The following is a 66,998-nucleotide window of genomic DNA, read 5'->3' on the forward strand; positions in this document are numbered from 1 at the left end:
ACATACAAAGAATTAGTTGCTTCAAGTTGGAAAAATAGGGTTTAGGTTTCATCTCTCTCACTTTCATATATTTTGATTAGCATGTCAATATTAAGTTCTTTGATTGAAATTGATGCCCGTGAATTTTTTTTTATATCGATCTCTCGCATATAAAATCCTTAAGAATGTTTCTGAAATATCGGTCTCTCGCATACTTATAAAAACAACTTAGAATCATATTCAGACGTTAATGACAATTAACATTAATTCAAGTCTATCTCTAGCACTCAAATATGTTATATGTTAAGTATTGTTGTTTAGGTCCGAACCCTAAAAATACCTCTCGGTCAGATTTAAGATTCTCAATTTGTCATGGAAATTTAGAAGTAAAACAACAATACCAATAATCAATCAAGAACTGAATATTTTAATATAAGATATCACCTTAATACATAAGAGTTCGAGCAGGTTACTCACAATCCTAAAGGTAGAATTAGTCACGCATACTTCTAGCACCTTCCATCCTTTCAATTGGGTTACAATTCACTCAATGGTGTTTTTCTCTCAATCTGGCACACTAGGGTTGAGTCTCTAGCCCACTATTTAATCTAATTTTCTAGAGTTAGGTCGCTTCATGTGTCGTGTTGATGGGCTAAGTGATAAAACATAAAAAAGTTCAATCTGTCTGACGCATTATCGCTCAAACGAGGAATTCTTGCTTGAGCGAGATAGGCGTCGATTTCCGAAAACTGTCCTGTAGCATTGTCGCTTGAGTGAGAATCTCTTGTTGCAAAATTGACTTTTTCGACACTTTTCTCCATTTTGGGACCTTCCAGCTTTCTCTTTTTTAGCTTAAATCATTCTTCTTTACTCCAAATCTTCAATCCTCCATATAAACATGCAATTAACACAAAATTTGGAATAAAATGCTCTTATTCAAATAAAGATCATAAAAAATGTAAAAAAGTATAAATTCATAAATTAGAGATTATTTTTATATGTAAATTAGTAATAAATCCTCATAAGTGTTTATATTTTAATATGAAATATTACTAAAATTAGACACTTATCACATGGCCAATTCAATATATTTTTGGTCAGTGCCATAATTACTATATACGCACAAAAAAGGTCACCATCAGAGCCCACATTTCCAGCTGCAACTAATTACAACAATGAACAACATGATCCTTATCGACATTCATTTGTAGCTGCAACAAATTATTATCAGTAACAACAAGAACCTTACCGACATTTGTTATTAATAAGCAACTTCAATTTCTCATTTCAATATTATCTGTGTGTCCATTACTAATTAATATTAATTGACTTTGTTTTTTTTTTATAATTATGTATTGTATTTTTACTTGAAATTAACATGATTACATCATCAATAATAATAATAATAAATAATAATTTATGTTTATAGATTCAACTTTTATGTTGTTGTAGGGTTTAATATTTTATTTTTCTCCATTCACAAATTTTTTTTTTAAACTAAACATTTTTAATTTATTACTTTTTATGTTTATTTTATAAAAACTCATTTCTTTTTTAATAATTATATTTCTAACTATTTTAAACATTAAAAATATTTATTTTTTACAATCAAATACATTTATTTTTTTATGCATCCAAAATTAAAATTATCAATTCTTTTTAATTTATTAATTCCTTTTTAAAAATTATTTTATTTTATTAGTTCTTAAATTTATTTTTATTCTATTTTAGATTTTTTTTCCATTTACTCTAGACAAAGAAATAAAAAATTATAAAAATATCATCCTCAAAAACCAAATTCTAAGAGGTTTTTTTTTTTCGAAAATACAATATGAAACCATGGGAAAAAATGGTGCTAGATGGAAAAATAAAAGTTAAAATAGTGCTATATGAGGTATGAGATATGAGATGTGATATGAGAAATAAGATATGAGATGAGATGTGATGTGAGAAATGAGATATGAGATGAAATGAGAGATGAGATGAGATGAGATATGAAATTTACTTTTATAAATGAATAATTAGAATATAAATATTCAAAGTTAATGAAATAAAATAAAATAAACATAATTTTTTGTTTATATATGTTTTATATTCAAATAATAATTAATTAAAATAAAATATCAAAATAATAAATAAAAGAAACATGATTTGTTTATATTTTTATATTTTATTTTAGTATATTTTTATGGTAAACTATATTTTTTTTATTTATTAAAATTTTGCAATTTTTTTTATTTTAATTTAAATTTGATTTTAAATTTTAAAATATATTTTCTAGATATATTAATATATAAATTTTTGTAATATTTTTTCTTTAATAAAAATAATTTAACTTTTCATTTTTTTCCCTTTTCTTTCCTTTACTTCCTTTCTTGTTTGATTAGAAGAAGAATGAAAAAGAAAAAAAAAGTAAGTGAGATTGTTTAACTTAAGGATAAAAGAGTCTAGAGTGAATAAAAAATTAGTAGTAAATATGATTAATGTAATAAAATAGTTTGTTGGTGTATATAGTAAAAAAAATTAAATTCAAGTAAAAAATTACTATCTAATCTTAGTAACTAAAAAATGTATATATACTAAAATAATAATATGTGAAAATAATTACTTTATAAAATATTAAAAATTTAGATTAATTAATTAAATTTTAATTATTACTTAGATGATTTATTTTATTATAATATAAAAGCATATATATTAATAAAATATTAAATTTATTTATTTTATTTTATTTATTTTTAACTATTTATTTTTTCCTAAAAAACATATATTAATAAATAAGTTAATATATTAAATTATTTTGCTTTATTTATAACTAATTATTTATTTGATCATAATATAAAAATATATATTAATAAAATAATAATAGTATAATTATTAAAAAAACTATCAATTATATTTATAATTTAATTTAACGTTCATGTAGTAAAATATTTAAAAGTATAATGAATCATATATATTTTTAATATGAAAGAAAACAATTACTATTCACTTTCTTCGTAAATACTTTCTAAATAGTGCAAAAAGTTGTCATCGTTTTCCCGTAATTTATGTTTCGTTTTTCTAACTTTCACTCCTCCTTCTATCTGAATAAAGAGTGTATCTATATACACAAAAACAGGCTTAATCCAAACCGTAACAATCATCAGGCATGGCAGAGGTCACACGTACTTTGTAGGGTTGGCATATTTATAGTGTTTACAATGCATGTTTCTAAAATATTAGCGTGGGTGATATAATGTGAAGTATAAACCTAATTATTTGTGCAGTAATACTAGTTAAGTAGACGGTAATGTTGAGAGTTTGATGATGGTGATTGCAGAATGATTGTGCTGGTACTAGAGTTGTACTAGGAGTCCACTATTTGATGAGATAGTAACAGGGGGTAGTGGAGCACGAGGTAGTGTCATGGTATGGGACCAAATGTACCGCAAAACCCACATGCAGAACAAACCCACCACAACCCTTGCATTGGCATGAAACACAAATCAATTAACTCACGATGTGAGAGTTAGCTTCAGTCATCCCCACTTGCATTCTCTTTTCCAAAATGGATTCAGGTACCTTTCTCCTCTCAAAACAGATGTGACATAACAGCTAACAGCTAACACAATAATACATTATCCCATTTTCTTCATGACCACCATCTTGGTCTCTTCTCTTCACTTTAAGTTATGTTATTACATATCTATGATTGTGTGATAGAGTTATACAAGAACACTTATGAATGCTTATGGATGTGAGTCTCATTTAAGAAAAATATTATTTCAAGTCTCTTTTTATTCATTCTGCTCTCCTTCTGTGGCTACAACCCCTTTATTTGCAATAATTTACCCTATAGGTTAAGATATAAGCAAGTACAGTTACGTCTCTCCCCAGTTTTTTGATGTTGTAATCCAATCCAGTCAAGCGTTAATGGGTTCCAAGCTAATTGGGAGCTTCCTCTTCATCTTGACAGTTGGAAAGTAGATGATTTCATCCCTCTCAGCCACCCACCTGCATGGTAATTAAAACCAATTACTCACTAAAATAATCGATCATGAATAAAGCAATTATACACATGTAATATTTGTCTGACCTGTAAGTAGTGACAAGATGGTGAAGGAAAATAGAGAGCTCTAGCCTGGAGAGTTCTAATCCAGGACATAATCTATGTCCACCGCCAAATGGGGTGAAGCTGTTGTTACCAGTCACAGCTCCAATTTTCTGCAACCAAATTGAGTGTTAGAATAGCTGCAGTAATTATGAACTAGTTAGTATTCCTTAATAAACATGATGAGATATGGCATTGGAAGTTCACCTCCCATCTCCATGGATCAAATTTAAAAGGGTTTTCATAGTTCTTCTCATCCATGTGAACCGAGGTAAGAGATGCCATGACACACCAGTGCTTCGGAATTAGGTACCCTGGATATGCAGAATGGCGAAACTGCATGCATCAGAATTTTTTTTTCTCTATATGCATTATAGGAGGCCAACAATACCATTACCTCTTGTAAAGAACTCACCTTTAATTTCTATGTCATTGACCGATTTCCTCCAAATGCCATTGACAATATTGGCCATTCTGAGAGTTTCGCTGATAACCTTTTAGAAAGGAAATAAAAGAAAAACAATGAACAAAAATGTCATACGAAAAATCGTTATGCATTATTATCAGCTGATTTTGCATGTGGTAGCTAAACATTAGAGGCTCACATTTTGAGTAAATGGCAGTGACATGTATTCAGTCCATGAATAATCTTCTGAGCAATTAGTCTTCAGCCTCTTCAGTTCCATGTTCTCCTCCTGATAAGAAAATGGAATAAAATTAGCTTAACCAAATATAAAACTTCCTTCCAAACATTAGCAAAATACTTTAGCCAATTTACTAACTTCAGGGTTCGCTGGTGAATGTTGTCAGAATAGACTTGTTTGAGTTACCTCATGTGAAATATGGAAATACTATTTAATAATTAATTCTGTGAAAATACCATAAATGAAAAATACCAGCTTTCAATTTTTGAAACGTCGGTTCGTTCTCAGTACCCTCCCAAAAGTGAAGGGTACGTGCAGGGAATTCATAAACAGAAAAAAAAAAAAATTATTCATGGGCACTCATACGCTAGTATAGACCCAGAGAGAAAGGTACAAAAAGCCGTAGGGAAATGATAAGTAAGTTGACAAAAAGAAGGATAAAAAAATGTGAATGAAGTACTATAGTACTACAATTTATATGTGGCAATTGGCAACGCTGGGGATGGAGTACTCAACAAGGGTTCACATGTCGGCATCGAAGAAAAGGAGAGAATAAGTATTCATGAATTTAATTAAAATGGATTAACAGTGTAAATTTGTACAGTGTCATTCAATACCTGATATGATTCTCAACTTTAGAATAATTGTTTTAGAAACTATATTTCATATTTCATTTTAGAAACTAAGTACAATATGTCAATCACTTTTAAGTTTTTTCGTTGAAACTGTGTTAATGTGACATGCAGTAGATGGGTCCTTTGCGGCAGAAATTCAATTAATGGAGCTATTTTTCAGCCGTTGATGCACTCTCACACTATGTGAGGCCCACACTCCCTCGTGTGCGTTTTATAGGGCTGATTTGGAAAGCGACTTCTTAGTCAAGTTAAAAACCATTCTAGGGCATAGCTCTCACAAAACCAAAAAACTTCCCAATGTAACATCCTATGTCAATTATTTAAGAGAGAAGATAATATAGCTTACTATAGCAGATCACACCCAAAACTTTTATTTGTCGTTCACCATAAAACTGGCTGGAATTTTGTTTCAGAAATCGATGTTTTAATCGTGATGGGATCAAACAGATACTAATATAGGATGAAACATATAAAAAAAGGTAGAATCTGAATCTGGTTGAAATTTAACAAATTTTTTACCTACAGAAACCTTGCTAGCTTCCTAAATAATTGTCATGGTATGTTAAATGGGAATTTGGTTTTTGGTTTAACCAGAAAATCCGGGTCCACACCAAAGTGGACCACCCTTGGTAGGGACTCAAACCAATCTTCAGTCGCAACTACCAACTGTTTCCGTTCCGTTCGACAAGTAAAATAAAATGTTTCATTTTATCATAGTATCATAGCTTTCCCTTGCTATAGCATCATAGTAAAATTTTATTTACGTATATATTATTGATTTTGAAGGAACCTGAAGTTTAGATAGAGCGAGAGGGGAGTCAGTGAGGAACTTGATGGCCATGGTCATAGCTGTAGGAAGTGTTTCCTCCCCTGGTATCATCATCTCTATGATGTTTTGGCTAATCATTTCAGGACTCAAGCCTGCGCTTGAGCTGGAGTCACCCTTATCCCGTAATAGTGCGTCCAATACATCATTCACTGCATTACCTTCCTCATCTCCATTGTTATCTCTCATCAGCTTCTTCCTCTCCTCTACTATCTTCCTCACCATCTTCACCATCCTATCTTTCGACTGCACAATTCACACACATAAGTACATAACAAAAGTAAAACTTTATTATAAATTTTTTCTTATATAGATTACAGATAAGACGTATTCCCTTTATAACTTAATGACATACTAGGTTAATAATATAAAAAATGAGTTTTTTAGACGTATGCTGTCAAGATAAAAGTCTTACACAATTAGCCAATCAAAAACAACTTTTTTATGACTTTTGAGATAAATATTACAACATTCTGATAGGTTAAAAACATAGTATAAAAAGCTTTTGAGCCGTCATGTATATATGTATTAATTTATTCTATAAACATAGAACAATAACAGAAGTAATATAGTTAGGTATAGTTTATGGGACCTGCAAGGATTTATATAGTCTTGTTCCCGGAAATTTGAGGGGTAAACAAATCAACCCTTTAATGAATTCTGCAAATTCTCTATACAGGAAGTCCAATTCTTCACCGGGACCAACGCTCATCAGAACTTTGACCAAAACAGGAAATGTAATCTGATATACACGCACAAAGGAAAAGGTTGAAGCGAGAGAAAAGTAAGGGATAAGGAAAGAAGGGCTAGAGAAAATAATGAAAAAGAAAAAAAACCCTTTTGAGTTGATCTTGAACGTATATTGGTTGGTGGGGCGTCCAAGAAGCGAAGCACTGTTTGACAGTGTGTTCAATGTCTCTGGTGATTCGAGCTTTGAATTGTGGGGATCGGAGAAACCCTGCGATGAGTGTGTGCACTTTCTTATGCATGGTCCCGTTCATTTTGAGTATGGATTGTTCTCCCATCAATTCTCTAATCGATTTTGGATAAGCAGGGACGAAGTTGGCCTGGTGGTTCTGCAGAACCACCTTGTTCACGTCCTGGTCAGTCGATATTATGACATTGCTTCCCAAAATGCATGTCTTGAACACATTCCCGTACCTATACACACAAAAGAAAATGATTATATAATATAAACACCTTGTTACTTTTTCTGAGTTTTGTTGCAGTATTTATTAAGGGAAGGCTAAGAATGTATATGTATAGTTGCTGCTCATAGATACAGTGGCAGGGAGGGATCAAAATATATCACATTCCCTTCCACACAGTTCAAGAGGCAATCTACTCTAGCTAGTTGTAGTTACTGCAGAAGCAGGCTTTTTCTGCTCTTTCTTCTTCCAAAATGTGTGCCCTTATCTCTTAAGAATGAGGCTATGTGAGCGCAAGCAGGACCACAAGGGGGTAGACATTTATTATTAGATCACGGGGGTGCATTGATAACGCTAATTCAATTGATTTTTAGAAGTTAGCATAAACAAGGAGCACTATTTTCAATCTCGTTCTTCTTTAAAACTCACCTTTCTCCAGTCACTTATAGCAGTTAAATTTACATAAAAATATGAGTGTGTTTCCTCTCCATCGTTCAAAAATTCTAGTACGAGAAAGACAAGCAAAATGATTGATAAATGTGTCAAAATTTTGAACTCAATGTGCTTTTTTTTTTCCTGAAAACTTGTAATACTAGAGAAGGTATACAAACACAACAACGATACTGTGGAGTATTATTTTTTACTAACTCATTTTCCAAATTTAAAGGAAACCAAATCCTGTTTCGTTCCTTCGTTTCATGATCCATTCCAAACTAAGTAATGGACCCAATACACTCTTTTCCGTCCCCTCTTGTTCTTTCTTCTCTCACCCGTAACGAACAAAGCTAAATATAGATACATTTCTCAGTAAAAACACAAAGCTTAGTCCAAGTGAGCCCGTATTCCCAAGTATCACTCATTTGTTGAATTTAATACAAGAGGGTGCCAATAAAAAACATAAAACATAAGAACTTAACTTTTAAAAACTAAAAACTGCAAAGTAAATCAATTAGATACAAGTTGCTTAAATTTTTCACTAAATGGATGTTTGAAAACCAAATTTTCTAAAAAGTTTACTTATTTTCTTCAAAAAAAAGTTTCTGTCAAAGCCTCAAACAATAATTTTTTATTTATGTAATTTTATGAATATTTTTATAGTATTTTAAAATTTTAAATTTAACCCTTAACATTTATCTATATTATTATTATTTTAAGATAAAAGTATTTACTTTTCTGTTAAAAAAAAGGTTGTTCAATTAAAAAAAACTAAAACCAGGAAAAAAAATTGAAATAGAGAAAGATCATTTGCCCTCCTAAAAAATGCTAAAGTTAGGGAGAATTTTATTTTTTTTTAAATGAGAAAAAACATCTATCCAATCTCTCACCTATTTCTATCTTTTGTAAAGCACATATTATGAAAACATTCTGAAAATCTAATATTTTTGAATAAGAAATTGACAGAAAATAGTACGAAATCATTTTATATCTTTTAAAAAAATGGAACAGATTAGGGGAGAAAATTGTGTAAAGCAACTGAAATCGAAAATGTTAATTAAGGGAAACAATAGTCCATCACCATCACTTGAACTAATAGTCCTTAACTAACATGTGGGCCAGGAGGACAAAATTGTGAGCAACACATGCGAACATCGTAAAGGAGCTTAGACATCTTAAAAAATTGGGCCTTCACAAGGAATAGACAACTAGAGAGGAACATCATATGGTTCCGGTGGACAAAAAAAACTTGTGCGGCTTCGATTCATTTTTTTCGTTATTTCATATGTGTGTGTGTACGCAATAACATTCCAAAGAACATTCACTTTGGAAAATTGACAAATGGATGAGGATGCATGCTAGATAGGCATGCACAGAAGAAGAAAAAAGCATTGGAATTTTGAAAGCATATTAGATAGACATGCATGTCACTGGTGTCGTGGAAAATGAAAGGATGAAAATGGAAAAAGCAAAAGAAAGTTAGCAGAAATAAAATTGATCCACATATATGTATATAGCCATGTGTGGTGGGGATAGAAGCTTACAAAGACTTGCGTTTTTCCAAGAAGGTGACAGGGTTTGAGGTGTAGCCAGAAGCAATGAAATCAAGGGTCTCTCCGAGTAAAGGCCAACCTGAGTTCCCTTTTGGGATTTTCCCTTTTCCCACCGTCTTCTCATCATTCTTCTTCCCATATAGTAGAATCCACCAACTCATCACCAACATCCCCATCACAACACACACCCCTATCATCCATTCCATACTCTCTTTAACTTCTCCTCACAACTCTTAACCAGATACACTTCTCTGATGCAGCTAGATGCTTTGTTGCACTTGCTCAAAAAGAGAGGGAGAAAGAAAGGTTAAATGGTTGGGTGAAGGAGAAACTTGTTTTTGTCCTTCCCTTGGGAGAGAGAGAGAAGAGAGAAGAGAAGAGAAGAGAAGAGAAGAAAAGAGAAGAAAAGGGAAATGGATAGTGAAAAGTGAAAATTTAGGGCTGAAAAACAATCATTTATTGAGATGGCCATATTGGGTTCACCTAATGCACCACGCTAGTGTATTCTGTCTTCACTCAATTGAGACGGATATTACCCTCATGTTCCACCCACCCATGCCATTACTACCTTACTCTCTCACTCCCTAATTATTTCTTTTAAGGAAACATTAATTATTCTTCAAAACTTAAACCCAATTATCTATTTTTTAACTAATTTATTAAATAATAAAAGGACTGAGACTATGCACATCTGGCAAACTTAGAACTTTCGATATCATGTATTTAATGTTTGACGTAAAATGAGGAAAACGGAATAAATATGGTATTATTAAGTTTTTACAGGATTTAACGTTCTTGTTAATTTTTTAATTAGTAATGTTTTTTAATCATTCTTCATCATTATCTTTTTGTTCTGCTTCATCGAGTAATATCGTGTCAGAGACGGACGTAGGCTAGTAGGAGTTGGGGCCAAGGTCCACCTCAACCTTTAATTAACTTTTTAATACAAAATTATTTGTATTTAATGAATTATAATTCTGTAGTAATAATATTTAAATTAATATATTTTCTGATTTTAAAAAGTATTATTTTTCATTATTAAATAAAAATTAATTTTAAACATATAAAAATTAGTTAATATATTAACTAATAATTTGATATTAAAAAATTAAAAAAATATTAATATCTAAAATATTTTTTATTAATAAAAATTTATAAATTAATATTTAATTAACTAGATCTAATTATTAATTAATTTAAATTTAAATTTTTAAACTTAATAATTAAAACGTTGGTATTGGTAGTTAATTAATATTAATTTATATTTTTTTATTAATAACGGATCTACTTTAAATATTATATTATTTTTTTTATTTTTTAAATAATATTTAATTTAATTAATATAATAATTAATTATATTTTTAAAAAAATTAATTTTCATTTAATAATATTTTTGAACTATTTATTTTATATTTCTCTTTATTTATTTGAGCAAATCCATGACATTGACATTATTATCTTACTTCTCTCTTTAAGACTTTTTATTCTGTGTAATGTGTAATAATGATCAATTAATGTATCTATCATGCATATTTAAACAAGTTTAGCAAAGTAATTAAAATATTTAATGCTTTATTTGAAATAAGGAAATTGATAGTTAATATCAAATTAAAGATAAAATTAAAATTATATATATTTTACAAACATTACAATAAAATCATGAAATAGAAATCGATTTTAGAGACCAAAAATAATTAGTTATCATAGTGATTAAATTAAATATCATTTTAGTGATTATATAAATTTTTAATTTTTAAATTAGTTTTTATTATTATTAAATGGTTTCTAAATTGATATCTAATTAGCAACTAAGGTTTTTTCTACCAAATTTAGAATCTAAATAATTGTTAGTTAAAACCTTGGTAGCTAATTAGATACTAATTTAAAAACTATTTAACAATAAAAGAAATTAATTTAAATTTTTTTTTAATTTTTAAAATTGTCTCTAATTTAATTACTATTACAATTTATTATTTTTTATAATTTGATAATTTTTTTTCGAGAAAAGTTATTGAAATACTAAAACGGCTTATATATCTTTCTCAATCAGTTTTAAACTATAAAATGATTTTTAATTTATTTTACTCTCTCAAGTGTTCTGTAATTAAAATCTGGATAAACTATATTTTCATTTATTTGTTAAAAAACTTTAAAAACCACTTTTAAATTTTAAATAATTTTTTAATTAATTTTACTAATTTACTATTTGTAATTATTGTTTTTATACGATAGACGTTACTTTGAAAACTTCAAATTAACCCTATGCAGTTTGTAATCAAATTGGTCACTCAACTATTGTTCACCATTGTTTTTGTTACTCGCATATATATTATTAGAATGTTTGCTCAACCCTCTCAACCTTTTTTAACCCAACAACTTCACTCAATGTTAGTATTTTTTAAACAATATTTTATTTTTAATAGAATGCAAATATTAATACTTACACAAAAACTAATTTTTGGAAGGAGCTAGAAAATAACTTTAGAATACAAGTGATATATTTTAAATAACACCTGAATATTTTATTATTAAATAAAAAGATCATATAATAGAAAATTTAGTTATTTAGGTTTCATTTTAAAATAATCACCATCTTTCTATAAGTTTTTTTTTTTCTTCTCCATTCTCTCTAAGATTATAATCTTCTCTAATAAGTTTGACGATCGGAGTTCACCATTAGACTTGTGACAATGAGGTCTAAAAGACTATTTGATCAGAATCTCTGATAGAGTAAGTTCATTTTTGTTCTTCTCTTTAAGTCAAATTTTGAACTTTTTAGGTTGTATCTGTCTATACTTTGCATGTGACTCTTTTAGCTTCAGGGTGAATCTCTGTTAGCTTAGGGTCCTAGTGATATAATTATATTTTTTATCAGGACTCTGTGGTGCAGGTTAATTACCTTTAATCTTTTAGTAGATTTGGAGCTCTTAGTGACACTACTACAAAAAAGTTCTTTAACAACGATTAAAAAGACATATAAAAATGGTTGTGGAAGCGTCGTTATTGCGGGTGTCATTATAAATCAGTTGTTTATAACGATAGTTCTAGAATAGTCGTTACAAAACTACATTAACGACACATGTAAAAATTGTCATTCTATCAAATAAATGAAAAAAAAAAACACTTATAATGACGGTTCTAGTATGGAACTGTTGTTGTAAGTGCTTTTGGCTGGCTTTTAAAGACAGTTCCAATGGGAACTGTCGTTATAAGTGTATTTTTTAAAAAAATGTTTTATTATTATATACTCACTCTAATCCTACATAAAATATCAAATTTCCATAACAATTGTAAGGATCGAGAAAAATAGTCTTAGAGTAGAAGTGGTAAAATTAAAATGACACCTGAATATTTTATTATTAAATTTAAAAGAGCATATAAATAGAAATTATGTTATTCAAGTCTCATTTTAAAAAGAACTACCATCTCTCTAGAAATTTCTTTTCCTTTCCTCTCTCTTCTCTCTAAGATTCTGACTTCCTCGTTTATCAGTTCGACGATCAGAGTCCACCATCAGACTCCTGGCAGTGAGTACTACAAGACTGCCCGATCAGAATCTCTGATAGAGTAAGTTCATTTTTGCTTTTCTCTTTGAGTCAAATTTTGAATTTGTTAGGTTGTTTTTGTCTTTGCTTTGCATGTGACCTTTTTAACTTCAGGGTGGTTAATCTCTGTTAGCTCAGGGGCCTAATGATATAATTAGATTTTTTATTAGGACTTTGTGGTGCAGATTATGTTACCTTTAAGTTCCTGGTGGATTTGGAGCTCTTAGCGAGTATATGCTAAATTTCAGGTAAGGGAAGCTAACCTTAACTTCTAATAGAACACTAGTCTAGAAGATCTAGATGTGGGGGGTGACGTGGTCACCAGTCTCAAACTTTCTTCCAGGATTGTTTGTTTTAAATATATTAGAAATTGACTGAGATTTAAATGTGAAATTTGATATATGGTTGTTGTTATACAATTTTAATGTTGTTGAGTATTGGATTGTTTGATGTGGATTGAGAGAAATTTTCAGCTATAGCATGGACTTTGTTATTTCTGGGTGCTCTCTGGTGTTATTTAGATCAAATTAAACTCTTTTCGATCAATCCAAATTTCTTGGATGCTCTCTGGTGTGATTTAGATCAAACAAAACTCTTTTCAATCAATCCAAATTTCCTGGGTGCTCTCTAGTGTGATTTAGATCAAACTAAACTCTTTTCGATCAATCCAAATTTCCTAGGTGCTCTCTGGTGTGATTTAGATCAAACTAAACTCTTTTCGATCAATCCAAATTTCTTGGGTGCTCTTTGGTGTGATTTAGATCAAACTAAACTCTTTTCGATCAATCCAAATTTCCTGGGTGCTCTCTGGTGTGATTTAGATCAAACTAAACTGTTTTTGATCAATCCAAATTTACTGGGTACTCTCTGGTGTCATTTAGATCAAACTAAACTATTTTCGTTCAATCCAAATTTCCTGGGTGCTCTCTGGTGTAATTTAGATCAAACTAAAATATTTTCGATCAATCCAAAAGTACTAGATGCACTTTGGTGTCATTTAGCTCACACTAAAATATTTTCAATCAATCCAATTATGTATACACATATAGATATTACTATTATTATTATTTTAGCATAGTTTATTTTGGATTATTATTGTTAAATAACTTTTTGGATATATTTGGATTGTTAGAAAGTTTAAATTATATGTTATGATTGAATGGTGTATTGATGTGTTAAATGAAGTGTACAATGATGTGAAAGTAAGATCAAGACATAGTATTTTCAGAAAAGGAAATACCATGGTGAGATTGTTGTTAGGGTGTATTGATCTGTCAAGCCCGTAATGAGACATCCTGACTCTACTGATATAATGGAATCACATAGATGAAGTTATTCAGTTGTGAGAGTTGATGTAGGTTCATTTGACTTTGTTTGGGGTTTGAAATATAATCTAGTCTTTCAGGTCATATGAATTTACCCTGTCATATGAGTGAATGAGATGATGAGATACTAAGATAATTATGCGCATGGCTGTGTGGATTTCACAGCAGTAGTATGACAGGTGCAGGTCTCAGGATTCTAAATTCAATACATGAGTCTTCCGGAAGTAGAGTCAAGTGTCTATGTGAGATGAGTCAGTGGAAGTCTGACATGTGAAAGATGAATATTGAATTTTAATAGACACTTGATGATTTGAGAATTTGTATGAGACTTGAGGATTTGAGAATTTATATGAGACTTGATGATTTATGTTTTAAAAATTTCAAATTGAAATTTTATAGAATTTTGTTTTATATAGCTAGCTTACCCTGTTATTTGTTTGTGTTGTTTCTTTATCTGTGATGATCGTGTATTTACACGGGAGCAGATGATGTTACAGGTGATAGAGCTCCTTAGTGAGAAGCTGGATGATGAAATTAGTTTATTTGAAATTTGACTATTTGTTTTAGATTTATGTAGATATTTAAAAGTCTTATGAAGAGAAATATGTCTTGAAATATTTTAAGAAAGGGTTGTGGACATATTTGTATTATGTTTATATATTCATTTTAATATTTTATATAGATTATAGTTTTTTTTAGATGTGGAAAAATATAGGGATGTTACAACAATAATGCATGTAATATCATAATTTAAATATGAAAGTCTACAAAAAGTTTTATAAATATATGAAAAAGTTTTATGTCATTTTAAAGTGTTATACATGATTACCTTAAGGTGCATCCAAGTGAGTTTCTTTGCATTTGCACTTGCACTTCTCCCACTCGACATGTTATATCCAGAATAAGCACTGAAATAATAAGATTTCATGTTATAACACACACATAACTTTATGTAATGTAATGTATGAGTAATAAATTTGTGAATGTAATGTAATCATAATAGTTTGATAAATCTCTAATTTATATTAGGAAACATCATGCAAAATTTCAAAATTTTCTTGAAGTGTAAGTATGAGAACTAAAACCTCAAAATACTTGAAAAATACTTAAATAATACTAAAAAATAAAAAATAATAGTAAACGAGAGATTTTTGGAATTTTGGTGGACCTTTTGGTTATTGGCCACGTGATTCGTTACCTCGTTTCGAGCATCTTTTATTTTTTACGCGTCTCCATTCGAGTTCTCTATCAAAAGTTATGGCCGTTTGAAGTTTCTTCATGCTAATTTTTGTCAACTCCAAATCTATCACTCTTCTTTTCAATGTCAGGACTGCATCAAATATCCACTAAATGAACTTCCAACAAACCCTAAACTATTAACTAATCAACACATACATTCAAATATTTATTAAAAAATTTAAAACCCTAAACCTTAAAAATACTAACCTTCTAGACCCAAGTCCGTGGTGGCAGCGTGTGGTAGAGGTGCTAGCGGTGTGCAGAAGGAAGGTGTTGTCGACGTGCGAAAGGTGTTGCCGACATGCATAGGTGAAGGGTTGGCATAAGGAATCGAAGGTAGTTGTTTGCTTGTGCACACAGAGAAGAGAAGACATTTGGCGACGACGCGAGGGTGTGTGGTGAACCGGAGGCTTTGCGTGGATAGAGGAGAGCTTGAGGAACGGTGTTGGCGGCAATGGAGAGCTTAGTGGCGGCGGCTATGGAGTCGCAAGCAACGCTCAATGGAGAAGAAGAAAGTGAGTGCAAGCGCGGGCTGGGAGGGTTTTCAATTATATTAAGTTTTATAACGACGATTCAATAGAATAATTGTCGTTATTTGTTCCCAAATTCTATTATTAACGACAGTTCAGTGTATCAACTGTCGTTAATTATGCTCAGCTTCATTTTTAACAACGGTTGTAGTGATAACTGTCGTTATTTTTCACCGAAAATTTAAAATAGTTATAGAAATGCCATCACGCTTTTTCTTGAAACTAGTTTTAAATTTCCAATAGAACCTTATGCTTGAAGATCTGGATGTGGTGGTGACGTGGTCATCAGTCTCAAATTTTCTTGCAGGATTGTCTCTTTTAAGAGTAAAGTATTATATTAACTGAAATGGTTGATTTTGAATATTGTATATTGATTTAAAGGTGAATAAGTTATTGAAAGTGTTGTAATTGAGAATTGAAAGTGTTTGAATGGTAATATAAATGAGTTTAATTGTATTTGAATAGTTTTTTGAATTACTTGAAATGTGATATTTGATTAGAATTGGTTGTTTGATTTTAGATGATGTTTGATTTAGAAAGTATATATAAGTAAGGACTGTCATTTTCAGTGTGTAGCCACTACTTAAATACTCGGTCAACCAGATTAAGATATAGGAGCAAATCAAGATTAACAAACAAGTTAGATACTGTCTTGACTGATCGACTAGTAAGAGCATATATTCAAATACGTAATTACAAAATATTGAATCAATCATTAAATAAGTTTAAACATTGTTTCAAGCCCACAACCCGGGTCCAGGATAAAATCATTTAAAGAGGTTCTATAATATCCTCAAATGATGGTTCTAGCTCGATATGATTGTTGATAGGGTTCTCCCTCTCCTTAGTTTCCTCCATGGTGAAATCGACATCCCCACCAATATACACTATACGCCATTATGCCACTTGCAGCAGGGGATTCAACATGGAGGGCTGTCGAGAGGAAAATGACCTTGCCTCTCCACCCACTTGAGTTGTCTTGGTCAGTCGACCCCTCTTTTGGCTGACTGAGGGGGCAACAGGAGCACTGGCGGGAATCACATCAATAGGAACAATTGGGTTGCCCTTTCCAATCACCTCAAAGCTTCTTATCTTCCTGTTGACCGCCTAACGCCTCAGATTATTCATAAAGCTTCCCAAAGAGGATTCATCTGAGTAATGATAGTTGCAAAACACAAACGAAATTAAACAACATCAACATAACGAATACAAACTCAAACATAAGAAATCTGCATACCATTAAAATCCACCCATTTCTTGGACGACCCGTATAATGCTATCAGCTCTCGAGTAGGTAACTTATACGGAAGTTGATCAAATACAACCAGGATCGATTGGTCTAGCGGTGACATGGATGACCTCGACTAGGTACCAAGCTGGGTCAGATTTTGGGTCTAATGAAAAGGGAATTTTGTTTGCCTTTCTGTATTATAAAAGTAATCTTGGTCATCTGACTCTACGAAGATTTTGAAGTATTTTCTTTAACGTTTTTGTATGAAGTAGTGAAAGCTACAAAACGAACATTCCTCGGTCGGCTCGATAAAGATAGCCAACTCACAGGATTGCTCGAATGAGTACTATAATAAAACAAGAATGAATGTGGTGTGGGAATAAGAATGAAAATGTCACAAAGAACTCGGAACACCTGAAAGGCCGCTTAAGAGTTGGGGTGTAGTTGGGTATGAGCAACATTGAGGATCCGAAGAACCCTCATGGTAAAATCATCAAAAGGTAGGGTCATATGCAGGTCTGAAAAGAAGGTATTATAAACAAAAAAAAAAGTATTGGGGTGCGTTTTCTGGACCGTGACAAACCCGGTCGGTGTGACCACAAATATCAGCCATCACCACATCCGAAGAACAATCGAGTTTTATGAAGGAATTCTTGGATAAATATTTATCTAAACTATTGGAATCCCTTAAGTTAGTAGGGATTTTTAAAACAAAAGAGTCGACTCACTTATAACTCGGACCCTCGAACGATCAATCGACTGAGTGGTATGAACCACTCACTTTCCTTGCACTGCCAGATGCAGCACGAGTGACAGAAGACTTGACATTAACAACACTATCAGAGGAATAGGAAGAAGAAGAAGAAGACATTACTAACCTGAGTAAAGTACAAAGAGTGAAAGAAAGATTGAAAGGGTCGGCACTTGGAGCATTCAATAAATCCTTTGAAAGCAAAGCGTAAACCCTACTCTATTCAAATGCACAAATATTTATAGGAAACTATGGAGGAGAGAAGTAAGTGTGTCCTCCATTCGAAACCGTTAGATTCATATCCATCCAATGGTTAACATTACTCGACATATGAAACAACACTGCATCTCAACCGTCCAAGATATTTAATTGTACAGTACCCATTCAAGCGGCGGCTCTTTCTTAAAAAACAAACGCCACATCCCTGCCAAACATTTAATGCACCTGATCATCACATTCCACCTCGAGAAGTGTAATGATCATATTTGGCTCTTCAGAAATTAATTTCTTCGAGCCTAGAGGGCAAGTGTACCGGTCAATATCGGACGGACCAGTCTCGGTCCCTATGACTTACCGCCCGAGTTAAAGGATATAAACATGGTAAGTAACAACGGTTACGATGGTGTTGAATGAGTAAACCCACACTCCGAAATATACAAAAAAATATCTCTAACATAACAAATAAAACCGATTAAACTAAAAGATACACCTCGTATATTATTAAGGAACCGCTATACACATCAGTTAACAACCGATATTCGGTCGATAAGGGTCAAGGTCCATAAACCAAGTACTATAAATAGAGCATTCTGAGAAGAAGCAAGGTACATTTTTGACATTCTATAATAATACATCTAAATCAAAGCACTGACTTGAGCATTGGAGTGCAATCATAGGTACCGCCGACCGAGCGAACATCAACATGGAAGGAAGGAGACTTGAAGGAATTTGTAGATCACCGACACGTCAGCAATTGTGCAACCAGTTCAAGTACTATTTGGGCCCCTCTTTGTCCATACTGTACATACTCTGTGATTTGTTTTGTGTTTGTTTTCTGTAATTTGTGGTGATCATGTTATTTTACACGGGAGCAGATAAAATTGCACGTGATAAAGCTCCTCAGTGAGCAGTCAGATGATGAAATATTTTTATTTTAAATGTTTTACTTCTAATATTTTGTATATATATTAAAATTCCTACTAAAAAATATATATTTTAAGAAAAAATATAAAATATTTATATAAATTTATATGTTAATTAGATATTATATACATAATATATTATTAAATATAGATAAAATTAAGGATGTTACTATTTTAATTAATTATTGACTTGAAATAGAAAGGATTATTAAGATGAAATAATAAAAGTACAATTAGGATAAAATTAAAAATAAAGTGAAAATTGGATGTATTTTTAAAATATCAGGGTTGAAGTTTATGAAAGGATTCAACATAGTGCTCGGATTTTATTTTTTTTCTGCAATTCACTTTTTTTAAACTTTAAATTTGAATCATTCATATAAAGTATTATTAAAATAATCATTATTATTTCAATATTTTTGTATATATAATATTATCGTTAAATAATTACGTGATCTATATTTTCTATGTAAACTATTAATTTAACATGACAAGTACATATAATAATTTTAGTTAAATTATATTTTTAATTCATGTCTTCAGAAAAAAATTATAGTCCCTTAACAAATTTTTAGTATTTAATTATTGTTCATAATTACATATAATCAGTCGTAAATACATTAATTTATATATACTCCTCTTTCTCGTCCTTATAATTTTCGATCATAGAACATTACTTGATGTAGATTTATTTGAAAACATTATTTTTTTAATCATTTATTACTTTTGTACGATGAAAATATATACATTTTAAAAAAAAATATTCAATTTAAATAAAAATTGCTGCTTAAAGTGTAAATTTTTGTAATTTATTCTTACAAGAAATTTTCAATCAGATTCCATTAGTCATTCAACTACTCTGTGATTTATGTTGGGTCATTTCCGTTAATTGTATCTTTATTTCAATGTTTGAGTTTATTTTTCTCATCTACTCACGGAAATGCAGAAAAAAGAAAAGGGGGAATTGTTTGTACCGAGGCCTGAAAATGGCACGAGAGAAACATGACAATGAAAGTTGAAAAAATGTTTGGAAAACGAAAAGTAAAATATTAAAAAGTAAAAAAATAATATTTTTTTCATGAGTTTAAACTTTTTTTTTAGGTTTGCAAAGAAATTTAATTATATATATATTAATATATATATATAAATTATCATTTCAATTTTTTTATTAAGTATTAATATTTTTTTTATATTATAATAAAATAAATAATGAAAATAAAAAATAAATTTTAATTTTAATTATTAATATGAATTTTATTAATATTAATATTCATTTTTAAAAATTTATTTTAGTTATAATTTATATTTCTTACTTTTTTATATTAAATTATTTAATAATTTTTCTAAAATTTATCACATCTATTAAATCATTCATCAAGTTGTTTCTACACTTTCTACTTTCCTTTCAAATTCACTTTTCAAATCCAAATAATAAAAAGAGGAAAAAGCAATAAATTTTAGTTCCTTATTTTTTTATTTGGTTTGGTTTGTAACCTACAATGTGGTACCATTTCATGTTCTTAAAAAGTAAATGTTTAAGTATAAAGAAAATCTATTCTACCAATTTTTAGTATATTATTTTAATTTTATAAATTAAATACTTCATAATTAATTATCTTTTAATGCTAATGTATATTTATTTTATTAAAATTAAATCAAGACTTTTATTTACTTGATTATACTATTTAATTAATTTAGTTTTTAAATTTTTATAAATTTTGTATTTTTATATAAAAAAATTATCCCATCCTAATTCAAACAAATAATCAATAATGAGTGTGATAGTCACTTTGATAAGGTAGAAATTATAATTATACTTTAAAAAAGTAGAAGTGAAACATTAAGGTCAAGACCTAGCATGCACACATAACTAGTTTGTAATGGTTTGGAATGGAGGGAGTAACAGGAGTTGAAAGAATGTAAAAAGGAGTGGAACTGAAACGTCTTATCGTATATCAGTTGGTGCTGGCATATGCACATTATGACACCGCCAGAAAAGAATAATGCACCATGCATTTCATTGCAGTGTTCCATTTCTTCTTTTTATCTGTTAAAGCATCACAATGTATGCACACAAAAATAATCGCCATGAACTTACAAAATTGTTAGTGTGTTGTGTACACAAAATAACACTGTTTGTGAAGGTGTAAAAGCAGCAGTGAAAGAAAACAGTAAAAAAATGAAGTGTTGTAATGATGAGTTAAATTTAGATTCATGTTATGTGGAGAAATATCTTAATGAGGATTAAAAATTGAAAATGAGGGAGTGAATTTAAGATGACTTGAAGATAAAGTGAAGAAAGTTAGGATGTTTGGATTAAGATAAATAGAGTGGAAAGTGTGAGAAAAGTTTATGAAAGTTTGTGAGTGATGCGATTGAAATTGTATTTTTTTAAATTAATAAAAATGTAACTTTATATATTTGCCTGTTTTTAAATTATTAAAAATTAATTTTATTTATTTATTTATAAATTATAATTATTTTTTATTTAAAATCGTATTATAAATATTTGATAAAAACTTATTTTTATTATAAATAACATTATTATTTTTAATTTTAATTTTTTAAATTAATATAATTATTATATAAATTTATTTTTTTATTATTAAAAATTATATTTTATTATTATTATTATTTATGTTTATAATTTATTATATATATAATATGATTAATTATGTTATTTTATTTTATAATTTTAATTATATTTTTTATATTTAAATTATAATTCTGTTTTAAATAAAAATAAAAATAATTTTAATTTAAAATATATGGATAAAACAGTAAATTAATATTAATTAATTAAATATATATATACATACAACTTTCTTCACACATTTGCGAAAAAAGTTTTGAGGGAGAAAACATTTTCAATTTCCGTACACTGAATAAGCGTTTTTCTCCTTCCAGAAACAAACGGAGCCTAAGAGTTGGCCTCTGCACAAGAGACACATTTGACCCTGCAAATGTGACAATGACGTAACAGAGTGAGATTGCGGTCGAATGAGCAACGCGAGCTTCAAAATAGGATAAAAAAGAATATATTACATCGGTTCTTAGAAACAACCGATGTAATATATATTTTTACTTAGAATGATCCATATTACATCGGTTAAGTCATCTAACCGATGTAATATATGACCCATATTAAAAAAATTGATTTTTTTTCATAAAGAGTGAGTGGGTCATAAACGTCACATAAGTAACCACTTATATACACACGGGGTAACCATTTTTGTGTGTGACACTATATGTGGAGAAACCTACATCGGTAAAGTCATTTAACTGATGTAATATATGATTTTTACATTGGTAACCGATATAATATATGGTTTTTATTATAAAAAAAATGATTTTTTTTCATGAAGAGTGGGTGACCATAAACATCACATAGTTAACCACTTACAGACACACGGGTTATCAGTTTTGTGTGTGTTAGTATATGTGGAGAAACCTATATCGGTTAAGTCATCTAACCGATGTAATATATGATTTTTATTAAAAAATGATTTTTTTTCATGAAGAATGGATAACCATAAACGTCACATAAGTAACCACTTATATACACACAGATAACCAGTTTTACGTGTATTACGAATCATATATTATAATATAGAGTCACTGTCACATCCTCACCAAATATCACGTCTGCAGCATCAATTAATACCACTCAAGTGATCTCAAATCTTAAAGGGTGTTAATAAAATATTTTTGATATCAGTCTGATATATTAACTAGGATAAAACTAATCTTAAACTGTTTTAATGAAAAGCTGTGCTGGTTACTATAGCAGAAGACTGCATTTGAAAGAAAGAAAAAAGGGTGGCGAAGTCGTTAACGTCTTTTCGTTCTTCCACTGTTTTCCATTATGGAGTAAAAGTGCAGGTGCTTTCGTCTAGTCTGCATCATCCTGAGTGCTACACAGTCTTCAGCAGCACCACTCTCCCATCTTCTGATGCACAATTATTAAACAAAACTATACTATCTTTCCACTCTCTTCCTCCAAACACTTTTGACCAAACAACATGAATTTTCAAAACATCCTCTCAGAACTCAACACCCTCTCTGTTGGTTTCCACATAAACAAGATAAAAAACTAAAAACATAAACAAAACCAAGACAAAATCTACATTTAACCACAAAAATTTAAAATAATTCAAAAGATAACATTAAAAAACACATTCGATTATATTATAAATACTAATAAATATTTATAACATAAATTATTTAAATACATCTATATTATATTTAGATAAGCATACTTATTATCTTTTAAAGATAATAAATTATGATTAGTAAATATAATTAGATATTTATCCTTTTTATTATAATACAATAAATAATTAAAATAAATAATATTATGATAATGAATAAAATATTTTAAATTTTATTCTTTTGTAAATTAAATTATCTTAATATTTTGTAACTAATTTTATAAGAAAACTTAAATTCAATTAATTAAATTAGAAATGAACTTTATTATATTTTAACTTTTAAATTGATAGGTAGAAAACAAATAGTATATAATTTATAATTAATAATTTGAATAAATTTAAATATAGTTTTTAAATAGTTTTTTATAACTTTTTCAACTTAATTAAATAATACTTCATAATTAATTATCTTTTAGTTTTAATTTCTAAATTATTTTTATTAAACTTTAACTAAAAATATTTTTGATATTTATTATATTTATCAATTAATTTAATTTTTTTTATTTTATCACATCACCCAATTCAATAAATTTTCTACTCATCTTTCTTCACTTTCTCTTAATTAAAACAATATTATTTTTTTTTTTCTTTTCTCATCTTTCCCCAATCCAAAGAAAGTAATGTTTATAAGTGGTTCCTTTATTGCATGTGAATGGAGGGGGGAAGTTAGGTTTTTCTACCAATTAGTTTGCTGTAATTGACTTTGTTGTTATTATTGGACTCAATTTCAATGCTTCTGCTATTCCAATCACTACACTGTGTTTAATACAGTGACTACATGTTGTAATGTGTATCACTTCTACCAATATTTATAGAGTTATTGCTTTGCTGACAAAAATAAATAAATAATAATAAATGATGAAGGTGGGGCGAATGCCATCCTATAAAAGAAAGGATGAACTTGGGTTAGATTAATTTTTAAATTTGGATTAGAAATTATAAACCAACTCCATTTGTAAGTCAGATTAAGTTAACCAACAAAAAATTTAAAAGATAAAAAAAACATAAATATAAAGCATTCATAAATTGACCGACTTAAGTAATAAATAAAAAACAATCTGAACATGACTTCACAATCATAAAATGTTATCTTGAATTATTCTAGCACTAATTCTTTTTAAATGCTTTCATCATGAGCTGAAGAAAAAAATATAAAATAAAACAAAAATAACATAAATTTCATATTACATTTGGTCCATGTTCATCCAACAATGATTAACTAAAAAATTTATTAAAAAAAATGAAGGAGATACAATGTAAAATTCACTTAAATCACTTTCCCAATGCCGCTCCAAAACATTACACAAAAGCCAGGTAGCTAGAGAGCAATAAACAAAACCGCCATGCTAAATAGGATAATTGGGCCATTATGATGTTCTATTTAACTATATAAATGTATTGGACAAAAAGTCATTCTTCTGCGTGACTCATTAAAGTAGATGGTGCGTTGCAGGTTGTGAATGCCATAGATTTCTCAGTAATCCATAGTGTATATTTTAATGCAGACTCCAACCTTTTTAATGTGAAGAGAGGATGAACAAAGAATACAGAATCGTGATCCAGCTGATATGTCGCTAGTGAATGTAAAACCTCACTCCCTTGTAGTGTCTTCTCCCATAAAATGTGTTGCCATGTTGTGCAGTGAGTGAAACAAGGTTCTACATGCTGCATGCAACAGCTTCTTTATTCAGATTATAGTAAAATGAGGTTAGTTTAGTTATAGCAAGTGCTTCACCAAAGAGTGATGCCCTGGTAGATCTTGTTATGTGAACTTCAACATAATCACCAACCACAGGATTTCGCTTTGTACCAACATCTTCCCTATCTACGATTGGCATATTGACGAACAACACCCGATGACCCTTGTCACTCTTGCCCATAAGCTCAGTATCTGGAGCTCTTCTATTGGGTCCTTCCACTAATACAAGCTGTGTGGTTCCAATCTGAGAGTCAAAACACTTCCCCGTACTCTCGCGGAAAGTCTCAATAAGTTCAGCCAGCCTCCTCTGTTTAATTTCCTCAGGAACATCGTCAACATAATTTCTGTGGGCATGAGTTTTCTCCCTCATGCTATAAGCAAACATGAATGCCATATCATAACTAACAGCATTTACCAGAGTCAACGTCTCAGAATGGTCCTCCTCTGTTTCTCCACAAAATCCTGTTTAAATTGCAAAAGTATCACAATCAGAGGCTAGTTTCTTATGCGGTAAAATATAAGTGGTAAAGAAAAAAGTACAGGATAATAACTAGGTTTTGAGAACTACAACTACATAGTTAAACAATCTATGAGTACATCGTTCGTATACCACGAGTATTACAACGCAACATCAGTCGTATTTTATAGAGTAATGTCGGCTATATGGATCACACAACACCATAGGCACAATTATAAACCCATAAATTCCTTTCAATAATTTCCTGCAGTATCCTTTTAACAATTTCATAGGCCAAACAACCATGCGATACACCATCAACAATTCCAAAAAGAAATATATACCATATACTGGTGGTATGATATTCCTAAATAACACAAACAAAGAATTTGGTCGTGATGTTTGAAAATATTGATTTTACCTGTCCCATTTATTTTGTTGAGAAAAATTATTTAATAAGTGTTCAATAATTAGTTAGACCTACTTGAATAAATAAGATGGAGGAAAAACAGTATATTCAACCTACACTGTTGTGCTTTTTATAGATGTATATATATAGGAGTTACAAAATAAGGCAACGAACCTACCTTAAAACCTAACTCTAAAGCTGGGTAAATACAAAAAAAATAATAATAAATTAACATTTCATTTCAACACTTTCCCTAAAGCTGGATCATACAGGTCATATGCACCATGATTGGAACATATAAATGGAATCCTAGGTCCTCTTAGATATTTAGTTACAATGTATGCAAGTTGTTCATTCAAACTAACAAACTCGGTAACAAGATCCTTGACAACAACTTCTCTCTAACAAAATGACAATCAATTTCTATATGTTTAGTTCTCTCACAAAACACTTGATTGGATCGGGCAACAACACTTTGTTTCTTATTTTTCCAAGATAGAAGATTCTCTCTAACGAATACACAATATACTATGGTAGATCTCCTGTCAATGGGAGACACCCAGACCAATCTGCATCACAATACCTAAGATTTGAGTATTTCTCTTGTTCTCATACAACAATCCTTGTCCTAGGGTTCCTTTTACATATATGAGAATGTGAATCACAACATTCTAGTGATTACTGTGAAGATTCTGCATAAATTGACTCACAACTCCTGCTGAACAAAAAATATTAGGTCTTGTTATAGTGAGATAAATGAGTTTTCCCACCAACCTCCTATATCTCTCTAGGTTTGAGAAAATTTCACCTTGGTTTCTCATTAGCTTCTCATTTGAGTCCATAGAACTATAAATGGGCTTGCAACTTGTGAGGCCTGTCTCTTCCAAAATATCAAGAGCATATATTCTTTGTGAAATGATAACACCTCTTGATTGTGCCACTTCAATACCAAGAAAATATTTTAGACAACCCAGGTCTTTGGTTGAAAAGTGGTTGAATAAATGCTTTTTTAATTGACCAATTCTAATGATATCATTTCCTGTAATAACAATATTACTAACATAGACCATAAGATAAACACACTTTAGAGGAGAAGTATTACAATAAAACATTGAATGATTTTCTCTCACTCCGTTTCAATCCAAAAATCTACGCAATATGACTAAATTTACCAAACCAAGCTCGGGGGTGATTACTCTAAGCCATAGAAAGACCAATTTAATTTACAAAACTAAACCAAACTTTCACCAAGCAACAAATCTAGGAGGTTGTTCCATGTAAATCTCCTCCTTCAGCTCACTATGAAGAATGGCATTTTAGGCTAGTGAAGAGGTTAGTGGCGAATGGCACCCATGGCCAAGGAAAGATTACTTTTAGCCACAGGAGAAAAGGTATCACAATAGTCAAGACAATAAATCCGAGTGTATCCCTTGACTATTAATCAAGCTTTGAGATGATCTACTTCACATGTAGAACCAACCTTAACAAGAGGAAGGGGGACAAGCTCCCAAGTACTAGTTGTGTTCAAATACAGGCATTTCATCAATCATGGTTTGTCACCCTCCAAGGTGACCAAGATCCTTATGAACATTTTAGAAAAAGTATTGGTGGACAAGGAGAAAACAAAAGGGGGATATATAGAAGACAAACGATGATAACTTAAAAAAATATAAATAGGGTATGGATTGCAAGTAGATTGAATGTTTCTTCTAAGAGCAATAGGCCAAGCATGATCAAAGTTAATAAAAGTGAGGAGGATGAAGGATCCATGGTATGGGAACAGTGGTGGAGGATTTGAATGACAAGGATCTTCAAGCAAGGATGAAGGAGTTATTTGTACCCAACACTAGTACGTGAGAAGAGGTGGTGGAAGAATGTCATTTCTAAGTTTGAGTTTGAGAGGAAGCAGGAATAATCAATGGATAACAAAAATGGTACAGGAAAGACTTGTTGAATAGATGAAGAATGTTCCATGGAAGACAGGACAAAATGTGTATCCTCTAAGAAAGTAACATTAGCATAGATATAATACCTTTTAGTTGGGGGAGAATAACATTTATACCTTTTCCAAAGGCGAGAATATCCTAAAGAGACACACTTAACTAATATAGCCTTTGCAGAAAGTTTGTCAATACTTGGAGAGATGTTATGAACAAAACAAGTACACCCAAACACACATGGAGAGACATGATATAAAGGGTCATTTGGAAAAATTATAGAGAGACGAACTTTATTTCCAAGAGAGGAGGAAGACATCTTATTGACTAGGAAAGAGGTAGTGAGCACTGCATTCCCCAGTGATGAATAAAACATTAGTATTCAACATTAGAGAATATGCAATTTCAATAAGACATCTATTCCTCCTCTTTGCTATACCATTTTGTAGTGGATTGTCGTAAAATTCTTTGGGAAGATAAGAATGAAGAAAGCATGGTAGAAAAATATTTGTTAACATTATCACTTCTAAGAATTTTAATTATTATCCCAAATCGGTTCTTAATTTCATTGAAGAAAGACAAATATGTATAAAAATTCAGATTCGTCTTTCATTAAATAAACCTAAGTACATTGAGAGAATTCATCAATGAAGATTACAAAATAATTAAAACCAAAAGAAGTGACATGACTTAGTCACCAAATATCCAAATGAATGTTGGAAAAAAAAAAACAGAATTACACTGTGTTTTAGACTTTTTAGGAAAGGAAGATCTAAAATGATTTCCTAACTGATAAAACTCACAATCTAAAGCTTGAATTTGTTTGAGACTAGGAACCATCATCTTCAATTTGATAAACTTGGGTGGCCCAATCAATAATGCAAATGTTTTGGGTCCGGAGTTGTAAAATAGGATATAAAGCAACTCAGTTTCAGATGATAAAGACCTCATGACTCACATCCTTCGCCAATTAGACAACCTTATACCATGTTCCAAATTACCAGTGAAGGCCACAATTTAAAGAACGAGTCAATTGATTCAGATAGATTAAATTGAAAGGACAATGAGGAATTAACAAGACAAAATGTATACCATCCATATAAAGTATTTGATAACGATGAGGAATGACCCATTCTCTAGCAATATGAACATTGAGGACATCCACTTCTACCATCACGTCCTTCTCGTATGTTCTGACCTTCTTTCAATAACTTGAATTTGATTGCCATCTCTCATCAAGTTTGGCACATGGACGTGTCTAGTAACTAAATTATCCATAAAAGGGATTTGATCACCAAACTAAAATATGATGATGAACATGATCAAAATCTAAATGTAGGCTTCTCAAAATCAAGACCATATAATATCTATCAATATTCATGTTAAGTTCCTCTAATGAGTCCACCACTAGAAATCTCTTAACTTCTTCTGTTGTAGCCCTAGCCTTTACCATATGTGAGACCATATCAAGATTCATCACGCGATCATCGGGGTTGAGTGGGATTCCAAAAGGCGCACCTAACCTTGGCTTTGTCCAACGAAATGACAAAGGTGGTGACAACGGAGAGCAGTGGCGATGTCAATGGTGATGCCTGTGACAACGACAGACATTGCCAGAGACAATGAAGGAGAAGATACAGTGGGACCCACTCTAACACCAATTTGAATAAATAAGATGGAGGAAGAGCAGTGTATTCAACCTACACTATTTGCTTTTTATTGATGTATATATAGTTGTTAGAAATAAGGCAAGGCAATTACCTCAAACCCTAACCCTAAAGTTGGGTACATACAAAAGAAATAATAATAAAATAAAATTACACTTTAACACACCACTAGGACATGTACATCAAATGGGTATTCTAACACAAGCAAAGCTACTTCCCAGTTTAACAAAATATTGTGGCAAATAGAGCAAGTTCTCAATCAATACACAATTGGAAAAAAGTTTAAAATAAATAAATTTAACAAAAATGCTACTCCTCTCAATAACAAACAAAAAAATTGGCAATGAGTATGTAAAAAAAGATTTTATTCGCTCCTTTCATTTTGTTGAGAACAAACTATTGAAGGAATGCTCAATTATTTCAGAAATGCAAATTTTACAGCTCCCGAAGATGTACACCAGATGGGTTTATAAAATATGAGTAAATTGTGTATTGTGAATCTGAATTGCTAGAGAAAATAAACCAGGTTCCCTAAGAATAAAATATCATCAGATACCACATGATTATAAAATGAAAGGAAATATAAATGAGAAACTCCAGCACTCATCTGCTGAAATTAAGGTTCTCCAGTTGTAAAAGGTCAAATTAATGAATAACAAAAGAAAGTGAAAAAAAGGCAGGGAGAATAAATTTTAAAAGAAACATTACCACAAATGAAATCACTGCTCAAAGCCACATCAGGAATAATACTCCGGATTTTTTGCACAAGTTCCAAGTAAGCCTCTCGGGTATATCCTCTTCTCATTCTCTCCAGAACTTTGCTACTTCCAGTTTGTGCAGGTAAATGTATCAGCTTGCATATATTATGTCTGTCTCGCATTAGATAAAGCAACTCATCTGGAAAATCCTTAGGGTGTGGAGAAGTGAATCTGAATCGCATCTCAGGAAATTCTGAGGATAATCGATCCAGTAGATCAGAAAATCTCAAGCCCATTTTTTTTACCTTAGCCATACTAGAAAACCCTTCACTAAGTTGCCAATTGGACCCTGATTCAACCTCACTCTCACTCCCAGCTGCATCGTTGTAGCTGTTTACATTCTGGCCAAGAAGCGTTACCTCCTTAACACCCTCTTTCCAAAGCTCAGCTACCTCTCTCACAATTGACTCCACCGGACGTGATCGCTCTCTACCTCTGGTGAAAGGAACAATACAAAACGAACACATATTATTGCAACCTCTCATCACTGAGACAAATGCAGTAACCGAGTTCTTGGAGATTCTAACAGGGTTAATATCAGCATAAGTCTCCTCAAGTGAAAGGAGAGTATTGATCCCTTTTTGACCATAGTCAACCTCCTCCAGTAAGCGTGGCAAATCCCTATAAGCATCAGGCCCGCATACTACGTCAACCATTTTGTCTGAATCAAGTATCTTCTCCTTTAACCTCTCAGCCATACATCCCAAAACCACTACTTTGGGAGGGTACAGAGACTCTGCTCTTCCAGTAGCAACATTGCTCTTCCAATGCCTCTTAAGAAACCAAAAGTAATTAAGCCTCTGCCATACTTTCTGTTCAGCGTTTTCTCTAATGGCACAGGTATTGATGAATATTATTTCTGCACTCTCGGGAGCACTCACAACTTCACTGTAACCGGCTTTTTTCATTATAGAAAGAACGATCTCCATATCATTAACATTCATTTGACATCCATAAGTCTCATGATATATTCGACGAGTGGGAGGAACTTCAGCATCTGGCACAAGGCTACCCACACAAATAAACAAAGAACAAGTAAATAGATTTCAACCCTAAACCCCAATCCATCCTATCTAAAATTTACAATTCTGAACAGATGATACAGGGGGGAAATTGCGTCTTTCCTATGAACATTCTCATGTCATTCTTCCACAAGTGACGAGTAATAATATTAAAAATGCAAAAAAAAAGGTCGTCTTTTCATTCAATTCACCGAAACTGAAGTGAATCGGAAATACCCACCAAGCAAAATAAAATAAAATTTCTGTAATAAAGAAAAACCCAAAACAAAGAGGAGGTGGTGTTTGCAATTGCAACAAAAACTCACCGGGGTTGAGCTTCGGAAGCAGTGAGCGTGGCTTGAGGGATGAAATGGTGGCGGAGAGTGTTGGAATGAGAGAAGGTTCTGGAAGCGATGATAAGATTGAGAGAGCGAGAGCGTGGCGATGAGGTATAAGGGTGTGGAGAAAACACATTGTATTGGTGTTTGTGTTTGCGTTTGTGGTGGAAGATTGTGAAAGTGGCAAAAGAAGATGGACGGTGAAGTTTGAAGCGTTGAGCAATGTGAGGTTGGTTGATGACGGAGGACAGTGAGGAAGCCATGTCTCTCTCTCTCACTCTCAGTTGGGTTCTGAATTATGGTGGCGGATAGGGTCCTTGCGGTCACAAAAACACTTCAATTTGTTTTCCTGGTTCAAAGAGGTTGAGTGAGAAAGAATTCATGAAATAATTTTTTCATATCATGTATGAACGCTTAGGAATACACATGTTTAATTACGTTTTACAAGTTCACCATAAACATTCTTAATAATTGGAAATTATTGCAAACCTTTTTAAATATTAATTCGTGAACTACATTGTTAAAGAATACTTCAAATTTTGTATATCGATAAATTTTTTTTAAGATAAGATTCGAAATAAATTGAAATCACATAATCTCGTGTGTTAATGATTTTATTTACATGATGAAAGTTAAAAAGTTGTATTCCACTTCTTTTGTGTTTATTTTTCCTTTATTTCTAAGAAGTCATTTATTATTTAATTTTTTAAAAATATTTAAAGTAGGACATTGGTTTTTCTTTAACACCTAACACGATAATGTCATGAGAGAATAAGCTTTTGAAAGGATAAGATCCTTCGGTTTTTTTCTTAATGAACTTGAGTTAGATTAGAAGACTTATTGTTTTAGAAGGCAGGGAGGTTATTTGAAATATTTTTCAATATTCTTTTTATTACATATTTATTTATTTTCAAGAAAACGTCATACTTTTTACTTTATTTTGTTTATAATATTTTCATTGTAACATCTATAATTACATCACAAAATTATATCATGCAATTAAATATATACATATAATTTATAAAGTATTACAAAATATATTCATCCACATAGAGTATACATATATAAAAAACAAAATAACAAAAAATAAATGCAAAATATTTCATCAGCTTAGTATGAAGTTCTCCTACTTCCATTATCATTTATTTTCGTGTAACACACTACTATCATAAACTTTACAACAACATATCCAACATGGAAGATAGGGTAACCTAATTTTTTAAAACTTTCAATATAACTGTAACTTTAAATAAATGCAATCACAAATAAATATATATATATATATATATAAAATTCATTTTTCATATCTCACAATTTGAATAAGGAGTCATATCTATTTTTTTTTATCGGCAATAAAAAATAAATAAATGTGAACCACTTCAGTGGTGGTTCAACCCTTATACAAACATAAAATACCTAAGACACTCCATCTCAACACTCACACCACCAAACGCCTAGAATTACTAAACAATCCTAACTCAACCCATACAAACTGAGCTAAAAAATAATTCAAGAAACCATCGTCATACAGACCAAAGGTTCGAGACACCACTCGGAAAAGGAGAACAAACCAGAGAGAGACTTTGACGTAATCCAAGACCAAGTCTTCACTTGAACCAAAGTCTTCACTTGAACCAAAGCAACCACTTCTAAACCATCGACAACTCCCCCATTAAAGATTACCTTGTTTCTATGCTTCCACAACTCACTTACCACTGCAATCCAGATCATTCCCCACATCTCACTTGCTAAAGCAGACGCATTACACAATCTAAACTGAGAAAAATTTAGCAGTGGATCATTATGGGACACAAACTGCACTCCAAGCCATGCAAAACAACGACTCCACACTAGCCAAGCAAATCTGCACTCAAAAAACAAATGGTTATTTGATTCCACCTCCACTCTACAAAGACTACATAAAGGACTTTCAACTGCAATCCCGCACTTTTCCAAGTTAACCCTAGTAGCTAGCTTATTTTCCAGAAAGGAGTCATGTCTATAATTAACTCATAATCAATACCACTCATGTTAGAAAAATATATTAACCAACGTACATAAATATTTGACTTACTTCCAGAAAACTCATGCATTGGTTTAGATTCAGATATTTGCATATGTCATATTATTTCATTGTGAAATTCACACAGTTGTGTGCATAGTTATATCATTGGTTTAGACTGGAGATTTACATTTTTCATACTATACAACTATGCACATATTTATATCAATTCCAAATCATCTCATATGACATGGTTAATCCATATGACCTATCTGTTGACTTTATGGGAGTCTAAGTTCAAGAGGGGGAATGAATTATACTTAGGCTAATTTTTGCAAAGATCAAAGGAACTTATTGAAACAAAAAAAAACAACTGGTTGTTTTATGAAATAACTTATTGAAATTTCCTTAACGGAATACTATCATAGGAAAAACAACAAATTGTTTACAAAAACAACATACTAATATTTTCACTTAAGCAAACTCAGAACCAGTTTTGAGATATTCACTTAAAAAGGGAATTTTATCAAATTATTCTTGAACAAGAGTTCTTGATATCAATAAAAGACACCCAGATTTAACAGAATAAAACTCAAGAATAGATTGAAACTTTTATTCAAGTTCAAACAAAATTTTTTAATAGATTAACTGTCAAACAAATTAACTTTTTATGACAAAACCAACAAATGAAAAAACAATTGATTAATTTGTAAAATAACAAATTGAATTTCACACCAGTAAGCACATTTTATGCAGAAAATAGACCACCACACTCATGGAGTAATCTCAACTGATCTTTTTTTTAACTCTTAAGGGCATATTACACCGGTTGGATTAACCAACCGATGTAATATGTCTAACGCAAAAATAAGTTTTTTAAAAACTTTATTTTTAACTTTGAAAAGAACATATTACACTGGTTGGTTCTTACAACCGGTGTAATATATCCTAAATATTTACAAAAATGTCACTACGTTTTTATTTACATCAGTTATCAATTAAGTACAAAGTCTTTCCTTGTCATTGTAGTATACGTTTTCTTAAGTACCAAGCTTTTCCTTGTCAGATACTATTTCACAACACTTTCACATATCTTTCTCTAAGCAATTTACTTAAAGCACAAACAAGGATGAAAACATTTTTTTATGCAAGAAAAATATGCAAAGCAATAAAAACAATTGAAAAATGCTATCTGGAAAGCTTGAAAACTAGGCGATGTCCTAGGTAAGACTTTTTGACACTTTAAACCTTGAAGAGACACTCGCCGAACTAAAAACGAAATTAACTCACGGAGTAATCAAAGTTTAACAAGTTACTACTCAAAGAAATACAATGAAAATTAGGTCAACAAATTTTTTTGCACTAAAATTTTAAATGATCTCTTTTGTGCATTCCACAACTTGTAGCTCTTTTTGCTTTGTGTTTTGTGTAAATTTTTGTGAAGTTGCTGCTATTCCTTGCTTTCCCTTTTTAGGATATTTAACCTAAGGTACTCGATTTTACCTCTTTAATAATGTGCCTCACACAAAAAAAAATTCAGCTCCACAACTTACCAAGGCAAATTGGTCACTTCCACCAAGAGAGGTCAAATAATTTTAAAAGCAACAAAACTCAAATTTAAAAATAAGAACTACTGCAAATGGAGTTGGTAATTGACATGACTTGAAAGAGTCATCAAGAAATTGGCAAGAAAAAAATTAATGTTGACAAGAAAAAGTAACACACAAATGAAATCTTAATGAATAGTACAAGAATAGATGAATAAAACTAAAATTGTACTACAATTTATTTTTTTATTTTTTTTAACTTTTCTCAACTTGTCGAATTTATGTTGGAGAGATTACTTTAAATTAGAACTTGAAATTTGAACCACAGAAACTTAAATGTTTAAGCTCAATGTGTTTAAGCTCAATATTGGCACTGAATCTCACAAAAACAATATGCCAATTCATTGCACTAATTTTTTCAAATTCGCTGCCAATTCAAATTTTCAGATTCATATTTTTTACACTCTCTTCGTTTTTCATTTGTCATTTTTTTTTCTATTTTGAATTTTGATCAATACAAGAAAAAATAGTTTTAACAAGAGTTTATTTTTACATTAACAAGGATTAAAACTTCCATTAAGTTATTTACTCATAGTTGTAGTTTCTTCCGCTAAACCATCTGTTAAAATATCATGGGTTTCAAAACTTTCGTAAAATACCTTGGGTTTTAAGACCTCTATAAAGTACAATGGGTTTCAAAACATCCCTAAAATACCATAGGTTTAGAACCTCCATAAAATATCATGGATTTCAAAACTTCCATAAAACACCATAGGTTTTAGAATCTCTGTAAAATATCATAAATTTCAAAATATCCGTAAAGTAAATAAAATATCATGGATTTCAAAACTTCCATAAAATACCATAGGTTTTAGCATCTCTGTAAAATATCATAGGTTTCGAACCTCTGAAAAATATCATAGGTTTCAAAACCTCTATAAAATATCATAGATTTCAAAATATCCGTAAAGAACCATAATTTCAAAATAAACATTTTTGTATCATTTAAGCATTCATGTATTTTTTTCAACCACAATTGATTACATCCATTTTGGATGATTGAACTTTAAATTCTTCGTTCATATGCACTCATTCATAATATTGACTTATACTCTAAGAAGTAAGAGTGAAAAAATTATTAAAAAAATAATAAAATTGAGTTATATATGGTGATATTGGTCACATAGACGCATAAATAAATAAGTTAAAGATAGATCGTTTGGAAAATATTGCTATTAGTACAACGCATCTACCACTTTTAAGGAAAACTAAGCACATTAGTGATTTCACTTAATATTGATTTTATTAAAATTTCATTAACTCCACAAACCTCTATGGTCTTCACATGTGCAATAACTTTTTCTACAAATCAAATTAAAATTCCTACTTTTTTATTTATTTTCATTAATTAATTAGGCACAAACTTTACCATTAAATAAATATTATTTTCTTGATTATCATCGAATAGCTGAATTTGTTGGTTGAAAAATTAGGAATTATCTATAATTACATATACACCAAACTTTTTGGCATTGCAATTGAGCGAAGGAAATATGCACTAATATGATAACTAAGTAGATTCAATTATGAATAACTAAGGGAAAAGTTAGGATTATAGATTGGCAAGAATGATAAATATTAAGAAAAATTAAAATACAAATACCAAAATATAAACTTAAAAGTCCAACTTTCCATTCTGATATCCTACACGACTTGGTGTGAGCATGTAAAAGATTTTCACGATTTGCTTTACAAATCCTAAAGAGCATCCCTTGAAAAGAGAAACCTTTTGAATGAACTGTTCATACAAGCTTATTGAAAAACTGCAAGCAGACATCAAGATTCACATAAATATCCGAAAAATGATAAACAAAATTGACATTTGAATACCGTGGCAGACCAACTAAGAGTTCTTTGCTTCTATGAAGTATATTTGAGCATTAGAATCTTGCAAATTCTATTATACTTAGAATGGAACTATCTGTAACAAAAATCCTTTTTACTTTTTAAAGTATGGAGATAATGAAGTGCAACATGCAGAGTATGGACCCGAATTAAAACATGATGAGATAATTAATTCTGTAAACATATCTAAGGTAAATAAAACTGAAAAAAAGAGAATATGATAACACTAATATGATATCTTACCAACGTTGCCATGGTAACAACTGCAAAAGTAGAGGGAGGTGACAACGCTTCCAGAGATGGATGTGTCTCAGAATATGCATAGTCACCCATCTTCATGTATGGACTGTTTCTTCCCACACCTCCATATATTCTTCTCCCACCTAGATAAATTTTCGTATTTCCAAAAATATCCCTCTGTAATATTCTGGACCAGATTACATAATTTGAAAGTCTTTTTTCAATTTCATAATTAGCTTCCGGATTATATAATCTGGAAGTCTTTTTCAAATGCATGATTAGTTTTCAGATTACATAATCCGAAAGTCTTTTTTAGCTTCCAGATTATGTAATCTGGAAGTCTTTTTTCAAATGCGTGTCCGGATTACATAATCCGAAAGCTACTCTATGGAGATGGCACAAGAAGGATAAAAAAGTATTTTTACGTTTTGTATGGTTTTGTATGGGGTGGCAGAAGAACATATGGAGGTGCAGAAGAAACACTCTCATGTATGTTGTTCCAATATGCACTTTTTCCCATTATCTCTGCAGTTGCACACAAAATATCATCAACAGTAAACACAAAAGGCCCATCAAAGTGAACTATATTCAAGATACCCAAGTACAAACTTGGACAAAGATCTTGGAAATTTAGAAAAACTGAGCACACTTTAAACTCCCTTATATTAAGATCAAGAAAGAAAGTGATACTGAGTGTTGCTGCAGAAATAATTAGCAAGAATCCAAAGCAATAACCAAATGTTATCCCAGCAATAATAACTGGAAATGATTAGCCAAGTAAAAAATAGCCAAAAACATCTGATTATCAATTAATGCTTGCTTTATTTATCTTTATTTTTCTTATACTTGTTATAATAATTTGAGTGATCTATCTGTACATTTAACTTGAGTTTCTCCTAGTGTGTTTATCCTTTAATAGATATAATTAACAAGGTGATTATTTATCTACATGTTCATCCTCCTAAACACCAAACTCTAAAAAAAACACATTTTTCTGTTCATCTTTTGCTTTTGATCTTTTAGTTTCGCTTTTAATTTTATTTATATATTTTGAATAACTTTATTTATCAGAAGGTTTTTCTTAGTTTAAATTATAATAATTAATAACTTAAATATATTATATCCCACCCCAAATATTACAACTGAACTAGCTTGGGATTATACGGAACGTTTTGTCCTCTGATTTAGATATTTTATATCATGATGTGTGTATAACCAAGCAATGAACATAACACATGCAAAAAAACTCACACTTAAATATTTAGTACCAGTTGAAACCCATGATTCACATTGAATATCTATAACTTTATTGTAAACATATCATTGTCCTCAATAGGATTTATGGCAATTTAAGAACTAACGGGCGCAGACTCATTCTAGCTAAGTACGGAATCATATTGGCTTGACTAGGTTTTCTTCTTTTATGTTACTTTGTTCTCCTAAAATTTTTCCTTCTCCTAAAGAAAAGTTTTAAAATGTTAGATACATCGATAAAAAAAAAGCATAGTTAAGCTCTCTTTTCTTATAATTAAAAACTAAAGAAAAACTATAAAAATAATCTTAGCAAGTGTTTAAAAGAAATGAAATAAGTGGATATTATGCTTAAGCATAAAGAACACTTTTAAATTAACTAGCATATCAGTAATAAAAGGATGCAAATGCCTACCAGCAGCAGTGCATGCATATCTATCTATCTATATATATAGATAGATAAATAGATATATACACACACGTAACAGTCAGAAAAAACAAGATGAATTTAGCTAGCTGGTTGTTGAATCTACACACAAATAATAATTCTGGTTAAGACAACAAAATTAGTACATGGATTATCTCAACATCCTAAAAACTTTAAACTAGCCTTGTCTCAGACACAATACTCTTCTAATGAACTGTACTGAGCTTTTGGTTAGTTTAATTAATTCCTTCATAGTTGCTCCAGTTAGGGGGAAACTACTTATCAAAATTCACAATCCTTCTCTTTTGGGCGGCTTCTCTCTCTTGGTTAGCTGATTTATCTACTTCTAGTCCTCTATATCTGTCCAAATACCTTCTCGATGGCTCTGTATAGTCATCAAAACCAAGCGACTCTAAGGCCAAACATATGTCATCTCTGTTCGTCAAAGTAACAAGAAGGGCTAATGAGAATCAATATCATTATTACCTGCAAAGGCTTTCTACAACGAAAAAACTTTTTGCTCTCCTGTATCTATCACCTATAAAATATCAAACTAATGCTATAAATAAAAATTGACTTAATTTGAAAATGTTCATGCTGAAAAACCAAAACATTACAATAGTCGAAGAGATACCTGTTACAGATGACTTACAACAAAATCTGTATGTACATACATGAGTTAAATCTCAACAACTAGATGCTGGCATGTTCCCTGTCCCTCCTGATATAGGTCTAGTAACCTGGGCGTTTCCTGCTAGAAAGTTCTCTCATGCTTTTGCAGAAACACCACATCAGACATTCCAAACGGTTTGAACAAGTTAGCATCCTTCCTCACTAATTCTTTCGAGAGAAGATCCTGCACACCCAAAGCCCTCGGAACAACCCTTTTCTCCAAACTGTACAAAAACAACTATGGGTACGCAATAAGCGTGGACCGATCCCAACCAAGCCGACCCACCCAAAACCCTGTCACCGCATTAAGTTTCTCCGTGGAGCAAAGCATCATTGCAGGGTGGTTCCTAAACGCAACGAACAACAATTTCTTTTTCATTGAAGCAATTTCTCAAACACATTATCTACTTCAAACCAAATTCAAGTGACATCAATCTCCATCAAATGCTTCAAATCACATATTTAAAATAATGCTAAATCAGCTATAATGTATTGAAAAGGACGGGGGGGGGTGGGAGTCAATTTATGTATTCAAACAAAAAACGAATAAATAAACAAAGGAACAAAAAAAAAACAGAGAAAAACAGTAGATAGCATACTTCCTGGAAGGTGCAACTCTTCTTAGTTCATTCAACCCTGCTTTCGCAGATTGTCTATGAGGAGCTAAATGACCATCAAAACTTACATTAAGTAGATCGATTTCATCTGTCAATCCAAAATAGATTAAAAATCAGCTTAACAGAACGTTCCCAAAAGAACATGTCAACCCAACCAGTTATCCTACTTTATACATCTCAAAACCAAACAAGAAACTAATTAAGTTTGTATCATATAAATTATAATCAACATCGGAATTGGCAAATTAAGTCAATTTAGAAGCACTCACAATGGGGATCCAAGCATTTATCCAACGATGCTGCAAGTATCATGGAGTCCGGACCACCAGAGAAAAGAATTGCAACAGGAACAAATTCCTCTTGTCTGATACCAGATATCACTGCCTATGCAAACAAATCCAAAGAGTTATATCATGTGTACCAATAACACTATCAAGTTTCCCACATGTTGCGCAAGCACATTTAAATTTAAATTGGATGAGAGAGCAAAGGTAGAGAAGAACTCACCGATTGAAGGGAGAACGAGAAGAAGAAGCCGGTGAGGAAAAGGTAACAATGAATAGAACCGAATACAAAAAGGTCCAAGACGACGACGACGTTGAAGAAGAATTAGAATTGGAAGAAGGTTAAGAAGGAGGAGCAGGTTCCATGGTAGAAACAGACACGCGCGATGGTGAGAAGTGAGAGGGAGACGAAACGGTGAGATTTTCAGTTCATACCTTTTTTTCAGTCCACCACAGAGAGAGAAGGAAGAAGCAATAATAAAGAAGAAGAAGAAAGGAATGAAAATGAGAGAAAAATTTGAAATAAATGTAGGTTTTTACTGAGGTTTTGAAATCAACCTTTGATAGTTGGCTGTTTCTCCCTCATCCCAACAAATGACTTCCTACACTTCATATTTTTTGAAAAAAAAAATTATTTTACTCCTTTTAAAAATAACTTGTAGATTATTTTTTCTATAATATTTCTATAACATATTTTATGAATTTCAAATTTACTATTTCAGAAAATAAAGAATGTATTTTATAAAGGATATTCTGAAATGATTTTTTACCTTTTTGATTTTTTATTTTGGAAACACTTTTTACTTACAGAACTCCTACATTTTGCTTATGGAACCCTTATTCCAAAATCACCCAAAATTATCAAGATACTCTGGTATTGCACAAAATGTATGGGTGCAGGAATAAATACTCTTGATAGTTTGTGAAAGTTTTGAAAAAAATATTTGCTATTTAATTTAATGGAGATTAAAAAAATTATTAATTAAATCTATTTTTGAAGTTATATTAATCTTTTGTTAAAATCATTATTTTTTTAGTGTATTAAAAATATAATTAATAATATTTATAGTTTATGATAATTTTTAATAAAGTTATTTATATAAAATAAAATAAAATAAACTTGTTAATTTGTTGAGGTTTTAAAATAAATCTTGATAACCTAATGAAGGTTAAATAAAAAATCTCAGTTATTCTGCAAAGTTTTTAAAATAAACTTTTGGAAATTAACAAAGGTTAAAAAAAATTCGTTATTTTGCGGAAATTTTAAAATAAATTTTTGAAAATTAATGAAGGTTAAAAAAAACTTCTGTTATTTTGTGAAGGTTTTAAAATAAACCTTTGGAAATTAACGAATGTTAAAAACCTTCGTTATTTTGCGGAAGTTTTAAAATAAACTTTTGAAAATTAACGAAGGTTAAAAAAACCTCTGTTATTTTGCAGAGGTTTTAAAATAAACCTTTGGAAATTAACGAAGGTTAAAATAATCTTCGTTGTTTTGTTAAGGTTTTAGAATAAACCTTTGAAAATTAACGAAGGTTAAAATAATCTCTGTTATTTTGATGAAGTTTTAGAATAAACCTTGTGAATTTAACTAAGATTATAAAACCTTCGTTATTTTGCTGAGATTTTAGAAAAAAACCTCACTAATTAAATCAATTCTCAATGTTATATTAACATCCGCTAAATAACCTATATTAAAACATTTTTTTCTTGTAGTGGATTTTTTTTTTCACTTTTTCTTGACACATCAATGTACTCAAATCCAGGATTTCACAATTTTTCACCAGCACAATCAATTGTAATAAACATTTTCAATCAACACAGAAACTGTAAAACAGAGGAATCCTGAACTGGAATTAAATACAAAATTGAAAACTTGAAAAACACAATGGAATAAAATGGAAATTGAACTTGAATGGAACTAACAACAAGTATGAACTCAAATATGGAAAAAAATAAAATGCACCAAAACTCAAATTCATAATTAAACTTGTACTCAAATTAAATCAAACAACCAAAATTAACAACAAAAGTACTACATAGAATTGATGACAATTTGGATGAACATGACTTAGACAATACTTGAATTGATTAAAAAATTAAAATGACTCAACCAAATTAATTTGCACTGATTGAAAACACAATAAGACTCAATTAAAATAAAAAACAGAAGAACTTGCTCAATAAAACATAAAATGAAGGCAAACGAAATGTTCAAAACAATTGAACACAAATACATCGAACATAATTTTCTAAACAACATTATGAACTAAAATTGAAATTAAAACAACAAGACAATTCAAAATTCAAATGAACAACACGGAATTAAAAACACAAAAAAAATTAAAAGAAGAGAAGACACTTAGCTCTTGAAGAGCTAGCAATTTGACAAGGGAGTGTAAGAGCTAGCAATTTGACAGTATAACACTAAAAAATGATTTTATTAAAATGTGAGTCAAGCACCTCATTATATAGTGAAGAGGTCCAGCCATTGCTTAAACAAAAAAGAGGGAAAATTCAAATGGCAAAGGTTTGAAAGTGGCGCCTATAATGAAGTCACATTGCAAGCAAGACCTAGGTGTGCTTCATGTGACTAATTTAGGCCTAAATAACTAATCTAGGTTAATTAGGAGTCTTAATGAAACCCTAATTTAACCTAGGTTGGTTTTTATGTGCCTAATTTCAACCTTAATTCCAAATAAGAAAAAATACAACTAAATTTCCTACTTTACTGGTGTCTCTGCCATCGGTAGTAGAGTCTCAATCTTCTGAAATCTTCCCTGCCATTGACTTAGTGGTTGGTGGGCCTTCTACCATCAATTCAAGCCCAAGGGCATGGTGAGGAGGAACTTGACCAAGACATAATTCCAGACTTAGGTGGACCCATGACAAGAGGAATGCTTAGAAAGGCCCAAGAGTTGCAGCAAAAGGTGGCTAATCTTTTGGAGGCCCAATTGTTAAATGACCCACACTTTAAAAAGACTAAGTTGATTACATGCACAATATGTTTGGAGTATTAGAATTAGAATATTAGTAAAATATTATTATTATTTTGCTTTGAGTTAGGAATTGAACCAGAACCAATTAGAAGGTATCGACTTAACCATTGGGTCAAATGATCCTTTCTGAAAATATATGGATTGTATTTTTATTTTATTTACTTACAAACAAGTCTACCTATAACTAAATTTGTATTTATACACTTTTGGAATTCAAAATGGTGATGAATGTTTTGGAAAATTAATAGAGAGAATATATGTCTGTTATGGTTCTTCCTTGCATCTTGTGATTTTATCAAGAATTCACTAATTCTTGTGGCAATCATTCTTAGGCTTATCAAACCTTGTTTGTGGCATCTCCCTCTTTCTAGACTTTCATTGTTACTATTTTTAATTGATTTCATATCGTAATCCTAAATTCCTAATTCTACTATTAATTTTATTTGGAATCATATCACATTCAATATTCATAGATTTTGAGTTGCAAAAGTTAGCATGTAAAGGCTTGAAACGGTAATTTTTGTGTGGGTAGGTGTATGTATTTATTGTATATTTGATAGATGAGTTTTTATATATCTTAAAAATAATGATAGATTTTGAGTTGAAAAATATTAACATGAAAAGACTTGAAACTTGATTTTTTTTTTTAGCCACGTGCAATTATTTTATATTTGATAGATGAGTCTTTAGATAATATCAAATAGTCATACATTTTGAGTAGTAAAAATTAGCATGAAAAAACTTGAAAGAGTAATTTTTTATAGACTTTACATATAAAGAAATGTAAATTTCAACCAAACTCTCATTGGCTTTTTTTTTTTTTTTCCTTCTTTAAAATATGTAGCTATTATTCATTCCTTAATGTCCCTGTATTAGCACAAGTTTATGACTCTTTCCCTTCTCTTCTTTCATCTCCTCTCTTGTTTTCATTCATTTTGATTTAGTATGTTTCAAGGGAGACAAACGACCAACAAACAACAAATGTATATTTCTGTAACAGTAGAATTAACGAACCAAAAAAAAACAAAAAAAACTAATTAATTGAAATTTGTTATCATTTATTTTGAACCAAAATTGCATCTTCGCTACATTATCATTTATGAGATTAAAAACCTTCAAAACGATGAGTTCAAAGCGAAGAGTCGTGCGAATTTTTCTCAAATAACATTATTTTTACTTTTATTTTCATATCTAACGTCCTTTTATTTTTATTTTTTTATTTAACACTATTTCTGACTTTTTGTCATCACATAAACCATTTTCACTTTTAAATATTTATTATGGATAAAATAAATGTAAATTTGTAACATTTTTTTTTTGTATTTTTATAGTAAATTTGAATTGTGAAGAATAAATTATAATACATTTGTAAATATGTTTTTATAAATAAAATCGGATGAAAAAATTATAATAAATTATAATGTTGGTACCAAATTAAATGTTTTTTTTTTAAAAAAAGATACCAAAATAAGTAATAGTAAAAATTAAATAATTTTTTTTGGATATTTTATAAAAAAAAATATTAACCGAATGGTTTAAAAAATTATAAATAAAAATTAAGTTATTCATTTGATGATATGTATGTAATAATAACAAAAATTAAGTTAATAAATTTAAGATTTAGGGTTTAAGGTCTACATTTATTTTACCTATAATATTTACTTACATCAAAATACCTATAAAATATTTTATTTCATTCTCTTTGTATTGATATTTCTTCATAAATTTTTATATACTTAATTTTTAATTTCAAATTTTCTTTTATTTCAATTTTATAAATATTTAAATTCACTATAATTTTATAAAAATAGTGTTATCTGATAAAAAAAGTCAGAAACGGTGCTAGATAGATAAATAAAAATAAAAAGATGTTGGATAGAGAAATAAAAGTGAAAATAATATTATTTGAGAAAAAAAAAGTAGTATATATACCCTTTCTAATACATCTGATTACATTTTTTTATAACACTAGAGGTATTCAAATCCATTAAAAAAAAATCTTAAAAAGGGAAATCAACTTGACTCTAATTATATTTATTATTATTGTGATATAAATAGTTTTAGTTCAGCTAAACTTGTTTTTAACATGATTTCTGAATAATCTATCGATTAGAACTGAAAGAATATTTTCTGTTTTATTCAATCTGCCTTTCATCTCTAGCAATGATACATATATATATATATAACCATAGCATTAGAACCGTACAGAACCGTACAGATTCTTTTCCTAACATAACATCTGTAATTAAGACTAATTATAGACTCATTAATAGTGATTATATTCCTGTAATTAAGTCTAATTAAGTCTAATAATGATTTTGTCCGGTAATATCCCTCAAGTTGGAGCATGTAAGTCTTGAATGCCCAACTTGACCAAGATGGCTCCAAACTTTTTAGCACCGAGAGCTTTGGTGAAAAGGTCAGCTAGTTGTGTATGTGTGGGCACATAGGATGGAAGAAGGCGTTTGTGAATGATTTCATCTCGAACAAAGTGGCAGTCAACTTCAATGTGTTTGGTGCGTTCGTGGAAGACCGGGTTTTTAGCAATGTGAAGTGCTGCTTGACTATCACAATAAAGACGAATTGGGTCAGGATGAGGAACATGTAGAGAAGCGAGAATGTCTTTAATCCACTTTAATTCTCGGGTGGTCTTAGCCATTGATCGATATTCAGCCTCAGAGGAGGCAGAAACCGTTTGTTGTTTCTGGGTTTTCCAAGAGATTTGGGAAGTGCTGAGTTGAATAAACCATCCGGTGAGAGATTTCCGTGTCAGTGGACAACTTGCCCAATCAGAATCACACCACCCAAAGAGTTGTAAGTTGTTCTCTCGAGGTAGGAGTATTCCTTGTCCAGGATGCCCCTTTAAATATCGAACAACACGAAGAGCAGCTTGCCAATGCTCGGAGCGTGGATTTTGCATAAATTGAGATAAAGCTTGGACACTGTAGGCAAGGTCAGGTCGAGTGAAACACAGATAAATTAACCTCCCAACAAGTCTACGATAAGTAGCCGGGTCAGAAAGAAAAGAACCAGTAGCGGAGCTCAATTTGTGATTTTCTTCACATGGTGTAGTGGCGGGCTTCGCACCCAACAATCCGACTTCAGTAATGATATCTAAGGCATATTTCCTCTGACAAAGGAAGATTCCGTTGGGGGAGCGAGCAACTTCAACCCCCAGGAAGTACTTGAGGCGGCCTAAATCTTTCATATGAAAGCATTGATTTAAGTAGCCTTTAAAACATTGGATGGCAGTACCATTATTCCCTGCAATCACAAGATCTAGACTAGCACAACCAACTGTATGTCATTATTATTGAGAGTAAACAGGGAATGATCCTTCGGGGATTGTTGGAAGCCGTAACGAGTGAGAGAAGAAGATAGTTTAGCAAACCAACACCTGGGGGCCTGTCGGAGGCCATATAGAGACTTTTGAAGCTTGCATACTGCCCCTGGTTGAGATTCTTGGAAGCCAGGAGGGAGTTTCATATAAACCTCATCATCAAGATCACCATGGAGAAACACATTGTGAACGTCCATCTGATGAAGCTCCCAATCTTTTGCGGCTGCTACTGCTAGAGTTGTGCGAATAGTTACCGTCTTTACGACAGGAGAAAACGTCTCGTTGTAATCCAAACCCTCCACTTGATGATTGCCAAGAATTACCAATCGAGCCTTGAATCTTTCAATTGTTCCATCCGAGTTGTATTTGATTTTGTAGATCCATTTACACCCAAGTGCCTTCTTTCCAGGAGGGAGAGCGGTGAGTTTCCAGGTGTCATTGAGTTCGAGAGCATGAATCTCCTGTGCCATAGCATCACGCCACCGGGGTTCTCGGACCGCTTGAGAAAAGAACAGGGGTTCCTGCTCGGTGTGTAAAGAGGCAAGAAAACTTTGATGATGTTTAGAAAAGGAATCACAATTCACAAAATCATGTATAGGATACGAAACACCTGAGGATTCTGTTGAAGGAGGTGACGGAACAGAGGGGCTTGACGGTATCGTGGTGGCTGCGACAAAATCGCGTAACCGTATGGAAGGCAGCTTCGCGCGATGCCCTCGCCCAAGGGGAACCGCGGCCGTCAGCGGTGGTGAAGAAACCGACGGCGCCGTCTCCGTCGGACGCGGCGGTGGATTTGCGGGTAGCGTCGAGGCTTCTATACACGGATCGGAGTCGTTGATAGTGTGGTCGAAGTCATCTGTGAGGGTAGCATCCTCCTTGGCTGGGATGGGAGATGCAATGGGTTGGTTGACGATGCATTCATCTAGGTTTGAGGAGGCAACTTCATGAAGAAAATGTGGGTCCGTTCCAGTTTCTAAAGAGTTGGCAATAATTGGGTTTTGCAATGGTGGTGCAGTGTCCATCTTTGTGGTTTCAAAATATGAAAATTTATTTTCGAAAAAATGTACATCACGAGAGACAAAGAAAGTTTCTGTTTCCAAATCAAATAATTTCCATCCTTTTTGGCCATATGGATACCCGACAAACACACATTTTCGGCTACGACTATCAAATTTATCCCGCGGTCTATTTTGATTATGAGCATAACATAATGAACCAAATACTCGTAAGTGCGCGTAACTGGGTACACATCCATGGATCACTTCATAAGGGTTTTTCCTTTTAGAATGGAGGATGGTGTGAGATTGATTAAGTAGCCTGCAGTCAAAACGCATTTCCCCCAAAATTTAATTGGAAGATTGCCTTGAAACCGTAATGACCGAGCAACATTCAGAATATGTCGATGCTTGCGTTCGACGCGTCCATTTTGTTGCGGGGTCCCGACACAGGAAGTTTGGTGAAGGATACCTTGTTGAATGAAATATTGTTTTAGACACATGAATTCGGTTCCATTGTCAGAGCGAACCATTTTAACACATTTGTTGTATTGCCTCTCAACGAGTGTGAATTTTTTTTTCAAAGTCACTGATACCTCTGTTTTTTCTTTTAACAAATAGATCCAAACTGCCCGTGAACAATCATCCACAATTGTCAAAAAATATGAAGCACCACAGGATGAAGGAGTTTTATAAGGACCCCATAAGTCACAATGAATTAAATCAAAAATATTCAAAGCTTGATGCGCACTTAAGAAAAACTTATCTCTCGTTTGTTTCGATTTTTCACAAACTTCACAAACTGTATTCAACTCATCACGAGTACATTTCCCACTTATATCAGGAAGCATTTGCACAATCTTAAATGACGAATGTCCTAATCTTTGGTGCCAAAGTGCTAGTTGATTTTCCATCTTGACATGACATGCTTGAGTCTTCCGTACCCCACGATACCAATAAAGCCCATCTTTCCGTTCACCTGCTCCAATCAACGTCCTCGAAGTGCGGTCCTGTATAATACACAATTTATCAGTGAATGTTACAACACAATTTTCTTCATCCGTCAATTGAGGTACTGAAAGTAAATTGCATTTTAATTTGGGAACATAAAGGACATTTTTCAATTCAAGTTCTTCTTCAAGAGTCACTGTTCCCTGTTCGCAAGCTAGAACACGTTCACCATCGGGTAACCCTACGGGGCACCTTCTCCTCCTCCCTTCGTTTTTCCAACTGAGCACCAATCCCACACTTGCATCCACCACACGTACAAGATGGAATTTTTGTCATTGTTAGCAAGCTCATCCCAAAGGACCTTCAATTTTCCAAAGTAAGTTGCCACCACCATTCCCTCCTGCTTGCATCTTGACAAGTCCGACCTTAGTTGTTGAATTCTAGGTCCATTCACGACCGAGAATCTTTCTTTAATGTCTTCCCACAAGTTATGTGCAGTCTCAGCATATGCTACTGTGGATTGTAAGCTTGGTTCAATGGTGTTTAGAATCCAAGATACAATCATGGACTGCACGGTCCACCAATCTTCAAGGTCGGGTGCCTCATCCTCTGGTTGGACATGTGTTCCATCAATGAAGCCCCATTTTCTCCGGGCACGAAGCGAGATCTTTACTGCTCTTGCCCATTCGTCGTAATTTTCTCCGCGCAATTGGACTTGCGTGATTATGTTTCCGGGATTGTCACTCGCGTTGAGATCATATGACGAGTAGGTCTTCTTAGCACCTCCTCCTTCGTGCTCTGCTTTGTTGGCATTATTCTTTTCTGGTGCATCTGCCATGGTTGTGCACCGTTGCCTTTGCTTTGTGTTTGTCGGGTATCAGAGTTTTGTGCTCTGATACCATGAAAGAATATTTTCTGTTTTATTCAATCTGCCTTTCATCTCTAGCAATGATACATATATATATATATAATCATAGCATTAGAACATTAGAACCGTACAGATTCTTTTCCTAACATAACATCTGTAATTAAGACTAATTATAAACCCATTAATAGTGATTATATTCCTATAATTAAGTCTAATTATAGACTCATTAATAGTGATTATATTCCTGTAATTAAGTCTAATTAAGTCTAATTAAGTCTAATAATGATTTTGTCCGGTAATAAGAACCAAGAAAAGTGTATGGATGTGAATGTGAATGAATAAGACAAAAATTGCTGTAAAAAATAAAGGATTAATTGAGTTGAATTGCAAGATAAATTGAAATCACGCAAATACAAAGTTACATTTTAAAATAAGTACCATATTTTCAATGTCATTATTACCTATTCAATAAACTAACAACTACTTAATTAAACCACTTAGTCCTTCTACTATGTAAAATATAAAGATGTTAAGAGATTGTCTTGCTCCAAACTTTTAAATATTTTTAATTCTTTTATTGACTTCATTTATTTATTACGATAAATAGAGAATTGGATATCAATCACCTGTGAATAAAGAATCCATTTTTGACAAAACCCTAATCTTCAAAGCATTGTATATAAAGAAAATCTCATTTTACAAAATTGGTCTTATAATATACTTTGAACACCAAACACTTTAATCCCTCTTTAAAGCTTTATTTGATCTTTCTCACTTTAGTCCGAATCAACTTTCATCTGGCATAAGGTAAATATATTAAACGTGATCAAGAGTTTCATTTTCTAAATTAAATATATTTTTGTCTTTTAAATTTTGAATTAATTTAATAAGTTCTCTAAATTTAAATTAACCTCTTTAATTTATGTATTTTAAAAATGTTTAAATTTTTTTATTTAAGTACCACTAAATATTTGGCTTGCACGATTAATAAATTATAAATTCTAATTTGATTTTGTATCTCTATTATTAAATTTTTAAAATATTCAATCTGATGATAATTAGGTAAAAAAATATTTAGACAGAAGGATTAAAACCTTTTATTTCAAATTAAAAAAAATATTAATTTTAAATATAAAAACAAAAATAACTTATCATAAATTCGGAGGAACAAAAAAGTTAAGACTAGTTATCTCATTTTTAGACTCTTTTTGTTTTCATAAATGTACTGTTCACAAGGAAAGAAGTAAGAGGATATCATTGGTTTGGATCTAAGATTTTGTAGGAAAGAGAAGGAGAGGATATACCTGTGAACAGTAAATATCTTCTCCCCTCACAATGAATAGATGTAAAAGGAAAGTCACATCAACATGTGTTATTTACGTATTTACCCTCATTCATTTACAAGGATTTTTAATATTAAAAAATAGTATTTTATTTATTTATATAAGATGTGATTTTTTTCTAATTTTATAGTATATATTTAATATTTAAAGAAATTATTTAAAGTTCTCTTTTTATTTAATTTTTTGTTGCGTTTATATTAATATATTTTTTATAATTATTATATTTATGAGTTTGTAATTTATTTGATAATAGTTTTTTATGAAATTATTTTCTATTGTTAATTACGCTATATTTTTTTAGTATTTTTTTTATTTTTTATTATTATATGGTTTTTAATAATAAAAAATATTATCTTTATTTATATAACATCTATTTTTTTTTTCTAATTTTATAAAACATGTTTAATATTTTAAGAAATTATTTGAAGTTTTATTTTTATTTAATTTGTTGAATACACTTTTTTTTTCTAATTATAATTTTTAAATTATATATTTATATTTAATATATATTTATTTTCTAATCTTAATTTTTAAATCTACGAAATATGTGAAAGTTGTTTATTTCTAAAAAAAATTAACTCATTTCATTATTAAAAAAATTTAATAGGCATGGATAAATTTTTAAAGTAACATTTAAGAATTTAAAAAAAAAATAAAACTCCCTCACAACCATCATATCACTCACAAACTTCCATAAATTTTCCTCACACATCCAGTCTAACATACTTCAATCCAAACAACCTTATTTTCTTCACACTTTCTTTTCACATCCTCAAATATCCACTCCCTCAAATTCTCATACATACACTTCCCTGTCCAAACACACAATTAAGGGTTATAGACAGAAATGCGTCCCATGATGTAGAAAAAGAAAAACTCAAGTATCTCTTGCTCTAGTTATTGTTGAAGGATTATGTATTAAGAGTTTATTGAATGTATATTAAACTAATTAATTAAGATCATAAATGGATCTGTGGCGCAATGGTAGCGCGTCTGACTCCAGATCAGAAGGTTGCGTGTTCGATTCACGTCAGGTTCATATTTTTAAATTGTTAATTTGATATTGTCTAACATTTTTCATTAAGAGATAATTTTAATTATCATAGAACGGGGTTTTTGGAAAGTGTATATAGATAGTTTATTGTCTAAAATATAAATAGTGTAATAAATATAATATTAAATATGTAAATAATTCAAAGCATCGTGTTCTTCTACATGACTATAGAATAGTGAGCATGCTACGTTAGAGTAATGTTACACAATGCATCAAACTAGTTTAACAATGTAAAAAAAAACCTAAAATAAATTTAACATATTATAATTAGCTATAACTAAAACTTTTAAATTCTAAATTTTTTATTTGTATTTAAGATGCTCACTTTTAATTAATTAAAAATACTATTAGAAACCATATAATCATGAAAAATAATAATCATTACTTTAAAAAGAGAAATAGAGGGTATAAAAAGGGAAAACAAAATGGGTCAACTCGGCCCGTTTTGACCCGTCACTGATCCGTCAAAAGTGGAACGAGACAGATTGATCCATAAAGATTATACAAGTTGAAATCCGTAACTCGTCTCGTCATACAACTCGTCTCGTCATATATATATATATATATATATATATATATATATATAATATACATACAAATATTTACAAAAGGAAAGACAAAAAAAGTCTCCACATTATCCTACAAATATTGCTCATGCACTCTTCCTTATATCTACTCATGTACATAGTACAATTATACCAGATCACCACACAAACAACACATACGAAGGTAAGCTACTATAATAAATTTCTAACATAAGATAATGATATAAAAGGAAACACGTTTTATTAATAATCCATAAACAATATGAAAAAACATACAACAATCATATAAACCACACAGTCACTGCTATTGACAAAGGCACGAGGAAGAAACAAGATATTACCATTACTGGTGCTAGCACCTTACCTTCAGACGAGGTGGCAAGAATGGGGAATGAAGCATAGAAATTTTCAAAGGAAGACAAAGAGAAGAGGGACACAATTGACACTAAGAACCAAGCAGATTATTTGGTGTACCAGACAGAGAAACAATTGAAAGAGCTTGGAGACAAGGTTTCGGGCCCTATGAAAGAGAAGGTTGAAGCAAAACTAGGGGAGCTTAAAGACGCAAGCTATTAAGGATGTCATGGCTGCCCTCAATCAGGAAGTTATGCAGCTTGGTCAGTCCCTTTACAACCAACCAAGAGTTCTTGGCGGCGTAAGAGGCCCTATGAAAGAAAAGGTTGAAGCAAAACTAGGTAGCTTTTGCCTGGATGGTATCCCTTCTACAACTCGTGGAGTTCCCCAAATTGAGGTCAAATTTGATATTGATGCCAATGGCATTCTCTCGGTCACTACTATTGACAAAGGCATGGGGAAGAAGCAAAATATTACCATTACTGGTGCTAGCACCTTACCTTCAGATGAGGTGGCAAGAATGGTGAATGAAGCAGAGAAATTTTCAAAGGAAAACAAAGAGAAGAGGGACGCTATTGACACTAAGAACCAAGCAGATTCTTTGGGGAAAAAATATTATATCCCCTTCACATAGGAAGACTAATGCATAACAGAAATGTGTAAAATGTTATTGTGTTGGGTAAACCATTACTAAAATCAAAGTGTTTCTTACTTTTTGTTAAGATATTATGTTTGTTGTATGGAAAGGTATGAATGGTATATGTTGGAATGAACGGATATAGAAGCTGGTGGTGGTAGACATTTTGATTACTAATTAAAAAAAATCATATAAATCAAACATAAATTTATATATATATATATATATATATATATATATTTACAAAAGAAAAAACTAAATAAAGTCTCTATATTATCCTCCAAATATTGTTCTTGCACTTGTCCTTATATATGCTCATATACATAGTACAGTCATAACACATCACCACACATACAACACATATAAGGACAAGCTATTAAAATAAATTTATAAAATAAGATAATGTATATAAAAGGAAACATGGTTTATTAATAATCCATAAACAATCTGACATAAACATACAACAACCATATAAACCACACAAATGGTTTCCAACCAATTACAATCCATGCATAGAAACTAAAATCTAGTGATCTTGTCATCTTCATATCACCATTAGAAAACTCTAAAGGTCTTCTTCTTAGATCTGCATAAGAGTCTTGCCTACTTAAAAAGGTTTTCAACCTTTCTTTAATCATCTTAACTTTCTACTGAAACCATGAATGACTCAACACCATCTGAGTCAGTCCAACCTTATAAGAGAATGACCAGGAGCATGAAGCAGGGTTCAAGGTTAGGATAGGAATCTCAAACAACTAGTTAACCATGTTTAGTTTGAATTTGAATTTCCCCTCATGGACCTAATCACACAACACCTCATCCTATAAATAGGTGGACATCCCTCTTATATTTCATACATTATTAAAGAAACTTTGCTTGAGTAAATTTTTGAGTGTTCTAAATCCTATGAGTCTTATCTTGAGTAAATGATTCAAGTGGTGACTCTCCTCCTCACTTATCTTGAAATTCCCTTCTTCCAAGTGACGTGAACTCTTCCATTCTTTCACTTCCACGAAAGTCGTCAACCATCTAAGTCTTTCTTTCTTTTTCTCTAATTTCATCTCTTATGTTTTCGCTATTATCTCATTCTAGCTTCTATTGAGTTCTTTAATTTTTGTTTGCATTCCTTTCATTGTATGTGTTTTTTTTTTCTTCTTAGAAGAGAACTTTCACACTTACTTAAAAATTCAAAATCCTAATAAAATGAATATACAATCCATGTGTATTGTGTGCTAATATAAGTTCAACTCATATTACTTTTTCATTAGTTTGTTGCATTAATTCTGGTCAAACTAATATACTCTCACGGGCATGAAACCAACATAAATATATTTTACATTTTCTCTCATACAATACTTCATAAAAAAAAGTCATTCCTATACTTACTTGATAATTATTATTATAGAAATTCAATATAAAAAAAGAAAAATTTCATTTACATACGCGCACACTAAACGTGAACTTACACTATAATTTGTTATTATTTAAATATTATTTTTTACTGTCGTCTACTTTTAAGTAATATTATATTATTTTTCAATTTAATATCGGGTTTGTGTAGATAAGACCAAATCTACTATTGTTTATTTTAAAAGGTTGTCCTTGCTTTTAATGTTTGCAGTATCTTGGACGCAAATCCAATATTTTTTTTTGTTTAACATGGGGTTTTAGCAATTTGTGTTATTTTTTGTCCACTCTAGTGTATGTTTTCCTTGTAGTGGTTTTGGGTGCTTAAATTGAACTTCTAAATTGAACTTTATTTTGCTGGACTTTCAAATTCTCTTTGATTATTTTTTCTTTGTTTATGTAAAAATACATTAAAAATAATAAAATTTATCAAATCTTATAAAACTAATAACTTCAATTAAAAAATATCAACAAAATTCATAAAAATATTTAGTAAGTAATCAGAATAGAACTTATTTAAAGCTTATTATATACTTAATGGAGATATTGTGAGGCACATGGTAGGAGGAAGGTGTTTATTAAAAGTGGAAAGCATGAAGTGAATAAATTATTCCCTTTTGTGAGTCATTCTCACAATAAGAATGAGTGGGGCCCCTACATCTAGTTAACCGAATCTTCAACTAGTTGGAGGCTTTAAAAAGCTTCTCTCATTTTCCCTGAAAGTGACAATGGGAGAGAGAGAAATCATGGACCACTTTCATTGCTCACAAAATGATTACTTAACTATCTGCCAAACAAAACTTAAACACAGTAACAACTCATTCACCTTTCTTTTCTCTCCCTCTCATCTCATTAGTTACTATTTCAGACAAAGAATAATGCATCAAAATGAAGTGAACAACAATTAGCTACCTTTCATTTACCAAATACAGAATCAAATGAAATAGTATGCTTTATTTATTTTTTCGACAAAAACTAAATTTATTATGTTTAATGTTAGGTAATATCTATGTTAGAAAGGCTAAGTTAAAATAAATTTTCTTATTTTTTTATTAGGTTATTAGTAGAGGAAATTGTGATGAGATTTAATAATGAATAAATTATATAAGACATCATGACATTTGTTCTTGCAAGGCATAGAAACAAATTTCTTTCTTATGAACTTGTTAACTTTTCGGTTTTGTGTTTCGATTTGGGTTTTCGGTTTACTATTCTTTTGATTTGGGTTTGGATTTGGATATGATTTGTGGACTCCAACTTAATAGACTAGGTCAAATGGATCTCTCAGTCTTCGATCTCGGTATCCGCTCTCGGGTGGGTGTATGTACCTGCAAGGAGCTCTGATGATAAAGTCAGAATTGATTTTAGCTGATTATCAGATAAAATTCACTTTACTTACCTCTTAAGTTGATTACCTATTTATAATACTCCTTTATTGAACTTAAAATTTATTTAGACTCTTTCTCTTTATACCTATCGTTTATTAAATGTACTACCCTTGTTTGAGCCTATACAATGGACTTTGCTATAATGTTTTACTATTTAATTGTTTATTCATTTCTTATTTAATTTTTAGTCTTCTTGTCAGTTTTTCTACTTTCGACCATTCGGTCTACTCAGTACAACTTCATCTTTAAATTAAAATATTAAGCCCATGTCTTTGTAAATTATTTTAAATTATGAAATTATATAACATCACATTCAACACAAAATTTTAAAATAATAAATCTGTAGATTTTATTAAAATGTAAAATTTAAATTTATACTTAAAATCTTAATATTTTTTCTTTTAAATATATATTCAATCATGTTTATCTTACTAAAAAACTGTTTCGATATCAATGAATAAGGAACAATCATATAAAAAAACTAAAACACTGTTTCATCCAAAATCTTAAAATGATAAATCTATAATATTCATCTTGCTTATTTGTATTCAATTGTGAATTGTGAGAGTCAAACACAATTACAATCTTGATATTTTTTATTCTTTTTAGAAGCTACCTTGTAACTTTTTATGTTTGCATTTAAGGTCAAAGATGACACTTCTTACAAAGTTCTTGTTCACTCTTATAGGGGCATTGTCAAGTTAGTTGTCTATTCGAGTTTGGAAAAGTCATTTTCTGAGTTTGATGAATTCAATCTATTTGGCTTAGTTGTAGTTTTATTCCTTTATTTTAAGTTATGTATGATTTTGATGTTTTATATTTTGCTCAAATTAATTAAGACACTGTTTTAAAAATTAAACAAATTTGGTCTTGTTTTTCTTCTCTAGAAGCCATCGACCAGTTTATTTCATTTCCAACTTTCTATTATAAAATAGATAAAATTCAATTATACATTTTAGTTATTTTTAAACTACTTTTTTAGTTGAAATTTAAGTTTTAGCATAATATATAATTAATTCCGACATTCAATATCAGTTTTTATAATAAATAATGGAAAAAAACAGACTTTTTTTTCATTTTTGAAACATGTTTTAGTTAATATTTTAATGTAATAAATACTAATGATAGGTTGGTTTTTAATTATCTAAAATTAGCTTTAAGGCTAATGTTAACAGAAGTAAACAAGTAAAATCATGAGATAAAGAATTCACAGTCGGAAAACTTTTGTATGTAGAAAAGTATTACTAAAACACATCTCACAGTGATTAAATTAAAACAACCAATCTACTACAATTTTTAAGAGTGTTTTAATAATTATTTTTTTTAAATTTTTAATGTGTACCTGTTTTTATATGAACTGCTACTGTGCACGATTAATTCAGTCCAACGAATTGAATAATTAGTAGTTATACATTCTACATCATTAATTAACATAATTTATATCTCCACTTGTGCAATTGTTTTCATCCAAAAACCACTACTATTTTATAACAAGCACTTGCAAACTCAGATCTTATTAATTTATTTAATAATGTCTTATTAATAAGTATCTCATTTATTATACGTATATTTTTATTATTAAAAAATATACAAGTGATATAGATTTAATATATTTGATAAATTTTAAAAAATTAGTAAAGCATGTAAAAGAATCAAGAATTTAGAAGAGGAAAACTTAATATAAAAATTTAAAATAATTTAGATTAGGGTATGAAATTTGATAGATATAGATACAAAATAAGTAAAAACTTAATAATTTAATATTTTTAAAGATAATGGTAACACAGGTTACACTCACCTTTTATATATATATATATATATATATATATATATATATATATAATAATAATAATAATTTTCAAATGCTTGAGAATCATGTTGACGGATAGAACAGATTGGGAAAAGAAAAAATAGAAATGAAGAGACTGACATTTTTAATAACTAGGTAGACTGAGCAATGTACAGATTTGATTTTCTCATTTGACCCCTTATGATTAACGTCTATTTCCAATTTCATTAAATTTTTATTTTATTAACAATAATATTAATTTTATTTTAAATTATTATTATCACAGTATATATAGGTACTAATAATTATTATCATAAATAATTATTATAAGAAATTTAAATTTAATAATTATTTTTTATTAAATATGTTACGGCTATACTTACTAACTAAAAAATAATAAAATAATGAATATTCTAAATTAAAATTAAAAGTACATATTATATATTAATAAACAAATAAATAAATAAAATAAGATTATTAACACCTTGTTATAAAAAAGATAATCATAAAATAAATAAATAAACAAGACCTTTGTTAGAAACACTTTATTATACTTGTATATTGATTGAACTATTTTAAAATACACCTTGAATAAATAGATTTGAATTCTGGTAAATGTTAGATTTATAGTAAAAATTGAGGTTTTAGTTTGCAAAAATCTATTAAATCCGTTCAACGCAAGTATAAGCGGATTGAGGTACATATTTTGGATATTTTAGGACTTAAATCTGTTTAACGTTTTTTCCTGCGCTAAAAGTGGATTTTACATACAGGGTTAGGGGAAATCTCGATCTCAAATCTCTTCAGCGAAATTTTCCTGTGCTAAGAGGATTTAGTTGCGGCATAGAAAGAGAAAGAGAAGTGAGAATGAAAATATGTTTTTACATGAAAAGGGAAAGGAAAGAGAAGAAAGGTAGGGTACATAAAAGAAAATGGGAAGTAAAGTGGGTACGTGGATTTATGCGTATTGAAGATATTCAGATTCAATAGGAGATTAAAGACTGCTTCTCAAATCAATTTGAAAACTATTCTTTCATACATTTTTCATAAAATATTTCAAATAAAATTTTTGTTTCCAATTTTCTATCTAATATATTTTAAAGTTTAATTGAGAAGTAAATGTGTACTAATAGTTAAAATGACAATCCCTATATAACATCCCTATATTTTTCCATATCTAATAACCATAATCTATATGAAATATTAAAATAAATATATAAACATAATACAAATATATTTTCAATTCTTTCATATAATGTTTCAAAATATCTCTCTCCTCATAAGACTTGAAACATTTACATAAAATTAAAAACAAAATTTCAAAAGAAAATAAACATTTTCCATCATCCATCTTCTCACCGAGAAACTTTATCACCTGTAACATCATCTACTCCCGTGTAAAATACACGATCATCACAGATAAAAGAAAAGCAACCACAAAACAAAACAAAAGGTAAGTTAGGTATTTTTAAAACTTATAACATAAATATAACTTTAAACATCCACATAAATTCATCATTTCTCATGCATTTCACATAACCATCAAATGTCTATCAACAATTTCAATATTCATCTTTCCCATGTCTGACTTCTACTGACTCATAACACATAGATACTTGACTCTACTTTAGGAAGACTCGTGCGTTGACTCAAACTCAGAGATCTGCACCTGTCATACTATCTCACTATGAAATCCACACAGTTATGCGCATAAATAATCTCAATATCATGTCTCTCCTAGTATGAAAGGGTTAACTCAGAGATATGAACCTCTTTCGACTCTCACCACCTGAATAACTTCATCTATATGTTGGAGATCCCACATCGACTAGAGATTAGAGCCTTTCATAGTATATAAGTGGGTGCAAACCTCACCCCATTGAGCCGGTTTTATGGGGTTGAGTTAGGCTTAAAGTCCACTTCGTAATATGGTATCAGAGCCATTTTCGAGCCTATCGTGCCATCCGCTATCGGGCCGCTATCAGACCACCCATAATATATAGTCCCACGCACGAGTTGGTAGTCTCGGCGTGAGGGGGGTGTGTTGGAGATCCCACATCGACTAGAGATTAGAGCCTTTCATTGTATATAAGTGGGTGCAAACCTCAACCCTATGAGCCGGTTTCATGGGGTTGAGTTAGGCTTAAAGTCCACTCTTTCATAACATATGATTCTATTATCTCAGTAGAGTCAGGATATCTCCTTCTAGACGAATCCCTAGTCAGTATTTTCTTTTCTGAAATTACTATGTCTTGATTAAAATTCATACTCTGAACCTCACAAAAATACAACATCAAAGAATCAAATCATACAAAATTTTAGAATTTTCAAAACATACCACAATTCATCTACTAATCATATAAATGTCTAATTAAAGAGATTTTCAATTAAATATACATGAAATAAAAGTCTATATAATTTATAACTATACACAAAGAAATAAACCAATCTTTTAAAAACAAATATATATAAAACAAATTTCAGATTTATTTTGTTTTTTTAAGAGTCTAGTTTGAGCTAAAATCAACCTGAGAGCACCCAAAATTTTAGCTTGAGCTAGAATTTGCTAGCTTGAGCTAGAATTTGCTAGCTTGAGCTAAAATCAAGCCGAGAGCACCCAAAATTTTAGCTTGAGCTAGAATTTGCTAGATTGAGCTAAACTCAACCCGAGAGCACCCAGAATTTTAGCTTGAGTTAGAATTTGCTAGCTTGAGCTAAACTCAACCCAAGAGCACCCAAACTTTTAGTTTGAGCTAAAATTATCTAGCTTGAGTAAAATCAACCCGAGAACACCAAAATTTTAGCTTGAGCTAGAATTATCTAGCTTTAGCGAAATATGAAGAAAAATTATGCATAACTTAATATAACTATTAGATTATAAATCAACATCTCATTCAATTCATAAGTTTATAAATCTACACATTACATTGAGTTCTTGTTCAGCATGATACAATCACTCTCATTAAATCATTGAGCTATTATGTCTATCTATACATATATATGATTTCTAATCCCAAAACCATTTAAAATCAAACAACCAATTCTCAATCACAACACTTTCAATTTCAATCAAACTACAATCTACTCAAAACAAGAAATCTTGCAACAAAATTTGGAATTGGTGACCACGTCACACTCACATTCAAATCTTCTAACCTAGTGTTTTATTGAAAATTTTAAACTAGCTTCCCTTACCTGGACTTTAGCAGAGCTCACTAAGAGCTCCAAACCCACCAAAAGCTTAAGGATACCCTAACCTGCACCACAAAGTCTTGATCACAAATCTAACTATATCACTAGGACCCTGAGCTAACAGAGACTAATTCTGAAGATAAAAACCTCACATGCAAACTTAAACTAAAAGGCAACCTAACCAGATCAAAACTAACTCAAAGGAAAATGAGTCAAGAATGAACTTACTCTATCTAAGATTTTGATTGGTCAATCTTGTAGAGTTCACTGTCAGGAGTCCAATGACGAATTCCGATCGTTGATCTGATGAGCGAGGAGGTCGATATTTCAGAGAGAAGACAGAGGAAAGGAAAAATGAGTTTTTAGAGAGATGATGGTTCTTTTAAAATGAAACCTGAATAACTAAATTTCTATTTATATAGCATTTTCTCTTTAATAATAAAATATTAAGGTGTCATTTTAATTGTACAATTTTTACTCTAAGACTATTTTTCTCAGTCTTTACATTATAATTATTTATATATATATATATATAGATAATATGATGTTATTTGAAATATTTTTTATTATGTAAAAATTCCAAACAAAATTGAGAAAATATTAATACAGAACGGAATTAAATGACCCAAAAACACAAATAAAACTCATCCTAAAAAACTGCACTATTTTTTTTTTTTAAATTCAATCTTATCAACTTTGAAGGATCACACTAACGAATTAGGTTGGTGAATGGTGACGACTTGCGTTAGGTGAGCATGCTCTGAATCCAACAAAATAAACTGAAAAACATCGTTCACTAATATATTTTAAAAAATATTGTGTAAAATAAAAATAAATTTTATATCTAGTGATAATTGAATTATTTCATTTAAATAAAACTTTAATTTTATCAATTAAGTACAATATTTAAAAAATAAAATCAATTTAAATTTAATGAATTGAATGTTATAGGATAAAATTCAATCATGACACATTGTTTCAGTTTAGAGATATTAATATATTGATAATTATTGCAAATTTAGAACTTTTCTTGTACAAAAAATAATAATAGATTTTATGTTTGGTAGTATTTATTTTATTTTTGCTAAACTAATATGTTTTACTTTTTTAAATTATTAATGCAATGTGTTCTTTCCATAATCTCTTATATTGAATGTTTATCAACCGATTTTATGAAATGCATCAAAATAAAAAGGATAATTAATACAAGATAAATTAGGTATTACTTTTGTAATTATAATTATGCATATTAATTATGGTCTATTAGTGTCCATTATAAATGTATAAATAGGCACATTAGATAAAACAAAGCTACATTATTATTACAACATTAATAACACTCAAACATTTAAATACTTACTTGAGCTTCGAATAACCTTTGCAGGTACACTTCCAACTGAAAACTGAAACCAAACATTAAAAAAAAGAGGAAGAAAGAAGGAAAGGAAAACAGAACTTAGAGAGAAATCAATTGTTCATCCGATAATATATAATTACTCTCACAATTCCTTACAAGAACATACAATATAAACCTATTTTCTAATGGTAAAAGGTCATCTAAATGTAGTTCCATATTTACTTGCATAAGTAATTTTAAAAAAAATAGTATGTCAACCATTTTTAAAGGAAATATACCATTTGTAAAAAATAAAAAAATGGAACAAAACTTAAATTGCAAGCGAGAATTTGTGTTATTTTAATATTTAAGCATAAAACAAAGTTACATTATTATTACAACATTAATAACACTCAAACATTTAAATATTTACTTGAATGTCGGATAACCTTTGCATGTACACTTCGAATAAAAATCGAAACTAAACATTAGAAAAAAAAGAAGAAAGAAAAAAAAAATACAACCAAAAGAAAAATCAATAGTTCATCCGATAATAATTACCCTCGTAACTTCTTATAATTTTTTTTATCGACAATAAACTTTTTACAATAATATATAATATAAATCTATTTTCTAATGGTAAAAGGTCATCTAAATGTACTTCCATATTTACTTGCATAAGTAATTTTTAAAAAAAAAAAATAGTATGTCAACCATTTTTAAAGGAAATATACCATTTCTAAAAAATAAAAAAGGGAGCAAAACTTAAATTGCAAGCGAGAATTCGTGTTATTTTAATATTTAAAGTGATCTATATAAATTATTTGAAAGCGACAACACTATATGATGAATCAATTTTTTGTGAGCCAATATTAGTAAGACATAACTAAAATATTGATAAGCAACTCTTTCATAAAAATTGTATTTAAGAATGGATGTATTTTCTGCCTAGTGAAAACATTAATGGAACATGTTCGATTTAAGTTTCATAAAACCTATTATAATTCAACCCTATTGAAACAGTTTTGAGTTTGGTTTGTGTCCCACTCCAAAGTTGTATATAAGACCATTAATGAGAGTTTGAAATCTTTTAAACATCTCATCACAGTTTTCAATTTTCTTCATAGAATAATAAACTTTTAGTTATATTATTTATGTGTTTCATGGGTGGTTGTAATAGCATCCACGCAAATTTTGATTACACACACATATATATATATAATTATGTGCTTTTATCCTTCTAATATTTCATCTTTTGCTATAATTTTTTTTCTCTATCATAGGTTAGAGTGTTCAACTCTTACTGATGGAGCCTTGATACTAAATTGTTAGATTAAGAAGAACTAAATTATGATTTGACAACTTGTTCATGTGGTGATGCCTATATTTGAAAGACAATATACCACTAGTTTAATAAAAAAAAACAAATATTCTTTAAAAAAACTATGTTGACTCAGACAAGTACTCTAAATTATTTCTTTCAACAGTATTTTTGAAGTTTACATTGTTATCATAAAATATAATTTTTTTTAATGTAAGATTACAATATCTAAAGCACACAATATATAGCTTATAAAAAAATTAACATTTAATTAGAACTTTTTAAAATATTATTTTGATTACTTATATATTATTATTAACATTATTGCTCGACTCAAATTCAAATATGATGAGTATACACATATACGGATAATCATTACCTAATTTTTTTTAATTAATAATAATAATAATATTAATAATATAACTAATAATAATTTAATTAATAATATTAATCAAATTATTTAATTAATATTTTCATTTTAATTTATGTTTATATAAATAAAATTATTATTATTATTATCTTCATCATTATTACATAAAATTTCTAAATTAATATTTTCATGTTAATATATACCATTATAAAATAAGATTATTAGTACTACTTTTATTATAAAATAAAATTATTATTATTACACTAAATTATTAAATTAATATTTTCATTTTAATATATATTAATATAAAATTATTAGCATTACTATTATAAAAAAATTATTAATATTATAATTATATTTATTATCACTATGATTACTATCATTATTACAATCTCATAAATGACATCTTCATGCAAGAGAATGAGTCTAAATGTGTGTGATGAGGCATAGGATGAAGAAGATAAAACTCTTTTAAACATGTATTAATAGAAATTGATATATCAAAATATTAGTAAAATTAAAATAGAAAATAGATGGTGATATAATAGTATTTTAACATCCTCTCTTCAAGTTAGATGATGTATATTTATTACTCTAAACATGGATGAAATTTGTATTGAAAGACAAACGATAAAGAGACTTAGTAAAAACACATGTAAGTTTATCACAAGATCATATAGAAAGTAGGAAGAAGATGAAAGATGTTGGTTTGAAGTTTATCACAAACCACATGACATTTTATGTTAATGTTCTTGGTACATTCGTGAAAGCTTGAATTATAGGTTATATGACGATTAGCCTCAATGTTGCATTACAAAACAACAAAAGAGGTTGGTTACACATGAAAGTCTTGAAGAAGTTAACTTAGCCATTATAATTCGCAAGTGGTTGTGGTTAGCGCATGATATTCTGCTTCATAAAAAGAACGTGAAATAGTGATTTGTTTCTTTGATTTCCATGAAATAGAGAGATAATCTAAGAAAATAGAATACCCTGTAGTTGAGCGTCTAATGTTAGGCAAGAGACTCAATTGGAGTCACTAAACATCACTCATGAGAGGTGTGTAGCATGGTTTACTAGCAAACATCCTGATGTCAATAAGAATGCCAATGTTGAGTTGTATCCAGAGCTAAAAAGAAGTCTAATTGTGGTTAATTTTGCTATAGGTGATAAAGCATCTAAATAATATATTCCCTCAAGTTGCATATAACCTTTCGTGACAAGACGAACCTTGTGTTGTTCAATGGAGTCATCAACCTTGTATTTTACCTTATACACTCATTTGCACCCAATAAGTGTCTTACCAGGTGGTAAATTAGTTAAGTACCAAGTCTTGTTGGCCAATAGAGCTTCAATTTTCTTTTTCATGGTTGTAATCCATTCAAGATATTAATGAGGTTGCTCATAGGTTTGAGGTTATTTTGAGAGGATATAGCCAAAATATAACATAAATGTTTGTCAGATAAAGAATTATAAGATAATGCATATGCTTTAGGAAAAACAACTTTACCTTGTGAAGAAAAACTTTCAATAGAAGTAGAACTATTGATTTGATGATAATAATTAGAAACTTTGGAGTTTTTTTTACTCTTCTGAAATGTTTGAGAACATTGTTATCACTGGTGCTAACAACAATGTCATGTGATCGTTCTCCATTGTTTGTTATCCATTAGTTTTAATAGTTACCATGAATCTCCTTGTCCTTCTCGGTTCCACGATGAGTGTCAATTGTTCTCGCTTGGATCGGGAAGGTCTCGTCCAACTAATCAAGATTGTTCTTCGGCTCTGTGGGTGTTAGTGGACGTGTCTGTGTGGTCTTAGTCTAAAGTTGGAACTCAGGGGTACTTGGAAGAGACACTCTGACACTCTAATTAGAGTTTCGCTCATTGGTGGTTGTGTGTGATAAATGCTAATAAATGTGTATTACAGGATCGTAGTGAGCCTCCAATATTGGGTATAGATTAGGGTGAGTCATCGAATTAATCTCAACGTTAAAAAAGTATCCCGTGCCATGATTATGCCATGATTATGCTAATCATGTCGTACAAATGGAAGTTTGTTAAATCTTTAGAACTAATCTCAACCAAATCATCCAAGTATTTTACCACAGTTTTTTTTATTGTATTAACTTTATTTTTAGCATTATAATTTTATATTAAAATGCACATAAGACTAATGAGAATATGAACTCTTAGAATTTAATTTAATTATACTATGTGATTTATTTTATTTTATCCATATTAAATTGTATTAAATTGTTTGATATTAATATTATGATTATCTGAATTTTATACATATTATGATATTTTTTAGAATTAAATTTTAAGATATTATGTTATATTAGAGATATATGATTTGTATATATAATTTTGAAATATGTTTATATATTATTTTATGTTCATTTAAACTAAAGTTTTTAGACTAATAGTAATTTGAAATGAGTTAGATAAATTGATATTTGATATGAATGAATAAGATATATAAATATATATATTAATATATATATATATATTAATTTTTAATTCTTAATAATTAACCTTTATTATGTTTTTTATTGTTATTGTATTTTTACATGCTGAGAAAGCCTCAATTCCTAAACATTTCTTTTAAA

General features: G+C 30.2%; 3 protein-coding genes and 1 non-coding gene across 4 annotated transcripts; 2 read left to right on the forward strand and 2 right to left on the reverse strand.

The window, feature by feature from the left end:
* Positions 1-3,728: 3,728 nt before the first annotated feature.
* LOC137811510 (3-epi-6-deoxocathasterone 23-monooxygenase CYP90C1-like) lies at positions 3,729-9,876 on the reverse strand. Its single transcript, XM_068613295.1, has 9 exons — positions 9,305-9,876; positions 7,014-7,338; positions 6,770-6,919; positions 6,142-6,423; positions 4,678-4,767; positions 4,488-4,566; positions 4,280-4,386; positions 4,058-4,185; positions 3,729-3,975 (listed from the first exon to the last, which is right to left on the reverse strand). The coding sequence occupies exons 1-9, from the start codon at positions 9,517-9,519 to the stop codon at positions 3,885-3,887; spliced, it is 1,467 nt and encodes a 488-aa protein (XP_068469396.1). The 5' UTR covers positions 9,520-9,876; the 3' UTR covers positions 3,729-3,884.
* Positions 9,877-24,439: 14,563 nt separating this feature from the next.
* On the reverse strand, positions 24,440-31,989 carry LOC137811512 (CDK5RAP1-like protein). Its single transcript, XM_068613296.1, has 3 exons — positions 31,542-31,989; positions 30,165-31,222; positions 24,440-25,448 (listed from the first exon to the last, which is right to left on the reverse strand). The coding sequence occupies exons 1-3, from the start codon at positions 31,814-31,816 to the stop codon at positions 24,946-24,948; spliced, it is 1,836 nt and encodes a 611-aa protein (XP_068469397.1). The 5' UTR covers positions 31,817-31,989; the 3' UTR covers positions 24,440-24,945.
* A 19,972-nt stretch (positions 31,990-51,961) lies between these two features.
* Positions 51,962-52,033, forward strand: TRNAW-CCA (transfer RNA tryptophan (anticodon CCA)). The gene has a single exon. It is a non-coding gene; the product is annotated as a tRNA-Trp (tRNA).
* A 1,143-nt stretch (positions 52,034-53,176) lies between these two features.
* LOC137809376 (stromal 70 kDa heat shock-related protein, chloroplastic-like) lies at positions 53,177-53,581 on the forward strand. Its single transcript, XM_068610498.1, has one exon. The coding sequence runs from the start codon at positions 53,177-53,179 to the stop codon at positions 53,579-53,581; it is 405 nt and encodes a 134-aa protein (XP_068466599.1).
* Positions 53,582-66,998: the final 13,417 nt, after the last annotated feature.

The sequence above is a fragment of the Phaseolus vulgaris genome, chromosome 2, assembly GCF_000499845.2.
Source record: "Phaseolus vulgaris cultivar G19833 chromosome 2, P. vulgaris v2.0, whole genome shotgun sequence".
NCBI classification, from domain to species: Eukaryota; Viridiplantae; Streptophyta; class Magnoliopsida; order Fabales; family Fabaceae; genus Phaseolus; species Phaseolus vulgaris.

Bases quoted from the DNA above. Each gene is read 5' to 3' on its own strand.
- LOC137811512 (XM_068613296.1), bottom strand. From the start codon at position 31,816: ATGGCTTCCTCACTGTCCTCCGTCATCAACCAACCTCACATTGCTCAA. The intron at 31,223-31,541 runs GTGAGTTTTTGT...TTGTGTGGGTAG, and splicing joins GCTTCCGAAGCTCAACCCCG to CCTTGTGCCAGATGCTGAAG. The intron at 25,449-30,164 runs GTAATGTTTCTT...CAATTTAAACAG, and splicing joins GAGCAGTGATTTCATTTGTG to GATTTTGTGGAGAAACAGAG.
- LOC137809376 (XM_068610498.1), top strand. From the start codon at position 53,177: ATGGCTGCCCTCAATCAGGAAGTTATGCAGCTTGGTCAGTCCCTTTAC.
- LOC137811510 (XM_068613295.1), bottom strand. From the start codon at position 9,519: ATGGAATGGATGATAGGGGTGTGTGTTGTGATGGGGATGTTGGTGATG. The intron at 4,768-6,141 runs GTTCCTTCAAAA...TTTTCTTATCAG, and splicing joins TCGCTCTATCTAAACTTCAG to GAGGAGAACATGGAACTGAA. The intron at 4,186-4,279 runs GTGAACTTCCAA...ATTTGGTTGCAG, and splicing joins TTGATCCATGGAGATGGGAG to AAAATTGGAGCTGTGACTGG.